General features: G+C 43.0%; 2 protein-coding genes and 1 pseudogene across 2 annotated transcripts; all 3 read left to right on the forward strand.

The window, feature by feature from the left end:
• Nucleotides 1-1,034: 1,034 nt before the first annotated feature.
• Nucleotides 1,035-3,051, forward strand: LOC124679417 (transcription factor WRKY45-2-like). The gene is made up of 3 exons (XM_047215174.1): nucleotides 1,035-1,357; nucleotides 1,683-1,787; nucleotides 2,215-3,051. Exons 1-3 carry the CDS (start codon nucleotides 1,035-1,037, stop codon nucleotides 2,828-2,830), a joined length of 1,044 nt encoding a protein of 347 aa, XP_047071130.1. The 3' UTR covers nucleotides 2,831-3,051.
• A 13,774-nt stretch (nucleotides 3,052-16,825) lies between these two features.
• LOC124677269 (ubiquinol-cytochrome c reductase complex 6.7 kDa protein-like) lies at nucleotides 16,826-19,539 on the forward strand. The gene is made up of 2 exons (XM_047213274.1): nucleotides 16,826-17,048; nucleotides 19,252-19,539. The coding sequence occupies exons 1-2, from the start codon at nucleotides 16,920-16,922 to the stop codon at nucleotides 19,303-19,305; spliced, it is 183 nt and encodes a 60-aa protein (XP_047069230.1). The 5' UTR covers nucleotides 16,826-16,919; the 3' UTR covers nucleotides 19,306-19,539.
• Nucleotides 19,540-21,459: 1,920 nt separating this feature from the next.
• On the forward strand, nucleotides 21,460-28,878 carry LOC124677345 (annotated as a pseudogene).
• The last annotated feature ends 43,211 nt before the right edge of the window (nucleotides 28,879-72,089 follow it).

Here is a 72,089-nt window from a genome sequence, read left to right on the forward strand (position 1 = left end):
CCGAGCAGCTAAATTAGTTGTCTTGGCAGATGCTCCCCACTTGGGACACAACTTGTTGGGGTGCACTGTTAAATTATTAGTTGTTTCCTCAATGTTTCCTGAGAAGATTGTGTCTCAGCAGTTGTTTCCTAAGAAGATTGTGTCTCAGCAGTTAGCTGTTTTGACAGATGCTCTACCTTGGACGAGTTGATGGCGAGCAGGGCACGGTGCACTGCACAAGGGAACAGTTAAAGGTATAGTAGTTTCCTGAATGATAATTTATTCGCTATAGGCTGAAGAATATGGCTAAATATTTTTGCAAGTGAAGAATATGGTTAAATTGTCACTCCCTCTATTCCATATTAATTAGCTCTGATGATTTGGATATACATCTAGACATATTTTATAAATATATATTTAAATCAGCGATAACTAATAACGGATGGAGTAGTTCGCTGAGTGCTTATCAACTCATTTCATTAGTTATAAGCATTGCGCCTACGGTTAAAGTCATGTGCCAGACGACTTCCGTGACTTGATAGAAAAGTGGCACGCGTTAATTTGCCCTTCTCCTAGCCTCTAGCTTGCACTGTTAAAAAAACATTACTGTACTACTCCACTATATATATGCATCAACTAATGGTAGTTATTAGTAGATTAATCGTAGTGGTAACATCATGACTGTGTAACCCATATTGCAATGGATTTGTGCAGGAGACCGAGCCACGACTGACGACCATGTATGAGACAGCAGGGGCGTCGATGAGCTCACCCCGTCGCGTCACGGCGATGACCGGCGATGACGACTCGACGTCGCCTTGCGCGCGCGCAGGGACACATATTTGGCCGGGGCCCGCCTGCGCGCGCCTAGCCCTCCATGTTCCGCGCCACTTCCTCGCTCTCTATCACCTCTTACTTTTCCCCCCAACTTCCCACCGCGCACAGCATAGCGCACCAATAAAAACTACTCTAGGGCGAGGACACCCTACCTAACTGCTCTACGCCCGGCCGGGAGTGCAGCTTTGCTAGCTCGCTTGCTTGGTCCTCATACCAGCATGACGTCTTGCGGCGGAGGCGGCGATGATGGTGGCGCTCGCCCAACGCCGGCGGTGGTCTACGACGACCTGGTCGAGGTGCGTGAGCACGCCGCGGCGTTGCAGAACATGTTGCAGGGTTCGTCCAGCGTGGCGGCCGCGGACGCGGGGGAGCTGGTGAAGGAGATGATGGGCAGGTTGTCGAGCGCTATGTCGGTGCTGGGCACCAGTGGAGTCGCGGCGTCGTCATCGGGAGCAGGCCGGGGACCCGGCGCGAGGAGGAGGAGGTCGGGCACGACGGCGGCGGCAGCCAGGCTGCAAGGCCGGAGAACCTCGAGGAGAAGGTGAAGAAATTCTGAAACCCTTACTTAATCAACCATATCGTACAACTAGCTAAGCTAGTACTAGCTCTTACTATAACATGCACTTCAATATGCATGCGAGTTAACAAATTATCTTGCAAATTGGGCTAGCCTAGTGGGGGAACTTTACGCGCCAATGATCAGCGGAAGAAAAGTAGCCCTTCTCCTCTTGTGATAAAAAAGAGGAAAAGTACATGCATGCATCTAAGATCACTAGGGTCTTTGGGCATGGAAAGATGCATGCATGGGCATATCAAATCACACGTAGTTGTTCCTACTAATTCTGTCTGCTGAATATGTATGGCAGGACGAAGAGCCCTTTCATCAAGATGGTCACGACTACAACGCTCAACGATGACAATTCATGGAGGAAGTATGGGCAGAAAAATATACATGCCTCTACTAACCCGAGGTACACATATTAGTTGCATATGTACATGTAGATACATATACTGATGAACTACTCATATTTGTGTCTGTTCTGTTGTGCTGCCACTTGATTCGCAAAAAAATAAAATTATGAAGTGAGATCTCGCCGCATGCAGTTCCGAGAAAGAAACAACACAATTTCAACATGCCGACTTGTGAAGTTGAATCGTTCATCCAAGCTAGCCAAGACACTTGCCAACTTGTTGATTATACCCTAGCAAGTTGAGCTTCTCAATTTCATTTTCTTTATGAAGTTGAGCTTTTTGATTGATCACTCCTTGATCAAATGCATATAGCACTAGTTGCATAAGTAGTGTATGCTCTAGATAGCTAGCTAGTAGACTCGTACGTACCTCACATAGGTAGGAAAAAGTTGCAGTGAGTACTAATTTGCACACATGTGTATCCAGGAGCTACTACAGGTGCACGCATAAGCCAGATCAAGGATGCATGGCCACGAGGCAGGTCCAGAAGTCGGAGTCCAACCCATCGGAGCTCGAAATCAGCTACTACGGTCAGCACACCTGCAGGGACCCCTCCACGTTTCCATCATTCATCGTCCAAGGCGCCGCTGCGCCGACGGATGGTGCGCAACTCATCAGCTTCGCACCCAATAATGGCGCCGCCGCAAGCACCAGCACGGGCGCCTTATCACATCGTCTCCTGAAAGAGACGATGGATCATCGGGTGCTCTTCTCCCACTTCTCCAGCTACAGCTCCTCGCAGACTCAGGAGGGGTGTGCCCCCAGCAGTTCGCCGTCACCGGCTTGCCAAGAAAAGTTCATGCAGTATGCCGGCGGGCAGCTCGCCGACGTTCTGGGGCGGACGACGTCCGCGTTGACCGTTGGATCAGCACCGACGGAGTACTGGCCGGTTGTGGGGGACGCCGGCGTCGACATGGATGCTGCCGCAGGCATGGTGGACAGCTTCCCTTCCTCGCCAAGCAGCCTGGGGTTCATGTCAGGCTCGCTCGGATCGTTCGGCAATAACCTTGGTGACGACGACCTGTTTGACTTCGATTCCTGACGATGGAAGATGCATCCATGCATGCATGCTTAACACGCTTGCAATTTGCATGCATGGTATAATAGTAGCTCATTTTACTGGGCATGTAAAGATTTGGACATGTATACGTATGTATAGCTAGCCAATAACGGTAGCTAGCTACATAATGTGTATTGTATTGACATGTAACCTCCGTTAGTTTGCATGTGTCAAAAATGGAAATATGTACACATGACCTTAAATTGTGGGTTTGTAAATTAATGCTTATATCTATATGTATATGATCGTGGAAATATGTTCAAAACAAAAGTATTTGGATATTGTTGATAAAACCTCGGCAAAATTTGTTTCAACTTTTAAGGAACCTTGAGAAACAAGGAGCTGGGAGTGCAATTCTATTAAGAGAATGCCCTTGCTTATAGGAAATAATGGACCATAGAGAAAAAAAAAGTTCGGCTAATCCTACTAGGAAACACATGAGTTTTTCAGGGAAATTGAGTATACACATGTTGGAAATTTTCAAACAGGTCTAACCTCCTGCTACAAATTATCCTACGCATCTTTGTAGAAAAACAATCCATAAGAATTTTGGAGGAATCATTCCTTTGAACCAAAGGGACTATAGGAAATTTTCCTATAAAGTGGAATATTACGGAACTCCTTTGAACCAAAGAGGCCCCTAAGGTTCCCACCCCAAGTTTTGGCCGGATAAAATTTTGAAGTCCAACGCATTGTGCTTCACGGCAGCATATTGAATGTGACGACGTCTGCTTGCTTTCTTGATGCTGAAATTGTGTCCCACCTCTCAAAGGACTACCCCTTTCACGATCGCCACTTAGCACCTAGTAAACCTGATGCAGGCACTGGTGGAAAAACAGGCTTCCGGGAAGCCCCATAAGTCGCGAAGGTAAAGGAACCGCGACTAATGGGGTCTTTAGTCGCGGTTCGTGTGGCGAACCGCGACCAAAGGCCTGGGCCCAGGGCGCACGGTGGCCAGCTGGTGCACGTGGGGGGCTTTAGTCGCGGTTGGCCAGCCCAACCGCGACTAAAGGTGCCGAAGGCCTTTAGTCGCGGTTGGCCGGGCCAGCCGGGACTAAAGCCCCTCCCCTATATATACCCATCCAGCAGCCAACACTTAGCCATTTTGGAGCCATTCTCTTCACAAGTGAGTGTTAGGTTTGCTTTTGGTTCCTCTTATGCACATAAGGTGTTTGATGAAATGCCCCAAGAGCATGAAACAAACATGATATGAAGTGTTGGAGTCACACTTGAGCTTTCTCATTTAATTTTTCCTCCTCGATCGCGGTTAGCAACTTGAACCTTTGATATGTGTCATTGATAAAATATGCATGTGTGTGTAGTTCATTAATTGTTTAATTTATATTGTTTGTAGCTAGTTAGTTTAACAAATGCATGATGGTTAATTATATATTTTATATTATAATAATGCGAGATGAATCGGCAATGGATGTACGGTAACCGACTCTCCGGCGAGTTCGGTACGGGTTTGAAAGATTTCCTCGTAGTGGCTAATGCGAACAAGCAGGGGGTTTTGTTATCTGTCCATGTGTTAAGTGTAAGAATCGGAAGGGTTACTCTTCCTCAAGAGATGTTCACATGCACCTGCTTCGGCACGGTTTCATGCCAAGCTATAATTGTTGGACCAAGCATGGAGAAAGAGGGGTTATAATGGAAGAAGATGAAGAAGGGGATGATTTCAATGATGAAAGCTATCTTTCTCATTTCGGTGATACTTTCATGGAGGATGCTGAAGGTGAAGGGGAAGGTGAAGAAGAGGCACGTGATGATCCCGTTGATGATCTTGGTCGGACCATTGCTGATGCACGGAGACGCTGCGAAACTGAAAAGGGAGGGAGAATTTGGATCGCATGTTAGAGGATCACGGGAAGGCGCTGTACCCCGGATGCGATGATGGTCCGAAAAAGCTGGGCTGCACACTTGGATTTGCTGAGATGGAAGGCACGAGCAGGTGTAGCTGACTCGGCATTTGAAAACTTGCTGAAAATGTTGAAGAATATGTTTCCAAAGAATAACGAGCTGCCCGCCACTACGTACGAAGCAAAGAAGGTTGTCTCGCCCTCTAGGTTTAGAGGTTACGAAGATACATGCATGCATCAACGATCGCATCCTCTACCGCGGTGAATACGAGAATTTGAATGAATGCCCGGTATGCACCTTGCATTGCGTTATAAGATCGAGGCGATGACCCCGGTGACGATGTTGAGGGCCGAAACCCGGGGAAGAGGGTTCCCGCCAAGGTGATGTGGTATGCTCCTATAATACCACGGTTGAAACGTCCGTTCGGGAACAAAGAGCATGCCAAGTTGTTGCGATGGCACAAAGAGGACCGTAAGTCGGACGGGGAGTTGAGACACCCCGCGGATGGAACGCAATGGAGAAAGATCGACAGAGAGTTCAAAGATTTTGCAGCTGACGCAAGGAACATAAGATTTGGTCTAAGTACGGATGGCATGAATCCTTTTGGCGAGCAGAGCTCCAGCCATAGCACCTGGCCCGTGACTCTATGCATCTACAACCTTCCTCCTTGGTTGTGCATGAAGCGGAAGTTCATTATGATGCCGAGTGCTCATCCAAGGTCCGAAGCAACCCGGCAACGACATCGATGTGTACCTAAGGCCATTAGTTGATGAGCTTTTACAGCTGTGGGGCAGACCCGGTGTCCGTGTGTGGGATGAGCACAAAGAAGAGGAATTTGACCTACGAGCGTTGCTTTTCGTAACCATCAACGATTGGCCTGCTCTTAGTAACCTTTCGGGACTGTCAAATAAGGGATACAATGCATGCACGCACTGCTTACATGAGGCTGAAAGTGTACATTTGCCAAATTGTAAGAAGAACGTGTACCTTGGGCATCGTCGATTTCTTCCGAAAGGTCATCCAGTAAGAAAGAAAGGCAAGCATTACAACGGCAAGGCAGATCACCGGCCGAAGCCTCGCGGAACACACTCGGTGCTGAGGTATTTGATATGGTCAAGGGTTTGAAAGTCATCTTTGGAAAGGGTCCGGCGGACAATCGGTTCCGAAGGGAGCCGACGGGCACGTAGCCATGTGGAAGAAGAAATCTATATTCGGGAGCTAGAATATTGGAAAGTCCTAGAAGTCCGCTCTGCAATCGACGTGATGCACGTTACGAAGAATATTTGCGTGAACATCCTAAGCTTCTTGGGCGTGTATGGGAAGTCAAATGATACAAAGGAAGCACGGCAGGACCAGAAAAGTTTGAAAGACCCTGATGACCTGCATCCGGAACGGTTTCAAGGTCGTGCCAGCTACGCTCTGACCAAAGAAGAGAAGGTCATCTTTTTTGAATGCCCGAGCAGTATGAAGGTCCCGTCGGGATTCTCGTCCAATATAAAGGGAATAATAAACATGGCGGAGAAAAAGTTCCAAAACCCGAAGTCTCACGACCGCCACGTGATTATGACGCAATTGCTTCCGATTGCTTTGAGGGGCTCCTGCCGGAAAATGTTCGAGTAGCCATTGTGAAGCTATGTGCATTCCTCAATGCAATCTCTCGGAAGGTAATCAATCCAGAAGTTCTACCACGGTTACGGAACGATGTGATCCAATGTCTTGTCGGTTTCGAGTTGGTGTTCCCGCCATCCTTCTTCAATATTATGACGCACCTCCTGGTTCACCTAGTCGATGAGATTTCCATTCTCGGTCCTGTATTTCTACACAATATGTTCCCCTTCGAGAGGTTCATGGGAGTATTAAAGAAATATGTTCGTAACCGTGCTAGGCCGAGAAGGAAGCATCGCCAAGGGCTATGGAAATGAGGAGGTAATTGAGTTTTGTGTTGACTTTGTTCCCGACCTTAAGCCGATTGGTCTTCCTCAATCGCGGCACGAGGGGAGACTAAGTGGAAAAGGCACGATCGGAAGGAAATCAATGATATGTATGGACGGCCATTCTCTCGATCGAAGCACACCACACAGCTTCCGACCAATTCCAGCTTGGTTGCTCCGTACTTTGAGAAACACAAGAATATTTTACGCTCGGACAACCCCGGGAAGCCTCGAATCCTGGATTAGGAAGGCCCACATGGAGACTTTCGGCGGTTGGTTGAGAAAACATTTAATGAGTGACAATAAGGTTGTAGATCAGCTGTACATGTTGGCCAAGACACCATCTTCGACTATAACGACTTTCCAAGGGTACGAGATAAATGGGAATACATTTTACACGATCGCCCAAGATAAAAAGAGCACCAACCAAAACAGTGGTGTCCGCTTTGATGCAAGCAACCGAGAATGGGCAAAAGGTCACATATTATGGTTACATAGAGGAGATATGGGAACTTGACTATGGACCCTCCTTTAGGGTCCCTTTGTTCCGGTGCAAATGGTTCAAGCTAACAGGAGGTGGGGTAAAGGTGGACCAGCAATACGGAATGACAATGGTGGATTTCAACAATCTTGGTTACCTTGACGAACCATTCGTCCTAGCGAAAGATGTCGCTCAGGTTTTCTATGTGAAGGACATGAGTAGCAAACCGAGGAAACGGAAAGATAAGAAAACGATCAGTACATCATGCGATGATCCAAAGCGCCACATTGTTCTTTCAGGGAAAAGAAACATCGTGGGAGTGGAGGACAAGACAGACATGTCAGAAGATTATAATATGTTTGCTGAAACATCGTGGGAGCGGCGAGGGTTATGTGTCCTCGGCACCGCCACCGCCCTCTCGGTCACCGCCACACCGGTCTCTCGGTCACGCGGTCACTGCGTCCCCCTTTCGCCACCGCCACCGGTCTCTCGGTCACGCGGTCACTGCGTCCCCCTTTCGCCACCACCACCGTTCTCTCGGTCACGCGGTCACCGCATGCGAGGCGAGGTCGATCGTCCGCATATACACATCTAATACACGCGTCCCCCTCTCGCCTCCCTCGTCGCCCTCTCTCTTTATATGTAGAAGAGATGTGATAATGCCGGCATATACACAATTAATTTGTTTTGACTACATGTTTTCGGGACCGACATATGGCGGACGATAGAGGTGACCCGATTCTGGACAACTATGATCCGGACGTCGAAGAACATATCTTCGGCATCATAAAAGGCGATGTTATATATGTGCCGACCGGAGAAGAAGAAGATGATATCTCTTCTTATCTCGAACCTTGAGGGTGAAGATGAAGGGCGCCGTCAAGCAAGATGATGCCGAAGAAACGTCGATAAACGACGATCTTCGCTTGGAAGTAGCAACCACCTCCGGCGCCGAGGTATATATATATACATATTGAGCGTCCGGTGATACAACTAACTGATTTGAATAAATTAATGTGTGTGTACTAACGCGCGCGACTCTCTTTCTTATTTTAGCCCTCGGCCGGATCGTCGAAAAATCGAGTACGTCGTCGTCAAAGCGTGGCGCAACCAAGACGATGAAAGCAGGAGAAACATGCACCATCGATGTTGTCGACGAAGAAACCGGCAGAGCCGCCGGAGCCCAGCAAGAACGCCACCAAGTTTGTCGGCCAATGCGGAGCCGTTGTTAGAGACAACGTCTCGATCACCCGCCAGGAGTGGAATGAGCCAAAGAAGGCACGTGTTGGTTTCACTTTTGTCGAACGAGAGAGAAAAAAGATTGCTTCAACAAGCTTATGGAACATTTCGTTCTACCTCCGGAATACCGCAAATACGATGAGGAGGGTAACAAGATTGCGGAAAACAAGAAGAGGCGCAAGCTAGTCAAACAGTTCGCTCTTTCTAGGATGGCCAACGCATTCGGAAATACAAGCAAAATCTAGCCCATGACTTTGTCAACCAGGGCAAGACTCGGATTTCAAAGGACAATATGAGAAACTGCAACATGATTGGCCAGAATTTGTGAAGCAAAAGAAATCGGAGCAGTTCCTTGAACTATCGAAAAAAAATAAGGAAAATGCGGCCAAGAAGGAGTACAATCATAAAATGGGGCCGGGAGGGTATCGCTTTTGGCAGCCTAAGTGGGAGAAGATGGAGAACGAGCTGAGGGCGCGAGGAATCCGTCCGTGTACGGAGGGATGGGACCCAAGGGCCAAAAGCTGGTGGTACGGGCATGGGGGATCGCCGAACCCGGAGACAGGGGAGTGTGTTTATCAGGGGCAAAATAATTACACCCACCCAAAAGCTTATTGAGGCAATGAGGGATGCTCAAGAGGGGAGGATCAGGTTCAACGGAGAGAACGACGCCCGACAAAAGCCCTCGGGAATCCTGAACACGGAGGACGTGTACGAGGCATGCCCGGGGACATTTCGTGGAAACTAGGGTTCTCCCGGAAAGATGACCCGTACGGTTACGTGAGCCGTAAGAGAAAGATGGATCGGGATGCGGATGTTGTGGCGAAGTTGGTAACGGAAATGGATGTGATGAAGAAAACCGTGAGTGTACTAGTCGCCGAAAGAGATGCAGCTCGGGCGCAGCATGAAGATCATCCAATGGATCTCGGAAGCCGCGACGGAGAAGAAGCAGCGTGGCTTCCACGGAGGCCTCACCGGCCGGTGCACCGACGATAGAAATTACTGCACCGGAGCCTCAGCTGGTGGTCGAAGTTACTGCACCGGAGCCTCCTCGCTACCCCGTGGACGATATAAAGGAGATGAAAGCATGTCATCTGTATTATCCTATCGGGAACATGTCCATGAAGGTAGCCATCGGCAGTGCTTTACCACTTGGAGCACTCCACCACAACAACCCCATTCAAGATGGCTATGCTCGTGTCACGGTGGAGGAGATAGTCCAAGGGTTTGAGGACCTGGACATTGACATTGCTACACCTGAAGGGGTGAAAAGACTTGGAGATGTCAAGCGCCGAGTTCATTCTATGGCGTAAGAAATTTATCAAGTTTCCGAGGCGAGGCGCCAACAAGTCCACCCCCGTACGGTGGTGGTGGTGGCGGTGGCGGTGACGGTGGCGGTGGCGGTGGCGGTGACGGTGGCGGTGGCGGTGACGGTGGCGGTGGTGCTTCACCTAATACACCTCATTCACGTCGGCGGACGCCGCCCCCGATCCTCGTCCGGCGGGTGATCGGACACCGGTACCGCCCCAATCCACCTCCGGCGAAGAAGCGAGAGCGGTCCTGGGTTATTAACCCGGACCCTTACGTACCTAAGAAAACAAAGGTACCGGAGGTATCACCGAAGCCTCTCCCCACGAGGCCTTGGGAAAGTAGTGCCGAGGAAGTCGAGGCGGGCGCGGCTGCTGATTTAGAGAAATGGAAGGCGAGCGTCAAGAAGAAAATAGAGGGCGAGCCCAAGCCGAGTATATTCGACAAGGAAAAGCGAGTGGGCTAAGTCATTTTTGAACACACCGTCCCAAGCCGCGAAGAATCTGCCTGACGACTATTTACGTGAACTTCGTAGGCAAGCAGTCGCGTTCAAGAGGAACAAAGAGTCTCAGGAGAAGAAAGCCTTGGAGGACAAGGCCGAGACAAAATTAGAAAGGGGGAAAGAAGTTGCCCAGCTCGGGGAACAAAGTAAACAATCGATCGCCCCGCTCATAGTGCAAGCCGCCGGTCGGGAGGCCCCGATATCATAGCAGCTGCGGCAGCACATGGATTGACCGTAGAAAGTGCCGAAAACAAGCGGCCGACTTAGGTATCACTCTTCGTGCAAGTGTTAGGCCTTGATGAGGCGCCAATGAAGGACGTAGTATTTACATATGTGAAGAATGGCCCTCTCATCGAGCCTGCGCAGGAAGAGGATCTACCTCGACAAATGAAAGGTCTGCTAAATTGGTACAAGGCTTACATAAAACATGAAAACGCCAAAGACTATATCTATGCGGAAGTTAAATATGAGCATCACTTCAAACGTTACTGGGTACAAATTCCTCTGAGTGAATTGTTCCAGCTGTTCAATCTGCGCGACCTCGACAAATCTATCATCAGTTGCTACGTTCTGTAAGTGATTTATTAATTTCTACCCCATCTCGTTCATTGCCTGCACTATATATATATATATTGTCCTAACTATCTTGTTGTGTACGCTATATATTATGCAGAATGAAGAAGCGGGAAATGCGAATAAGGAACATCCATGATGTTGGGTTCATTGACCCACACATCGTTAATTCATATGTGTTAGAACACCACCCTGCCGACGTGGAGGAAGACTCGTGGCGGTTTATTAGAAAACAGCAAGAGAAAAGTGATATTCTATTTCCTTACCATTTTGGGTGAGTGTTTCTGTCTTGAGCACATTCTCTTTTGTTTACTCCATGCATGGTATGTGGCTAATCGATGAGTTATGCATGATCTGTGCATGTATCGTGTCCGCAGGTTCCACTGGATTCTTATGGTAATTAAAGTTCGGACCTCCTCGGTTCTCGTCCACGACTCTCCGAATATGGATCCGGCGCTTTGGGGCGACATGAGAAAAATGATGCAAAAGTAATTATTTTCATTCATTTGCGCTCTATATCGATCGGCCTATTTCGTTCATCATTTCCTAATATCAAGTAACTAATTAATAACTCTCTTGTTTATTTAATTTTCTTTGCCTCGTAGGGTTTGGAGACGGTTCGTAGATACCAAGGTCGGTGAATTCAAAAAAGAGCTACATTTTAAAATGGCGAGTGCCGACGTCCGGGGATACTCAGCCACCGGGGACCAATCTATGTGGATACTATGTTTGTGAGAGGATCCGGAGATACCGCAATGAGCGGGACCGGACGTGTGAGAACAACATCTCGAGGAATAACCTCCGGAAGACGCTTAGTCTAGAAGCTCGCTTCCGACCACTTCAAGAGGAACTAGGCTGGATGGTTGGCGAGGAAGTCATCGATCCTAGAGGAGAACACTATTACGATGACGTAGATCTTTATAGGCACCGGAATTTGTAACTAACTTGTTCAAAATTGTATATGTTCATCCGATATTGAATATATATTGTATATGGTCATCCGATATTGAATATATATTGTATATTACTCTTGAATTCTTTTTGGTTCTAATTTCAAATTTGTTTGAAATTGTACATTCATATGCATGTATGTATACAGTACCGTAGAATATGTGAAACTCCTTCAAAATTAAAACCCAAAAGAAATAAAATAATACAAATTAAAAAGAAACCAGATTTAGGGGGAGGGGGGCTAAACCCTAAACCCCGCGGAGGCCTTTAGTCGCGGTTGGCCGAAGAACCGCGACTAAAGGTCCTCCGCCCTGGCGCTCGCCTCGAGGCCCACGTGGATGGGCCTTTAGTCGCGGTTCGTAAGGAACCGCGACTAAAGGGGGGGGCCTTTAGTCGCGCTACTTTGGTCGCGGTTGGGCCACCGCGACTAATGGCAGTTGCCAACCGCGACCAAAGCCTGTTTTTCCACCAGTGAGGGGATCAACGGTTGATGCTCATAATATGCCCGAGGATCGGTAGAATGCTTTTTAGCAACACATCTCTATGAAATGGCAACACTTTTAGCATCCACCTAATCTACCTCATGCGTTTGGAAGAAGAGAAACCACTACAATTTATCATGATGAGGATAAACCTTCCACGGTGGAGTATCAATGACCTTCAATAATGGCATTGGTCGGCACTCCACATGTTCTGTAGTTTTTTATGAGAAGTTTGCACGTGGATGCTCAGAATTTCTAGGTTTTGGCCATCAACCAAACTGTCCGTAACTATCACAATATCTCTTCTTAGTTGAAACTTGAAAGGTAGTGCTCCCGCCGATTTTCTAAAAGTACTAAAATTCCATCTTCCACAAGATTTAGAATGGCTTCTTGTGGCTTGTGGGGTTAGCATGTGTATGTTAAACAATTGTTCATGGTTTGCCGGTATATCAACCTGGTTTTTATAACTACCTTTATAGCCTTAATTAAGTTACCCGTATATGGTTGTTTATTAGACGATGGATGTCACTAGCCAGCAGCCCTTGAAACCAACCAAAAACCAGGTGTCTACGTCGATGCTTGGTTGGACCAATGGATATCCACGTTGGCCCACTGACAGCGAAAGTTGGAACATGTTTTCTTTGCAAACAGAGTTATTGTCACGCCAGCTTTCCAAGTCTTTCACTCCAAAGACTTTGACTCCAGCGCATATATAGCAGTGCAAAAACTACTGCCATTGGCTCAACCACTCGACACATGGCTCCAAACATTTTTACATAGAAATTTAATAAAAGTAAAAGAACTCCTGCACGCGTTAGTTCTGTCTATGGCGATAAGCTCAGCGAAACAAAAGCAAAGAACATGTCTATGTTCCTTGAAAAAACAAAGCGATGGATGAAAACTACTTTTCTGTCTATGGTGTCAAGTTCTCAAGTCAGTCAGTTAACATCCAATTCTTATCAGATAGGACTTTACATGTGTAAAAGCTGAGTGTTCTCATTTGGCGTATATACTACCAAGTAAGAGTTGAGCTAATAGAAGCTTCGCCGCTGATTAAAGTCTAAAGATGCGGTCCTTTGAAGAAGATTCAACTAGATACTGTGAAGTGTGAACCTTCTCTGTCTGCTAGCTAGTAGTGCATTGCTATCCTACTTTTGGTGTATGTGGATCTAGCTTTCTGCTTATGTTCATGGGTTGTTCCTGAAAATAAACTAGAGTATAATCAAAGTACCATCTAAGAATGTCTCAATAATCGTCACATGAACTTTACAATAAGATAGAAATCTAGTTAAAGCTGTCATTACACGACAAATATTTACTTCAAAGTCGCATGGAGAAATGTCTTAACCTGCTTTCAGTAAAGTGAACTGAACCAGTACCCGGCAGCCGGCAGAGGGTGTATCCAGTGGATGTAGATCGTCGGATATGCGTTCGAGACTTCGAGTTGAAGGGAATACGCTTTGGATATGTGAAGCCTGCGTGTTGTGAAGTAAATGAAATCTTAGTGACAGCTACTTTTTAGGTCCATAGATTTTACGTGCGGATCAAAACCACCTGCCACGCAAGTAGAATCTTAGTGATTGATCGTGTGTTGGTAAACAGAATCTTCCTTCTCAATTCATAGTCCATCGGAAGGGGAAAAGTGTATCTCCAAATATGTGGCGTGCATGCTTTCTTACTGTGCTCTAATAAATATAATCTTCAGAAGATAGCAATGGGCACTGCTCATGTGGAAAATTAGGGTAAGAAGCAATTGTTTAGATGCGTTTTTTTTTTGAAGCTGAAAACTTGCGCCTGAAGACACTGCCTAGTGGTGCGGTGTCATGTTTTGCATGGTTCTTGGTAAAAGGTTCAGCTCTCAAGCCTCTTAGACTAGCCACAATGGGAGTATCATAAGACTAGCCATAGTGCTAGTATCATAGCTAGTATCATGCACATTGGTCCCACAAAAATGCTGATGTGGCATCTAATTAAGGAGGAGAGAGGATATTAGAGTAACATAGGTAGATACTGTATCATAGCGCATGTCACGAGAAAAGTTAATGCCAAACAAATCTTGTGCATAAATTTGCATTGAGATTCTAAAAAGCAATAAATATAGCATGACTATGATACTACTTCGTGATACTAACCACTATAGAGATAGTATCATACACAGTATCATATGCATGATACTACTACATGTATGACCAGCCTAAGTAGTAGTATCATGCATGCCATGTAGGCAAAAATCGGATGTGGCACACCAATTAATGAGGTGAGAGATGAGAGTGGGATCATAATATGATACCGTATCATAGCACGTAAAACTAGAAAACTTAATGCCAAACACATCATGTACACACATTTGTATTGAGATTCTACAAACATTAAATATGATGATACTATGATACTATCTTATGATATTATGCATTGTGGGGTTAGTATCATAAACTAGTATCATGTGCATGATACTAGTGTATGATACTTTCCATTGTGACTAGTCTCACTAATCACGTGCCTATGATGAGTAATTTGTGTGGTCTGCATATTAATATAGTGATGTGTAATTTACTTGTAAATTGCCTATGATATTTAAAATGGAGATTGTGTGACAATTTCTTGATTTTTTTTGTAATAGTTACATAGTAAAGACATATATGTGTGATCGTCTTGCTTGGCATGTAGGCCTTTAAGTATTTGAGGAATATCGAAAGGGCCTGCAGAATTAATTTTACTTTTTAAACTTTGTACTCACAGATTTTGTTTAATAAAAGGCCGTGTGTATCATCATGATGCAGAAGCCGGGGTTTCACTCCCTATTTCGAAAAAAAATAAGAAAAAATACACAAGACACCATATGCACACCACTCCTCACTAGCAGTTTGCTCCGCAGGACACGTTGAGCAACACCAGAGCATCACCCCCATGGGCGTATGCCTTTGACTCCCGTCACTAGCAAAACGATGTATCTTGGGCGTTCGTTTGTTGTCATGAAATCGTTTTTTTAGATGGTTTGTTGTTATGAAATCTTTATCTGTTGGTGTGGCATATTTGCATATAGACCCATATATTCTACCAAAACCAACCTATAGTCCACCCAAGTGAGGTTTTATAGAAATGTTCTACTGTAGTTTCATAGTGTTTCAGAATGGACTTAACAACAAACATTTCGTTAAAGAGAAATATGTTGTAAATACTTTGAGACTTGGATTTTTTGCAACATGTAGCACATTTTTTCAAGTTTATTTAGTCAAAAGTGAAACATATTCAGAAACTTGGAATGAAACATCCTCACAGATGAACTGATTTCAACAAATAGTAAAGATTGTTTGTTAAATTTCCTCACGAATGGATGGGATACCGCCATCATTAGTTGATACCATAATCAGATAGTGACATTCCTCACCCCCTTTGTACAACCCCGCTTTGGCCAACATCAACATTCCACCAAAAGACAAATCCAAAACACATACATCGAGTGAAACATTGTGACATGACCCTATGACCAACATCCTTGTAAGGGCATCTCTTGGAAACCCTAGGGTGTTTCCTTGCAGTACTAGCTCAGCTCGTACGGCACAATTTTGACGGGACCCTCCTAGATGCAGAGACCTGTAGAGGAGCCAACCTCCTCGAAAAATGGGGAGAGAGAGAGAGGAAGAGAGATAGAGAACATGGGGAGTAGTTGTTGTTGTGGAGGGGAAAAAAATGACGGTGGGTCCACACAATAGTGGGCTCAACTCCTGTGTTGGAAAAAACCCAACAAATCATCTTTCCATTCCTAGCTGGATGCATCATTGCATCAAGGTGCTAGGCGATTCCTCCTTTTCACATTCCCTATCTATAAGCTCTATCATACAACATTTTTGAACTAGACAATGACCATGAGACATTCACAAGGCTACCTTGAACCGAAGATGAGAAATCATGCATCCAACATGGGAGCAACTATTTTTCTTCTCTTTCACACATTTTCTTGTTCATCGTGTGCATGCCGATGATCAATCATGCATCAAACTAGCTTGTCGATGGCCTAGATTGCATAACAAAGACAAAGAGTATACACTGCTGAAGACGCATGTTCACTTTTTATACATGGCTTTCCTTAAATGCCACAAGTAGGACACATGGAAAGCCAAGTTTTGATGCACGTCAATAGTCCCATGGTTAAAACTTGTCTACAAAATCACTCCCAGAAATTATTTGTACCCTTTTTCATTCTTCAAGGTTTTTAACCGGCTTCATTTTTAGTTAGCCTTTTGGTGTATATAGAAACATCTAACATTACATGCACATACATAACTTTCACATGCAAATACTACCTCCATCCAAAAGCTTAAGACTTATATTATAAAAACTTAGTAAAATCTGACATGTAAAATATAAATTTAATATTAGTACATAGATAACTAAATATATTTTCATATGTTATTTATAAAATATCATATTTTTGATAACTTTTTCTAAAAGTTAAATCAGCTTTAATTTGTTTGACTTTTCAATAATAATAATTTTTTAGGGCATTTTTTCAAAAATAATAAAAACCTTAAACTTTGAGACGGGGTAGTATATGCTACCAGGGATCGGCCCATCAGATGCACTGGCCCATGCACGGTAGTTCCTTCTTCCTCCTCTGTCTTCATAGGCCCATCAGAAGGCGCAAGAGGCAAACCGATTTTACCAAGTCTTCTCCTTCCTCTCCTATTTCGGTATCCTCACCTGCCTCCGGAAAGCGAAAGCAACGAGACCCGAATTAGCGGCGGCGATGGCTCTCCCGGCGTCGAGCACCACCCTCTCCCGCTTCCTCTCCGCCCGCCGCATCCAGCCCGCCGACGTCACTGCCCTCGCCACCTGGGGTGTCGCCGCCGGCACCGCCGCCTTCTACCTCGTCCAGGTTGGTGCTAAAACTGTTAATCGACGACGACTCGTTGGATTGCACGCACTGCCCAATACCCCCGCCCGATCGTTTGTCCCGTTTGCCCTCGTAGCCGTTGCTTGATCCGTGGTTACGTGTATGTTTGGACCGGTTAGGGTTTGTTTTCCGTAGATCCGATCTGCCATGTCTGCGTGCTTGTTGTTTGGTCTGGATCTGCGGCTTGCTGGATCGGTATTCTGGCTCCGCGATCTGACCTTCGATGGTGTGATCTGAGAGGGATTATCAGAAGTTTATTACGTTATTAGTCAAACTTGTTTGGATCTAAATAGTAGTCCATTGGTAGCCAATTGATTGTGATGGCCACATATTTTCTCTATAACAGCTATGTTTTAAGGTGCTTTAGGGATAGGAACGTGCTTCAGTAAATAGAGGACAGGACACATGTTGAAGTAGCTATGGTCACATCGACATCATGCTAACATGATGCTTGACCAAATGATAAATACGCAATGAACTTCTAATAGTTAGCAAAGCAGAAACTTCTAATAGTTATGGCACTTGAAGCATTGTAACTTAATCTGTTATTTGAATTTTGTGAATTTTGATGGATGTCATCTACTTTTCGTTATTCTACTCTGGAAACGGTATTTTTGTTTTGCCCCCACTTTGTTAGTTTTCCATTAGACACTTTGATTTCCTTTAGCTTTTGCCTTATCTGTTGTTTCACATAGCAAAGATGTACATTGTCCACATGCTCCTGTAAAGTCTCTTCGCCGCTGTTTATCATTTTTTTTTAAGAAACATTCATTATACATCCTTTGCTTAGAGAAGCACTTAGACTTCATCCTAGATGCCACCAAATAACCCTTCTGGAATGGGGGATTTCATATTATATCACTCCATGGATGGAAATGTTTCTATTTGTTTAAGATGGCATCAATCTTTCTAGTGTATGAAATTTGAAATTCATCGGTCAATTCTTGTTTAATTCTATTATGCATGATCTTCAAGTTCAGGCTATTACATTCAAGAACTTGGGTATCCTGCACAGCCTATTTAGAGCATCTCCAACAGGCGCGCTATATCGTGGCGCGCTAAACCTCTGATTGTGCGCGCTGTAAACAGCTAGCGCGCGCTGGGCCGTATTTTCCCCCGCCGGACGCGGCAAAATGCAGCGCGTGCGCGGGCGGAAAAAATCGTCCTCCGCCGGGCGCGGCAAAATACAGCGCGCGCGGGCGCGGAAAACAGTTTTGTATACTATTTTGCAATCACAAAGATCAAATAATCACACATAATTCATGAAACAAATAATGTACCATAATTTAAGTGGACACAAAACTATTTTCCGCGCCTTTCCCCTCCTCGGCGCGGGCCGCGCGCCGTTTGTTCGACGGCGCCTTTCCCCTCCTCGGCGCGGGCCGCGCGCCGGCGCCCTGCGCGGCCATCTGCGCGGCGGCAGCGCCTGCGTGCAGAGCCCCGCGCGGCGGGATGAAGAGCGCGCGCGCAGCAACCGTTGCGTTGCCGCCGCTAGGGTTTGGCGGGGGTGCGGCGGAAGTGGCGGCGGCGGAGGGTGGGACGGAGTAGGGAGGGGTGCCGGAGGGGTCCTCCATCGTCGGGATTTCACCGGCGGTGCGCGGTGACGACGGATTGGGCGCTCGGGCGGCGAGGCGGAAGAGGAAGTTTCAGCTCGGGGGATTTTTCGCGCTTGGACGAGCGATGCCGCGCGCTGTAGCCGGCGCGCCAGATATGCCGCTCCGGATTGTGCAAAACGCCGCGTGCCCTAAAAATTTTACAGCGCTGCGCCGTTTACCGCTCCTACTAGAGCGCGACATTCTGTCCCGCGTGCGCTATATCGGACGTTTTTATGCCGCGCGGCCTATATAGCGCGCCTGTTGGAGATGCTCTTATTGCTTTCTGTGGGATATATGTTCCCAGCTTTATTTTCTATCACTCGCCAGAATCCAACATTCAATCCTGCCATGCTGAACATCCAACATGCTAGTTCCACAGTTAGTGTGTCTTATCAGTTACCACTCTAAATATGCCCCTCTCACATTTTTAGCCACATGGGAGATCTTGGTAATCAATCAAGTATTGTTTATTTTCCAACATGCCGTTAATTTGTTTTCTTCTGAACTTTTTTTTCTGAAGGAGATCACCATATTATTTGGTTTAGTTTTCTGTCTTCACCATTCTGAAATCATTTTGATTTCTTTTGCAGCCATTTGACTTTATTAAGAAAACTTTCTTCGAGAAGCCAGAGCCAGAGGCATGAGTTTCATGGGCCCAGACGGCTGCAACTTTTGATGCATTTACATTTCCGGAATGATCTCTGAGCTGAAGAGAACTTGGATGACCCAGCCAATAATATATAAGACCCTGTTGTTTGCTTGTTTGATTGTTCATCCAGATGTAGATTTCCTCTTGCATTGCATGTAATCCTCAGCAGGGGAGGGGAATGATCATGTAAACTTATTTTTAATGAGAGAAGAAAACTGTGCCTCGTTGAGTTTTCCTGCCAGTTCATTGTCTAGTGCGCTAGCTGACCGAGATTCTCGCTCCTGATATTGGGGCTCTCACTGAAATCCCTCCACGGCCATCTGTGCTTGTGCTACTCTGCAAGTCAAGCTTTCTTGTTGCGGAGCTAAGTAAATCAATTTGCAAATTAAAACATATAATCCACTGAATTGCTATTCAACTAGAAGACAGCACCATCGTGCTCTCTTGAACACGAACATTTCAAATTTCTATGAGGTGGCTATCGGTATTTCAGTGAGCCAAATCTGCTGGGCGTAACCTCGTTAGGTATGTTTGCAAGAGATCAGTATCTCTTACCGTGTGTGATCATGTATCTCTCTCACTACTCTTGCTTGATTCACTCCTGTTTGTGTCAACTTCCGTCTGTGATGGTTTCTACATGAATAAGCTTTGCATGGACGAGGTGAATCTTTGTTTGGGTTTGATTCCAACTTTCGTTCTACATTAGTTCTCCATTTTCAAGTTTCTGTCCGAAATCCACAAGATCAATTTTTACGAAGTTCGTCTATCTTTTCAAAACACCCTCGGCAGTAGTTTCATCTTGCTATTCCACATACCTCCTGTGTCTTGAGTTTTCTGTTTCCAGGATCATAGCCAAAGTGGTTGAGAGTGGTGTTTGCTCCGTGCACAAAATCATTATGTTTCATTGCATATCCATGTGTATCAGATTTCCAAAACTTAATAAAACATAATGGAATCAGATATCACAGATATTAAATCCACAAATCAATTTTTACAGTTTCAAGTTTCTGTCTGAAATCCACAAGATCAATTTTTACGAAATTCGTCAATATTTTCAAAACACCGTTCGGCAGTAGTTTCATCTCGCTATTCCACATACCTCCGGTGTCTTGAGTTTTCTGTTTCCAGAATCATAGCTGAAGTGGTTGAGAGTGGTGTTTGCTCCGTGCACAAAATCATTATGTTTTGTTGCATATCCATGTGTTTCAGATTTCCAAAACTTAATAAAACACAATGGAATCAGATAGCACAAATCTTAAAGCAGGAAACATAGTGGTTCTAACGGCACAAACATGCACAGGACATACAAACATTTCTGCGAAATGGTTAGGTTGACTTCGTGCAACTCTGTTCATGTGTATTTATTAGGTATTTGTGGGTCCTCTTATCTTTGTATTAATACTTTGATTAGTGATGGTCTGTTTTTGGCAGTGATACCAACTTTCATCCACTGTAACTTTTCAATTTCATGTTTTTATTGGAAGTTCACCAAGATTGATTTTGCTAGTTTGTTGCTCACAATCGATCTTTTAGTTCCTTTCCAAACTAGATTCATCTCGCCGGTTTACACGACTTTCATATTATGTGCTCTCTGTTTTTATAATCATGATAAGTTATCTGTTTCGGGAATCATAACCGATATGCTTATGAGTTTTCTGCAAGTGTGACTCGGTGGAGACAAAGCAACTTCCATGCTTTGATGCGACCATAATATTATTACCAATGCGGACAGCAAAACACCGAGCTTTGCAACATAGTCAACGAAACAACATACAGTAGTATATCGCTGCCGGACCTGTCCAAGTCGAGTTGCAGTAGCAGGCAAGCAAATACTCCAAAACTCCTTCAGGCCGAAGCCTCGCGCTGCACATGCGCGAACTCTCTGGCCCCACAACCACAAGTCATCGTCACCAAAGTCAAGTCCGTACCTCGATCGTTGGCAATCGGAAGTTTAAATTTGTTAAAGCATTCGCGTCACTACCTCCTGCGAAAACAATAGCCGCCACCACCACCGGCACGCCACCGGGTGGACTGCCTCCGAGAAACCCCGGCAACCCACCGGTGACCGGAGCAAGCACGCCCTCCACCCGCTCGCCTTCAGGTCCCGTCCGCACAGAGTTTCCAACCAACAGGTGCGTACTGCCCCGCGATGTTCGGCGGCGGCGGGTGCTGCCCACCCATGGATCTTATGAGGTCGGAGACGATGCAGCTGGTGCAGCTCATCATCCCTGCAGAGTCAGCGCGCCTCGCCGTCTCCAACCTCGGCGACCTCGGCCTCGTCCAGTTCAAAGACGTAAGCACGCACCTTTGCTTCTTGGATTTTATTCTGTTTGCTGCTCGTATTCCTTGTGCGCGCGGTGGCTGTCTCGATCGAGTGCGGGTGGTTGAATAGTGTTTGGAATTTCGACGCTGTAACAATCGCCAGTGGTGATGCGTAGGTTGTGTGATACGCGATGTGTGGACGTATCGATGCTGAAGTAATCTGAGTACCATCTCCTGCTGTTTTCTTCTCATCCTCGCATCCTCCAATTATCCAAGTAACTTATGGATTGACGTACGGTTGGTTGACTCATCTTTTTTTTTTGAGGTGTTGAAGAAACGACCTTAGGATTAGTGTAAAAGGGCCTGTGCGAAACATCACTATGAATCTATGTACTTACATGGCTCTCAAGTAGATAATAGCCTAATTGAGGATTTGAGGTTCTCATGATAATAACTAAATTTAATTAAAAAAGCCGTATGCATCTTTTCGATGCAGAGGCTGGTGGTCTCATCCATAGTTGCCAGCGATCCGGGTCGTGCGGGTCGAGGAACGGGGTCGAGGATCGAGGATCGACATCCTAGCGAACAAGGATCGACATGGGGTATACATCTCCGGTACGCCGATTTGGTACGCGGGTCGGGATCCATTTAATTTTGGGACGGTCCAGTCAGCCAGTCAGCCCACCACCACGTCAGCCCAGGAAACTCATCCGTTCCGTATTTCTTCTCCAGGAAGACGAAGCACCAAACAAATCCCCAAATTCCTTCGGTCTATTCCGGTGACCAAGTCCAGCAGTGCCTCCCACGATCAGAGCCCGACCTCCCCTAGTGAATTCCAGGCGACCAGGCGGCGACGGCGGTGACGGAGGAACGAAGCAGGGCAGGCCGCAATGCGACGGCGCCGTGAGATTGAGACCGTCGCTCAGCCGCCGGCGTACATGGCAGGACGGAAACTGCGGCGGCATGCCTGGTATGTACTCGCCGCCTTGCAACTGCCGTGCTCAACATCAATCGAACGGGGTCGTGACCCGGCCACGAATCAGGTCGACCCGCTGTCGTTCCCGATCCTCGATCCGGGTCGATCGATCCGGGATCGTGGAACGCGGCACCGACCCCGAACCTGGCAACTATGGTCTCATCCTCCATTTCGAAAAAAAGATAAATAACTAAATGGGAATAGACACATTTGAAATTTAGTTAATGATCTGAAGTATTTTTCTACAAGACATGTAACTGTATGCGTAGCTCTATGTCACAGGATAATGTAATCTCAGATCAACTTAATTGGTAGAGAAGGTAAAGCCTTAAACCTGTTGACATATGTGACTTTGATCTGCCTTTCCCTTTTGGCCGAGTCCAGGAGAATCTAATATTTACCATTTGTTTCAGCTTAATGCGGATAAGAGCCCATTCCAACGGGCTTATGCTGCTCAGGTACTTTGAACTTTCTTAATGCGTTATTGTTGCTGTCCATGTTTTGTTATATATAGATGGCTTGTATCTGTCCAGCTTATGGCCAATCAAAATACCCAACTAATGCAATGATTTGGTTTTCAGCATCCTATGTATCCTGATTACATATAATCTAATGCGTAAAGGGCCTAGACCAGTATATGCCGCATAAGGTTCTGTCATCGATTCAATTTCATATGGAACTTTTGGTCCTTTCGGAAGTATCTGAAATTATGTTGTGCTCTAAGAGCAGGTTTGGATTGTGGCCAATGTGCGCCTTACCAACTTTTTGGCCATGACCAAAAAAAATTGATCTATGTTTGAATAGTTGCCAGCCTTTTGGCACTTCTGATGCTACTTTACCATCTCTAGTTCATTTTTTTAGCCAATGTTGGCCAAATCATGGACAAATAAAACCTCAACCAAAATTTTGACTACCAATCTTTGGTAGGGTATAAACTTGGGAAAAAACCTAGCATACCCTAAATTATAATAGTATTTACTTGTGCATACTGATCTGTGAATTTTACAATCTTATTGCCGCGTATACACTTTGTGCAGATCAAGAGGTGTGGTGAAATGGCTCGCAGGATGCGTTTTTTTAAGGAACAAATGTCCAAAGCTGCCATATTGACTTCTTCCACTCAATTTTCAGGAGCTCCTTTGGAATTTGATGACCTAGAGGTATTTAGTTAATGAACTTATACCTCATCAAGTGCAGATTGTAAATATATAATTTTATTTTAGTATTATCAACTAACAGATAAAACTCGGGGAATTCGAAACCGAGCTAATTGAAGTAAATACAAATAATGGAAAGTTGCAGAGGGCATACAATGAGCTGGTGGAGTACAATATTCTTCTAAAAAAGGTATGGCCCCATTAAAGTACCATGGCATAATTTTAATGTGATCCTCTTTTCTCTTTTCATGAATTGACGATAGCATCATATAACCGTGTATAAATTGGAAGGGGATAAACCCTGAAGTTGCCCTGAGGTATAAGCTATAGAAGAAACAAGAAAAAATTGCCTGCTGAATATTTGTGAAATAAAGGAAAGATAACTTCATAACTAATATATAGCACTCTCTAGTTTTCCGTTTTCCATTAATCATTTACTTTGGGTTCTGTTGTTCGTGACATGAAATTCCTGACATTCAAATCTTAGCGGGGATCAATAAAGTACAGCAAGTATAGTTGTCGTAGATACAGGTTTTACTAAATGAGAAGTGAAACCACAAAGCATATCTTATGGCAGTCTGAATGAAACTTTTTCAACTTGTAATGAAAATTTAGAAGATGGTACTTGCTACCGACTCATATTTTAGGTCAACAACATGAGAGGCGTCATGTAGCAAACAGTCTAAGGGGTGGCGCATAGCAGCAGGCCTTGTTGACCTAAAAGAGTAATGTTGAGGACTGTTATACATTAATCATTACTGATTTTATTTACTTTCAGACTGGTGAGTTTTTCTGTTCAGCTGAAAGAAGTGCGACACAGCAACAGAGCGAAATGTTGGCAGATCAGTCTGGTGATTCTTCTCTGGAGAGTCCTTTACTGGAGCAGGTGTGGACCATTATTCTAGGAAACAAATATCTTGAATGTCCTTCCTTGACTCCATGCTGTTTCTTCAAGTCCCTATTGTTTTCTCGTTTCAGGAAATGGTTACAGATCCATCGAAACAAGTGAAGCTAGGTTTCCTGAGTGGTCTTGTGCCAAAACAAAAGGCTATGGCTTTTGAACGTATACTTTTCCGTTCCACCAGGGGCAATATGTTACTTCGACAAGAATCCGTTGACGAACCTATAACTGATCCACAATCTGGAGAGAAGGTTACTACTTCCGTTCATAAATCAACTCCACACAACTTTTAGGAGTTAATTCTGAACATTCAACTAGATGATTCCCTTATTTTTATTTTCTTTTGTGTTGAAGATGAAGTTCGTGAGTCCTCATGTCAGATGATTAAAAATGTATCTAACCAGCATGACTGTAAATCTGAAACAAACTATCCTAGATCTTGTGGGTTTTATAATTGATTACTCCCTCCGATCCATAATAAGTGGAAGTTTCCACTTGGTATTGTTGCTGTGTTTCCCCCACTAGTTATGTGTTTCTGAAATATTATCCTCAATACTATAATATACTGACAGGTTGTGAAAAATTCTTTTATTATATTCTACTCTGGGGAGAGAGCAAAATCCAAGATTGTGAAAATTTGTGATGCTTTTGGTGCCAACCGTTATCCATTTCCTGAAGATCTTGCTAAACAACTGCATACTATTCAGGAGGTTGGTGTTTATTACCTTGTGCTGTTCTTTAATCCATCTTTATACTCATTTTGATTTGTGGATTGTTTCTGTTAAGACTGTTGACCTCCACAAGTGGTTGCTTTTGTACATATATATCTACGCGATGTGTGGTTGTGCATATACTGTACATTGGGCATTGTTATCATGCAATATACAACACACCATCCTTGATTTCCTTTTTTAAATTATTAAACCAACTATTATTTAGTGCTTATGAAAGCCAAAGTGACATGTTTCTGTAAACTGGAGGCAGTATTTTTGTCTTTCTATTTTGATCTTTCATGTTGGATAATAAAGGTGATGTTGTGGATTTTTTTTCTTTCCTGTCTCAAGTTTTGCATTTTTAGAAGTACTGAAGTATAATCCAATTCTCTTTCTACAAAATTTCATATGTTTTATTGTACTAAGTTTACATAATTACTATTATTTGTTCTAAAACATTTACAACTTTTTAGGTATCTGGAAAAGTGTCCGAGCTGAAAGTAACTGTCGAAATAGGTTTAGCTCATCGTGACAGCATACTAAAAAATATAGGCTCTGAGTTTGAACAATGGAACAATCAGGTAAGCTTGTAATATTTCCTATCATACAAATCATACGTCAGTGCTATCTGAACATTCCTTTCTGAATATCTTATTAATTCCTTTGCATTCAAGTTTAATTTTGACTGAAATACAAATGGTTCAGTTAAAGAAGGAAAATGCTATTTACCACACGTTAAACATGTTCAGTCTTGATGTGACAAAGAAATGCTTAGTTGCTGAGGGGTGGAGTCCAGTTTTTGCTACAAGTAAGGTATCCAGATGCACTGTCATACTTCCAGACAATGATGTTTTCTGCTTGATTTCTGGTTTCGGTTGCTCTTCTTTTGCTCATAAGGTTGGGTGTCTTTTTTTATCTATTGCAGGTCCAAGACGCACTTCATCGTGCTACTACTGGTAGCAACTCTCAAGTTGGTTCCATTTTCCAAATTCTTAACACACAAGAATCTCCTCCAACATATTTCCAGACAAATAAATTTACTTCCTCCTTCCAGGGCGTTGTGGATGCCTATGGGTAAGATCCAAAAGTAAAAGAATTTTTTTTTGTTGGAGTAGACTAGGTAGCAGCGTCACATTTTAGACTTCCCGTCAGTCAACATTTTTTTTGTTGGAGTGGACTAGGATGCAACCAAAGAGACAAATGTATGGAAGCATAACATAGACAAGATTCTTTTGGTTTGTTCAAAACCTTATCCCTCAAGCGTGTACGCGAAAACTTTTATCTAGAAAACTCTTTCGTCAGCAATGACTAGATGTTAGTTACCAGGTTATGATAATTCGTGGATCAGATGCCTGATATTGGTGGTGTCAAGTTCTATTTTTCCTTAAGTTTTTGTGTGCTATGTGCAATATTTTTCCTTAACTACAATCATGGTTATGACATTTATATTCGAACTAGTAGTAATAAAGATTTAGGTTCCCTGATGTTTATGGTAATTTAAGTATATAGTTACCATCAACCAGGAATAAACGAGTCCCTCATACCGCAAAAAAATAACTATTTGGATTTGTGGTATCCATATTTTATTTTTTTGGCATCCATAAATTTGCTTAGTCGCTAATGAAACATATTTTGCAGTATTGCGAAGTATCAAGAGGCAAATCCTGGTTTATTTACTATTGTAACATTTCCCTTCTTATTTGCCGTCATGTTTGGAGACTGGGGTCATGGAATTTGTCTCCTACTTAGCGCATTGTACCTCATAATCCGAGAGAAGAAGCTAGCTTCACAGGTTTTCTCACGAGCCTTCTCTTATTTCATTTGCTAGATATATTTTTTGTAACACAATTAGTACTAACTATCTTTTTTTTTCTTTGCTCTCAGAAACTAAACGATATGGTGGAGATAATGTTTGATGGACGCTATGTAATTTTGATGATGTCCCTTTTTTCAATTTACACTGGATTAGTATATAATGAGTTCTTCTCGGTTCCATTTGAGCTCTTTGGTAAATCGGCCTATGCATGCCGTGATCCTTCCTGTGGGTAAGGAACCTAAACTGCTAAATTCCTGCTCCTACTTTGATGTTTTATGAAAACCTTATTTGAGTTTCCTTCTTCCCTCGTTTTATTTATAGAGATGCTACAACTGAAGGATTACTTAAGGTGAGGCAAGTGTACCCATTTGGTGTGGATCCCGTGTGGCATGGTAGCCGCAGTGAATTGCCGTTTCTGAACTCCCTAAAGATGAAGATGTCAATTCTTCTTGGACTTACACAAATGAACCTTGGAATTGTGTTGAGTTTCTTTAATGCAAAGTTTTTCAAAAATTCTATTAATGTTTGGTAAGTTGAGCTCTTCTGAGTAGTAGTCACGTGACCTGGTCTTTACTACTATTCTGACAATTTCCTTAAAACAGTAGACCACACTCATTCAGTTGTTGTGTAATTTTTCAACAGGTATCAGTTTGTTCCTCGGCTGATCTTCCTGAACAGCTTATTTGGTTATCTGTCAATCCTCATCATTATTAAGTGGTGCACAGGCTCAAAGGCTGACCTATACCATGTGATGATATATATGTTCCTCAGTCCAACCGATGATATTGGGGAGAACCAGCTATTCCCTGGACAGAAAATTGTGCAGGTTTGGTGATCTCCATTGCTGCTATGTGTTGATTCTGTTAATTATGCATAACATTTCTCGCTTACAGCTTGGTCTACTTCTTCTTGCTCTGGTGTCTGTGCCTTGGATGCTAATTCCGAAACCATTTCTTTTGAAGAAGCAACATGAGCAGGTTGGAGACTTTATGAAATCCTTAACTGACTTCCCACTGGAATTTATATGCCCATTTTTTGATGTTATCTTCTTGCTCCACCAGAGGCACCAAGGCCAACACTACACCATGATCCAGGCCACAGAGGACTCAGTGACGCAATTGGGAGGGCATCATGAAAACCCACACCACCATGATGAGTTTGAATTTAGCGAAGTTTTTATCCACCAGCTGATCCACACTATCGAGTTTGTCCTTGGTGCAGTCTCAAATACCGCCTCATATCTTCGTCTTTGGGCTCTCAGGTACCACTGTACTTGATATGATACATCACCCCTAGTTATGTTAACTTTCTCCTCAGTGGGGTAGGCATTGAAATTAACTGATGTTTTTGTTTGTGCAGTCTTGCGCACTCGGAGCTGTCCAGTGTCTTCTATGATAAAGTTCTTCTTCTAGCATGGGGGTAAGATACACTCTATCTATTGTTATTTTTCTACGATACAGCGGCCGTTCTAATATTTACTGCGCTCTATTTGCAGATACAACAACATTATCATCCTTGTCCTTGGAGTATCCGTCTTTCTCTTTGCCACTATTGGTGTCTTGCTCTCGATGGAGACCCTAAGTGCATTTCTGCACGCCTTGAGGCTCCACTGGGTCGAGTTCCAGGACAAGTTTTACGAGGGTGATGGGTACAAGTTTGAACCATTCGCATTCTCGTCGATCATCGAGGAGGAAGACTGAGTCCCTTCGTTGTATGTTATATGTATATGATGTATATATGACCTTAAAGGGGCGTTCCAATATGTGGAAACACCTGTTCCTTGAGCCGGAGCAAGGCATGTCGAATCATTATTTTGCAATCACTATTAGCCATATCTGGTTATACAGGAGCAGTAAATTCTTATGTGTTGTAACCTTCACGGTAGCTGCTGATTCAGAAAGTCAGCATTGCATCGCCATATAGTTTTCCTGGTGCGATGGCTGATTCTTTTGTAACTCATGTCTAATATTGTTGGTGTATTTATAAGTGGATTGTCTAGGATTTTTCATCAGACTTTATTTGCGTTGTCTACTGCATCTTTTTCGAAAGGGGGGACGAAGCTCCAGCCTCTCCATCAAAGCGATGCATACTGTTGAATAGTTATTGGGCTTTATGTTGCTGGCCCATGTGGTCCATCTATTCATGCAGGAGCATGTATATATATCTGCCCCTTACTTGGCGTGACTGGATCTATTGCAGGCTGCAGTGGATGTGGTGGTTCTGCATCAAGAGAGCAAAAGGGGAGTTATGTGACAAGACTGTCAGAGGACTTGGCCAAGGTGCTACAGAGGCTGGTGGAGCTTCTCACCGCCAAAACTGTGGAAGCTGATGGTGTGACCAAGGCAGTTGGCTCTTCACATGCTGAGGGAGTGCAGAAGCTGGAATCGACCCCAAATGAGGTCAAACGGTAGGGTGTCATAAATTACTTGATCTGGTCAAGGAGAGGATTTTTGTTGCTGAAGATGAAAGCTTTGGAGGGATATGTGTTGGGGAAAGTTGATGAACCCGTAGAAAAGAAGAGTGTTGAGTGGAAGAAATGGAGCACTACTGATTCAGTATACTTGCGTGGTTGCTCAACTCTTTATCTCCATCAGTTGTTGCATCAATTGAGGCACTCCCTATTGCAAAGGAGGTATGGGAAGTTTTGTCTAAAATATATTCAAGTAAGGGAAATGTGATGTTGGTTTCTGAACTTGAGGATAGAGTGTATGATCTGACTCAAGGCAAAAAACCAGTCGTGACCTATGCCACGGAGCTGAAATAGTTGTGGGCTGACTTGGATCATCTTGGTCCCTTGGTGCTTGCTCATTCTAAGTGTGTTATGGCAGCGAAGAAATTGGTTAAAGGTAGGCGGGTACTGAAGTTTTTGAAGGGATTGAATAAAAAGTTTGAGAATAGAAGGGCAAGCTTGATGCACGAAACTCAGTTGCCTTCACTTGAACCTGCTATAACTGCTATTGTGAAGTGGAGACAAGACTGAAGTCCAATGAAAAGGAAGAATTTACACATAGGCCAACCTACCATGTGCATGAGGGGCAGGAGACCAGGAACTACTACAGTTGTGCAGTAAATGGTCACCTAAGCCATCAATGTGCAGATCCACCTCGTCATGGCAGAGGAGGTTTTAGAGGTGGTGGCTGGTACACGAGGGGATACTACAAAGGAGGTAGGAAGAAATGGAGGAAGTTACTATCAAAACTCGGGTGGTTCACAAGGAGGGGCAAGAGCCAACATGACAGTTATGGAGGGAGGTCATAGTCAGCAGGAACTCGGATTCAAGGAACTGTAATTGAAGGAGAAGGGAAGAAAGGTGAACATCAAGGAGAAACAAGCTTTGGGCAGTTTTCCCACTTCGTCTACACCAAAGGTAACATTGACAATGTCTCTCTAGCCGCACATAAGCTAGATTCTGATTGGGTATTAGATTTTGGAGCCTTCAAACATGTTACTGGTAATATTAGAGAGTTTGAGCTGTACAACCAGTATCCATCTACACATCATGAAACCACAAACTGCACATGGTACCACCCAACCTACAAAAGGTGTTGGAGTTGTCCAATGTTCATCTAGAATTAAGTTATGATCTGCCCTACATGTGGCTGCACTCCCGGTGAACTTAATCTCACTGAATAATTTGGTTGATCAGCTTGATTGCCCCATTACACTTGATAAGTATATGTGTTTGATTCAGGAGAGGAGGACTTGAAGGAAGCTTAGGGATGGAATCAGGCGTAGAGGATTGTGGTACCTGGACCGAGAGCAGTCTGAGATGGGATACTCAGTGGTGCTCGTAGCGGTCCAAGGTGATAAGGAGTGCAAGGCCATAATTCATCATTGTCGAATAGGGCACATTTCTTTTGATAAAGTGAACAAATTAGTTCCTGATGTAATGAGTGGACTAGACATGATTAAAATGAAATGTGATGCATGTGAGGATGCTAAACATACTAGAACATCTTATGTGAGAAAGGGGTTGAGAAGTATAGCTCCTTTTACTATTGTGCACTCTGATGTATGGACATGCCCCATTATGTTTATTGGTGGAATGAAATATTGTGTTGATGGGATTCGTAGCATAGAAAACAAAAAATTTCCTACCGCAAGAACGAAAACACAAGCCAAGATCTAATCTAGTAGACGGTAGCAACGAGAAGATCATGAGACTAACCCTCGAAGATTTCCAAAGCCTACGAGATTAGATCTCGTTGTTGCTGTAGTCGATCACTTGCCGCTTGCAAAAGCGCGTAGAAGATCTTGACCGCTTGCAAAAACGCGTAGAAGATCTTGACGGTGCCACAATCGGGCAGCACCTCCGTACTCGGTCACACGTACGGTGTTGATGAAGACGACGTCCTCCTCCCCGTTCCATCGGGCAGCGGAAGTAGTAGATCCTCCTCAGAATCCCGGCAGCACGACGGCGTGGTGGTGGTGGTGTTGGAGAACTCCGGCAGGGCTTCGCCTAAGCTTATGCGGGAGTTGTATGTGGAGGAGAGGTAGCTAGGGTTTGGGGAGAGGGGGCTTGGGCGCCGGCCAACTAGGGGCTGCGGCCAAGGGTGGCCAGGTGTGGCCGGCCCCTCCCCTAAGCTCCTCATTATATAGGTGGAAATCCCCAAGAGTTGTAGTCCAAGTCATCGAATAAGACCCCAACAACAAAACCTCCCAAAAGTGGGAAACCTACTCAAGGAGGGAGTCCTACTCAAGGTGGGGCTCCCACCTTTCCTTGAGGTGGGTTGGCCGGCCACCAAGTTGGAGCCCACCTGGGACTCCTCCTCCTTAGGGTTTGGCCGGCCATGCAAGGTGGAGTCCCTCCGGGACTCCACTTTCCATGGTGATTTCTTCCGGACTTTTCTAGAACCTTCTAGAACCTTCCATAAATGCACCGGATCATTTTCAAACTTAGAAAGTGACTTCCTATATATGAATCTTATTCGCCGAACCATTCCGGAACTCCTCGTGATGTCCTGGATCCCATCCGAGACTCCGAACAAAACTTCGAACTCCATTCCATATTCCATATCTACTTAAACGACATCAAACCTTAAGTGTGTCACCCTACGGTTCGTGAACTATGCAGACATGGTTGAGATTTCTCTCCGACCAATAACCAATAGCGGGATCTGGAGATCCATAATGGCTCCCACATATTAAACGATGACTTAGTGATCGAATGAACCATTTACATACGATACCGATTCCCTTTGTCACGTGATATTTTACTTGTCCGAGGTTTGATCATCGGTATCACGATACCTTGTTCAACCTCGTCTCTGACAAGTACTCTTTACTCGTAACGTGGTATGTGGTCTCTTATGAACCATTCATATGCTTGCAAGCTAATTAGACGACATTCCACCGAGAGGGCCCGGAGTATATCTATCCGTCATCGGGATGGACAAATCCCACTGTTGATCCATATGCCTCAACTCATACTTTCTGAATACCTAATCCCACCTTTATAACCACCCATTTACACAGTGGCGTTTGATGTAATCAAAGTACCCTTCCGGCATAAGTGATTTATATGATCCCTTGTCGAAAGGACTAGGTAACTATGTATCGAAAGCTTATAGCAAATGAACTTAATGACGTGATCTTTATGCTACGCTTAATTGGGTGTGTGTCCATTATATCATTCACTCAATGACATAACCTTGTTATTAATAACATCCAATGTTCATGATCACGAAACCATAGAACTCTTCTAAATCTAGCATTGTGCTACCTTTTTAAAAACACTTAGCCTAATTTAGATTGAAATTTATTTTATATGTGACCAAACTAATATCGGTGCAACACTTTACAGCGATTTTGTTTATCATTACCCCATATAAAACTATATATATATATCCTTGGTTCTTCTAAAGCACACAGTGATATTCTTACTGTTTGTCCAATGATCATCACATGTATCATTCTGGTATATGCTCCTAACTTTTTAGAACACAGGACATCTGATTGTGTACATATTATTCGTGATCTATAATCACTCATGTGTTTTTACTCATTGAGTGTCAGATACACTCAAGTCTTGTTAAACCTTCACATGACAAGAACATTTTCTTAATATTTCTATATTGAACTACTTCAATATCCATTCTATGTACTTTGACTTAAACTTATTATGTGTTTCAATCTATCTTCATAGATCTTGACACTAAATATGTTTCAGTCCATATTCTTTCATTGAAGTTAATTCTCAATGAAACCTTTTAATCAAATATATAATTACATCATTTATAACCAACTATATGTCATCTACATAAAGTATTATAAATATGTCTCAGCGCTCCCACTTAATTTCTTGCAAATGCAAGCATCTTCATCGTTTCTAATGAAATCAAAAAAACTTTTTGACTATTTCATCCAGTGAAGATTCCAACTCCGCGATACTCACTTCATCCAATTGAAGTTCGTATACCTATCTAGTATTCCACGGACTACCAAAACTATTGGTTTGTATCTTGTATACACCTTTAATACACACTTCTGTTAAGTAATGTATTTTGCCATCCTACTAGCATATCTCATAAAAGAAATATGTAGCGATTACTAGAATAATCCACATAGACTATAAGCATTGCTACGGAAGATCTAATCTTATCGTATTCAACTCTTTGAACTTCGTCGTAAACAACTTTTCGACAAGTCAAGCTTTTTCAAGGATATTTCATCCAAGTCCATCAATTTTGATAGATCCATTTACTTTCAAAAAGTATTTATCTATCTTGGATTTCATGGCGTATAGCCATTTTAACGGAGTCAGGGCCCATCATAACTTCTTTGTTTGTAGTTGGTTTATCATTGTTCAAAATCAATCCTTTGTCCACAAATCATTTATTTGATCACAAAGTAAACCATACCTACAAGGTTCAATATGTACTTCGATCTCCATGGCTAAAACACTTTGTAGTCATGGGAGCCAAGATCGTTGTGGCCGCTTTCGGAACCATTTCCGATGCTGCGCTACTCTGATCATTATGCTCAGGTTCATAAACCTTATCAAGTTATATTGTCCTCCCACTCAAATACTTCGCTAGAAACAATTTCTTGGAAATAAGTAAGAAACATCGACAAACACTTTTGTCTTTGTTTCCATGGTGGAATGATTTCCCAATTAATTCTTTGGGATAACCAACAAAGACATTCATCCGATTTTGGTTGTAAACTTATTTACTTATGCTATGCATACCAAAATTTAAGAAAGGACTACTAAGGTTCATACCCATGCCATAACTCGTATGGTGTCATTTCAACGGATCATGATGATGCTCTATTAAGTGCAAAAGCGGTAGTCTCTAAAGCATAATCCACAAAAATATAATGGCGTCATTTTATTTCATCATTAATCCAACAAGGTTTGGATACGTCTCTCGGATACTCCATCATCACTATGATACTCCAAGGAACGTGAGTTTTTAGAACAATTTCATAACTCTCTTAGATGTTCGCTAAAACTCGTAATTCAAATATTTCCACTATGATCCAATCATAGATATTTGACTTTTCTATTACGATGATTTCCACTTCATGCTGAAATTTATTTGAATCCATTCAAATATTTCAAACTTCTTCCTTATCGAATATATCCACATATATATACTCAATTCATTGTTGGAAGTTTTCATGAAGTAGAAGAATCTCCCGCACACAACTATGCCCAATGAACCATTTACATCATCATGTATGTTTCCACTAAGTTCAGTTGCCCGTTCAACTCTTGGCCTATGAACGGTATTTAGTCATTCTCTTTCAGAAAAGATTTGCAAGCGCCAGACGATTCAAAAATCGAATGACTCCAAAAATCCATTTGCATGGAGTTCCTTCATGCGTTCCTTTCTAACATGACCTAAATCGCGGTTCCACAAATAAGTGGAATTCAAATCATTTGCCTTATGGCATTTTAGCGTCAGTGTTATGTATGTGTGTTTCACCATTAAGATTTATAATAACTTATCCATCGTACATGGAGTAATGTCATAATTTGAACAACTCATTGTTTTTCATTTGACTAGAGCAAAATAACAATTATTAAGTTCTTTATTATAAATTCTAAGGGCTAGATAGAATACCAACGACGAACATAATAACACTTTATTTTTGTTCCAGAAGTGTATTCCTATCATATTCCTTGTCAGTCATTTAGGCCATCGTATTCTTTTATTGCGTTGTACTGTATGACATCTCATACCAACCAATCTGGTACAAATACCCAAGAATTTCATTGTGTGACCAAACAAGGAATACAACCATAACATGTATATCATTTATATACACCTGAGCTAGACTTTCTACTCTTTTCTTTTCTTTCTGCCAAAATATCTTTTGTAGTTTCTCTTTTAGCTTTTCTCATTATTCAGAAAAACACTTCAACATCATTAACTTCTAGGTTTGTTGGTCAAATACCAATAACCTTGAGGTTCTTATTTTGAAGTTGATCATCATATGAAAAGTGTTCCAGATTTCACTATTAGTAACTTTGTAATATGATGAACAATTTCACTCATAATTTTATCCATTATATCATGACGACTTTCCGAGACCATGTCTGTACATGCTAGGCTCGTAAAGTTTAACCTCAGTATTCGCGTGTGCAAATCTGGCTTGCACCCTTTGTATGCACACGTAGAATCTATAACACCCGATCATCACGTGATGCTTCGAAACGACGAGTCTTAGCAACGGTGCATACTAAGGACGATCACTTCATGGATATGCGAATATCGTTAGTGCCCCAATAGTTGGAGGATTGGGACGCCGGGCGTCTTCAACCTTCGTACATTCCCATAAAACTTATGAGTTTATGTAGTCTCACCAAATTATATTCTATCATCTTGCAATAAGGTCTTAGATATCACATATATCTCATACCTTGCTTATTTCTGAAAACTAAATTTTCAGCTCCTTACTTTTCAAACAGATTTGAACTTCAAGTTTCATGGAGACAAGATGATTCTAGGTACTAATTGAAACCATTGTTCTTTGAATAAGCAATGTGAGGTTTACTAAAAGTTTGCAATAGGACTTAATTATTTCTTGATTCTTTAACAATACGGTACCAGTCCGTAAAATTAATTGTCAGACTAAACAGTTTTTCTATCTCAATTACAAGACTAGCGCATGGTAGAAAACGGATGCCAATTCTACAAATTTAATTCAAAATACTATACAGACTATGTTCATGATAATTAGTTCAAGTTTTAATCTAATTACTAATGAAATCCCACTTAACACAACATCCCTCATAGTTGTTTAAGTGGCACACGATCCACATCCACTACACCAAAACCGATCATCACGTGAGATGATGTAGCTTCAATGGTGAACATCAACATGTTGATCATATCATCCATATGACTCGTGTTCAACCTTTCGGTTTCCGTTGTCCCGAGGCCATGTCTATACATGCTATGCTCGTCAAGCAAACCCAAGTATTCAGCGTGTGCAAACATGGCTTACACCCGTTATATGTGAACGTAGAGTCTATCACATCCGATCATCACGAGATGCTTTGAAACGACGAACTGTAGCAACGGTGCATACGAGGGGAGAACACTTTATTATCTTGATATTAATGTGAGGGACCATCTTATAATGCTGCCGTCGTGATCTAAGCAAAATAAGATGCAAAAAGGATTAACATCACATGCAATTCATATGTGATATGATATGGCCCTTTAGTCTTTGCGCCTTTGATCTTCATCTCCAAAGCACGGACATGATCTCCATCATCAACGGGCATGATCTCCATCATCGTCGGCGTAGCGTCAAGGTCCATGGCGCCATCTTCATGGTTGTTCACCGTGTGTAGCAACTATTACAACTACTTTGAAATAATACTACAACATGAAATATAAAGACAACCATAAGGCTCCTGCCGGTTGCCACAATACAATAATGATCATCTCATACATATTCATCATCACATCATGGCCATATCACATCACCAAACCCCGCAAAAACAAGTTAGACGCCTCTAATTTGGTTTGCATATTTTACGTGGTTTAGGGTTTTCGAGTAAGATCCAATCTACCTATGAACATGAACCACAACGGTGATACTAGTGCTGTCAATAGAAAGAGTAAATTGAATCTTCACTATGGTGGGAGAGACAGACACCCGCGAAGCCACTTATGCAATACAAGTTGCATGTCGAGCGTGGAGCAAGTCTCATGAACGCGGTCATGTAAAGTTAGCCCGGGCCGCTTCCTCCCACCATGCCGCAAGATGCAAAGTACACGAACTAAAGACAACAAAGCATCAACGCGCACAAAACAATTGAGTTCTACTCGTGCAACCAATCTATGCATAGACACGGCTCTGATACCACTGATGGGATTCGTAGCATAGAAAACAAAAAAATTCCTACCGCAAGAACGAAAACACAAGCCAAGATCTAATCTAGTAGACGGTAGCAACGAGAAGATCATGAGACTAACCCTCGAAGATTTCCAAAGCCTACGAGATTAGATCTCATTGTTGCTGTAGTCGATCACTTGCCGCTTGCAAAAGCGCGTAGAAGATCTTGACCGCTTGCAAAAGCGCGTAGAAGATCTTGACGGTGCCACAATCGGGCAGCACCTCCGTACTCGGTCACACGTACGGTGTTGATGAAGACGACGTCCTCCTCCCCGTTCTAGCGGGCAGCGGAAGTAGTAGATCCTCCTCAGAATCCCGGCAGCACAATGGCGTGGTGGCGGTGGTGGTGGAGAACTCCGGCAGGGCTTCGCCTAAGCTTATGCGGGAGTTGTATGTGGAGGAGAGGTAGCTAGGGTTTGGGGAGAGGGGGCTTGGGCGCCGGACAACTAGGGGCTGTGGCCAAGGGTGGCCAGGTGTGGCCGGCCCCTCCCCTAAGCTCCTCATTATATAGGTGGAAATCCCCAAGAGTTGTAGTCCAAGTCTTCGAATAAGACCCCAACAACAAAACCTCCCAAAAGTGGGAAACCTACTCAAGGGGGGAGTCCTACTCAAGGTGGGGCTCCCACCTTTCCTTGAGGTGGGTTGGTCGGCCACCAAGGTGGAGCCCACCTGGGACTCCTCCCCCTTAGGGTTTGGCCGGCCATGCAAGGTGGAGTCCCTCCGGGACTCCACTTCCATGGTGATTTCTTCCGGACTTTTCTAGAACCTTCTAGAACCTTCCATAAATGCACCGGATAATTTCCAAACTTGGAAAGTGACTTCCTATATATGAATCTTATTCGCCGAACCATTCCGGAACTCCTCGTGATGTCCTGGATCCCATCTGAGACTCCGAACAAAACTTCGAACTCCATTCCATATTCCATATCTACTTAAACGACATCAAACCTTAAGTGTGTCACCCTACGGTTCGTGAACTATGCATACATGGTTGAGATTTCTCTCCGACCAATAACCAATAGCGGGATCTGGAGATCCATAATGGCTCTCACATATTCAACGATGACTTAGTGATCGGATGAACCATTTACATACGATACCGATTCCCTTTGTCACGCGATATTTTACTTGTCCGAGGTTTGATCATCGGTATCACGATACCTTGTTCAACCTCGTCTCTGACAAGTACTCTTTACTCGTAACGTGGTATGTGGTCTCTTATGAACCATTCATATGCTTGCAAGCTAATTAGACGACATTCCACCGAGAGGGCCCAGAGTATATCTATCTGTCATCGGGATGGACAAATCCCACTGTTGATCCATATGCCTCAACTCATACTTTCCGAATACCTAATCCCACCTTTATAACCACCCATTTACGCAGTGGCGTTTGATGTAATCAAAGTACCCTTCCGGCATAAGTGATTTATATGATCTCATGGTCGAAAGGACTACGTAACTATGTATCGAAAGCTTATAGCAAATGAACTTAATGACGTGATCTTTATGCTACGCTTAATTGGGTGTGTGTCCATTATATCATTCACTCAATGACATAACCTTGTTATTAATAACATCCAATGTTCATGATCACGAAACCATGATCATCTATTAATCAACAAGCTAGTTATACAAGAGGCTTACTAGGGACTCCTTGTTGTTTACACAACACACATGTATCAATGTTTCAGTTAATACAATTATAGCATGGTATGTAAACATTATCATAAACACAAAGATATATTATAATAACCATTTTATTATTGCCTCTTGGGCATATCTCCAACATGTGTAACCTTCATTGACTGTTATACATGCATGACTTGGGTCTACCTTTTACGCCACAAAGATGAGGTGTTTTAGTGCTTTCAGGATTTTTGTACATACGTGAACACTTAGTTTAAGGTGGAGGTACAAGTGCTTAGGAATGATAATGGGACAGAATATGTTAACAGGAGATTTGGAGGATTCTTATAAGATAACTCGCTCTCTCATGTACATTGTGAATATACCTAAATTTTTGTGGAGTGAGGTTGTTCTAACTACTATCTTGATGATTAATCGCATGATTTCACGGATTATGGGCATGAAATCTCCATGTGAGCTATTATTTGGTGAAAATAAGTTCCCTGTTACTCCCAAGGTTTTTGGCTGCACCTGCATTGTCAGAGATCACAGACCTACAGTGAGTAAGCTTGATCCCAAGGTGGTGAAATATGTCTTCATTGCCTATCCTCATGGGAAACAAGGATACAAATGCTGGAATCCAACTGAGCGCAGAACCTTTATGACTATGGATGTTACTTTTTGTGAATCTGAACCCTTTTATGGCGAGAAAATAGATTTGAGCATGTTGTTTGAAGGCCTTGATCATCTATCCCCTATGACTGATGCTCGAGAGGGGGAGAGCATAGTCAGACTAGCAACAATTGCACCTCACGTAACAAATGGCCAACCTCCTTCTTTGACTATTGGATCGCTTCCCTTCCTATTTCAGCCCCTGAAATTGATGATGCCCTCAATTGCACAACCCCGAGGCCAAGAACAACCACTTCAGATGTACTTCAGGAGGCAGGGTCGTGAGAATGTTGAATGGGGGAGAATGTTGAACATGGGGAGGACAATAATCAGGTAAAACAACAGCCACAAATGCAAGCGGAAGATAAATCTTCACAAGGTAGTCCATCTAGTGCACCGATGGGTGAGAACTCAAGTGTCACGGAGGGTTCGATAGACTTACCAATTGCACTAAAGAAAGGGATTAGAGCAGCTACAAGTAGACATGTGAACATGTATGGCTTTAATGTTCATGACATTAGCAACTATGTGCCGTACGAAGCATTGTCACCTTCCTGCTGTGCATTTGTTACGTCCCTATAGTTGGTGAATATTCCTACTGATTGGACAGTAGCAGAACAAGACGCTAAATGGTGTGCAACCATGAGAGAAGAGTTAGAAGCATTGACGAAAAATCAAACTTGGGAGTTGACTAACTTACCTGGAGGAAAGGAAGCAGTTGGATGCAAATGGGTGTTCATAGTAAAACAAAGTCTAGAAGGAAAGACAGAAATGTAGAAGGCAAGATTTGTTGCAAGGGGATATAGTCAAACATATGGGATTGAATATGATGAAAGTTTCTCTCATGTGGCGAAAATGAATATCGTGAGGATCTTGATATCATGCGCGGAAAATTTTGGATGGACATTGCATCAGCTAGATGTGAAGAATGATTTCTTGCATGGTGATCTTAAGGAAGAGGTGTATGTGGAGGTGCCACTAGGAATGGCTGCAACTAAAAGTGGAGGAAAAGTGTGCAAACTAAAAAAGTCTCTTTATGGCATGAAAAATCTCCAAGGGCCTGGTTTGATCGGTTTAGAAGGGTTGTGCGTGACATAGGATATGGACAGTGTAATCGTGATCACATTGTGTGTTGCAAACATTCAAGTCAAAAGATTACTATTCTAGCGGTTTATGTGGATGACATTATAATTACTGGTGAGGATGAAGATAAAATATTCAGATTGAAGAGGTGTCCAAGTAAATTAGCTTTTGAGGTGAAGGATCTTGGCCAACTCAAATATTTTCTGGGCAGAGAAGTAGCACGATATGCAAGGGGCATAGTGTTAACACAACGCAATTATGTTCTAGATCTTCTGAACAAAACATGGATGATGCAATGTCGAGCAGCGGCAACACCCATAGATCTGAATCATAGGATAACAACTGAATCTAGGGAATTCTTGCAAAAGGAAAATTATTAGAAGTTTGTAGGAAAGCTACTATATCTATGTCATACAAGGCCCGACATTGCTTATGCCGTAAGCATTGTAAGTAGATATATGCATGAGCCTAGGACTAGTCACTTGGATGCAGTACATCAAATTTTGAGGTACCTAAAGGGGACTCCAGGAAAAGGGCATGTGATTCAATTGTAATGGACACCTAACGGTGAATGGCCACAATGATGATGATTGGGCAAGTTGCATTGATCTTAGGATGTCAACTTCAGGATATTATGTGTTTGTTGGAGATAATCTGGTGTCATGGAGAAGTAAAAAGTAGCCAGTTGTATCAAAGTCAACTGCTGAAGTAGAATACCGAGCAATGTCTCAAGGATTGAGTGACATGTTGTGGGTAAGAAATATCTTAAGTGAATTGAAGGTGCCAAGAGATGAACATTTGAATGTTTGGTGCGATAACAAGTCAACTATATGCATAGCAAATAATCCAGCACAACATGACATAACCAAACATGTGGAGATTGAAATATTCTTTACCAAGGAAAAGTTTGATGCTGGAATTATCAAGATTGATTATGGGAACACAGGACAACAACTTGCAGATTTCTTAACAAAAGGGCTATGAGCAAAGCAATGCAAGTTTTGGCTTGTAACAAGATGGGGATGATAGATATCTACCACCCATCTTGAGGGGGAGTGTTGAACCATTTTTGGGTTTTACGTTGCTGGCCCATGTGGCTCATCTATTCACCTAGGAGCTGATGTATGTATATCTGCCCCTTACTCCTGAAAACCCTAAGAGAGACCGTGAATGACCGAGGATGTCACCTAGAGGGGGGTGAATAGGCGGTTACAAAAACTTCTACTTGAGGACTTGAACAAGTGCGGAATAAAACTATTTTTTACTTGTCAAGCACAAAGCATACAAACTAGGGTTTTCCTATGTGCATCAACAACCTATACTAAGCAAGATAAGCAACAAGGTGATAGCAATATATATAGAACATCAAACACGAATGCTATCACAATGTAAAGTGCATAAGTAAAGGATCTCAGGTTGAGAAGTAACTGAGGCACGCAGAGACGACGATGTATCCCGAAGTTCACACCCTTGCGGATGCTACTCTCCGTTGGAGCGGCGTGGAGGCACAAGGCACTCCATATGCCATAAAGGCCACCGTATTCTCCTCAAGCATTTCCCACCAAAAGGTAAATCCTCGATCCACTAAGGGACCCTTGAGGGTGATCACCGAACCCGTACAAGCTTGGGGCAATCGCCCAAGTAACAAGCTTGAGACAAACTCCACAACAACCGGAGGCTCTCAAGTACAAGGCCACAAAGGCTACAACACGCCACAAACAGCTACAAGGCCACAACTGCTACAACGCGCCACAAAGGCAACAACGCCACAAAGGCTACCACTCCTCAAAGGCTACTATGCCACAAAGGCAACAACGGTACAAAGGATACTATGCCACAAAGGCAACGACGCCAAAAAGGCAACAAGACCACTAAGGTCTACAAGCCGTCTAGGGTTCCAAGAACCCAAGAGGTAATACTCACGAACTCTCATGAGACCAAATCTCGGTAGGGAACCCAAACTGATGCACCTAATGCAATGTCAAGAACACCACTAAGATACCCAAGTCCTTCACTCCCAAATTCCAACAAAGCTACAAAAGCTATTGGGGGAATAAGGGAGGAAGAACAAAAGTAGGAGGAACACCAAATTTCTCCAAGATCTAGATCTAGCAAGTTCCCTCTACAAAGAGAGGGATTCAATTGGTGGAGTAGTATATCTAGATCTCCTCTCTCTTTTCCCTCAAAAAGATGCAATAAATATTGGAGGAAACAAGAGGAGGAAGAAGCTCTTCAAGGTCAACAATGGAGGAGAGAGAATAGAGGAAGAAGGGAATGGGGCCGGTACTACCGGACAAGGTACCGGCTCGGTACCGGTGTGGTCATAGAGCCTGCAAACTCCCGTCCGGTAATTGGGCTGGTAGCCCAAGAGGTAGTACTGCTCCCCCTTTTTATTTTTCTTTTCTTTTAAACCGGATAACACTACTAGGAAAACGCTTATAGGTAGGAATGTATTCTGTGGTGCATTTAAAAATTCTTGATCCACAAAAATATTTCTCCACAGAATTGTCGAACTTCTGTGGTGCATAATACAATATGCTCCACAGAATTGAGGCTTTCTGTGGTGCATATTGAGTGATGCGCCACATAAATCTTGTGGGGCCCACGTGGGGTCCGACACATCACATGGGTGAACGGAAGTTTATGGCGCATATGATGAGATGCGCCATAGAAAGTTGGAGTTCTGTGGTGCATGTTGACATATGCGCCATAGAATTATGTGTGGGGGCTCACACCTGACAGTGGCAGGCCAAAATTCGGTGGCGCATATTGACATATGCCCCACAGAATGTGTGAAATAGATCTAGGACTTCGGCATATCCCTCCTTCCTACCACCACCCTTTTCATTCTTGTCTCCTCCAACCAGCTCGTCTTGCTGCTCCCTCCCACTCCATTTTGCTCATACTTTCCTCCATTGTTGATAGCTAAACCTATTTTGGTTGATATATTTGTGAGGGGAAGCCACTCCAACTTGTAGAGGGTACTAAAACCACCATTGCTTTCCTCCTCCACACCCCTCTTGCTCCACTATTTTCTCTCCAACACCCCACCCACTTTATCCACTATGGTTTGTAGATTTGGTTGATAGGTTTGTGAGGGTGAGTAGTTGGATGCATAGTGCATGTATGTTTTTCGAAATGTTGATTCATTTCCATTTCGGTAAATTTTTGCACTAGCCATATGTCCTATTTTTAGGATAGGTCATGCTGAATTTTTCCGGTGATCATGCATGCATGTTTGTTTGTGCGTGGTGTGTGGTTCTAACATACTCTCTTTTTCTCTATGTATGACGCGTAGACAACTATGGTCATCCAGATGAGGGGCGGCCAAGTGGTTAGATACAAGGTGGACGCGAAGGCCGACATTGTTTGGAACAACATCACCCTGATAAGATGTCTGTGTCGAACATGCGGACTCCAGAAGTGGATCGACCCTGATTCCGGACAATTGGAGGATCACCTGCTCATGCACAGTTTCCTACGCAGCTTCAATGAGGAGTCGGCGGTAAATGATATGAATAAGAGACCGACGGCGGGTGACAAGACGAAGAGTCTCCCGGACATGGTGATCATCATGATGAAGGAGATGCCGACAAACATGACGATCATGAAGAAGGAGATGTTGGTAGACACGATGCCGGAGCAGATGATGGTGGAGAAGACGAGAGCACGCAGACATCGCTAACTTTGGCCTTGTGGGACCCTCATGTTCAATAATTTATCCTCAAGGACATGGGCAACACCAAAGATGAAGGCAGAGAGAAAGACAAGATGGCGCAAATAGAGGTAGATAGGATGACTCCATTTTATCTTGGGTGCCGCCCCTAGGATACACACCTGAGTGTAATGCTCAAGGCTCTGGAGATGAAGGCAGAACACAAATGGACCGACACTAGCTTCAATGATAACATGCAATTCTGGCACGCTCGTCTTCCCAAGGACAACACATTGCCAACAAGTATCGAGGAGGCCAAGAAAATATTTTGCCCACTCGACCTACCGCACGTTAAGTACCACGCATGTATCAATGATTGCACACTTTATCGGGACGAGTACAAGGATAGAACCACATGTCCAGTGTGCGGCCAATGATGGTACAAGAGTGGGAACAAGAAAGTTCCTCGAAAAGTGGTGTGGTACTTTCTTATCACTCCCTGTTTGCAGCGGTATTTCGTAGACTCTAAGGAAGCAAAGCTCATGCAATGGCACGCGGAAAGGGAAAAGCCCGCAGATGATCCGTATAAGGGCAAGATCCTGATACACCCTACAGATGCTAGCCAGTGGAATGCGTTGGACATTGATTTCCAATATGAGTTCGAGCGCGATGCAAGGAACGTCAGGCTGGGCACGAGCACCGATAGACTCAATCCCTTTGGAAACCAGAGTAGCACGCATAACACCTGGTCCGTGTTTATATGGTCGTACAACCTACCCCATGGTTGTGCACGAAGCAGCGGGACGTACACGTGTGTATTCTTATTCATGGGCCGTAACAACGGGGCATCTACATGCATTTGTATCTTGGGATGGTGAAAGAGGAGTTAGCCACGCTGTGGGAGACGTTGGCCCGTACGCCTACACAAGAGATTATTTCCCTCTAAGAGCTGCATTGCTCATGATAGTGTAATACTATCATGGTTACGCATATGTATCGTGCCAGGTGAACCACATATTCAAGGCATGTGTCAAGTGCATGGATAAGACCCCGCATCTACAGCTGTCAAAAGTTTCCGGGTCTTCGAAAAGCATGTTCCAAGGGACTCGAATGTGGCTTCGCTTGGATCACCCGTGGAGAAAACGCGGAGACCTGTTCAATGGCAAAGACGATCTCGGAAGACCCCATGGCCGAGGAGCGGCAAAGAAATCTACGAGATTTTAGAAAATTGGGAAGAGTGCCCTGCGTCGGGAAAGAAGCGACTGAGGGAAAAGCCACTGCTGGGCGTATGGAAAGCGAGGTCCATTTTCTAGGACCTGCCATATTGGAAGGTCGTCCACACTCCCCATAGCCTCGATGTCATGCACATCACAAAGAATATTACCAAGAGCCTACTTTGGCACTCTGATGAACATGCCGGAGAGGACCAAGGATGGCCCGAAAGCAAGAATCGACCTGAACTTGCTTGGCCTAAAGAAAGAACTTTAGTACCCGATAGTGATGATGCTCATGATGTTGAACAGACGAAAGGGACTCCGAGGATGGGCCGAAAGGTTGGTGCAGATCAACGATAATGATCTTAGGGAAGACTTCCATGCTAGCAAAGTCAAGTTATCACATATCATCATTGAAGATGTCAACACAAGGGGGGCTCTTACACTAGAACAGAGCGTTCTCTAAGAGGGAGATCGAAGAATGCTTCAAAATGCAGGGTGACATTAGGACGTGGACGACGAAAGAATGCTATGAGCCGTTCCCGAAGCCTTGCGAGGACATGGCTCCTTGACCAAGTGTGTGTATCGATGGACACATCGTGTGTGTGCGTCATAAACTTTACTATCTTCATGTGTTTGTGTATATCGATGGACGTCATGTGTGTTGCAAACTTAACTTACCTAGCTCTAAACGGTTGTTGTTGTTGTTGTTGTTGTGTTGGACATAACTACATGTGGTTGTTGTTCTTTGATTGTCATCGATGCTATCTTTTAGGTTAATGAATGCTTTGCTCTAATATTTTTTTAACATTTATGCATGTGGACACTCTATAATATTCTTTCCATTATATGATATAATAATATGCCTTGTCAATAGAGATGCCGACGTACGTTGTGTACAAGGGTCGGGTTCCAGGTGTCTACGAGTAGTGGCAGGACTGTCACCAACAAGTGCACAAGTTCAGCGGGAACAACTACAAGGGATACAAGACTAGAGAGGAGGCGATAGCACAGTGGAGGAGACACATGGGGAAGAAGAACCGGTTGAAGATCTTGGTCCCGCTCTTGCTCACCGGGTAAAGAATTTCGAAAATCCTGAAAATGATTCTGTGTTGCATATTGCAGCATGCGACACACAATCTGGTGCATAATTCCGTGGCGCATACTGCAATATGTGCCACAAAATCTAGTGGCTTTCTGTGGCGCATAAGGCAATATGTGCCATAGAAGTTTGGGAATTCTACGATGCGTACCAATATGTGCCACATGATATTTTTTGTGGCGTGACTTCTGTGGCGCATGGGATATGTGCCACAGAAACCAAAAAAGGTGCGCCACAGATGATGCTTTTCCTAGTAGGGATGCAACTTGCAAAATCCATAACTTAAGATTGGGAACTCCGATTGAGGCGAAACCAATCACTTGTTGAAAATATGGAAAAAAGTGGGGATGATTTTGTATGATTTTTAGTGATGCAACCTCTCAATGCGAGAAACCGATAAAATCATCCAACTCGAAAACACAACAAGTGATACATTCGGAATCCGTTTTCGATGAGATAAAGCTTGTCATGAGAATGAACACAAGATCTAAAACATCACATGGATAAGAACCAAGAACAACCAACAAACACGATGCAAAGCATGCAAAGGTTTGAGCTCTCTCCGAATGATACGACCAAGTGACGCATTCGAGAGCCCTCTTGATAGAGCGGCCAACTATCCTACACCCGGTCTCCCAACTACATCCAAACGCCGGGAAGAGAGAAAGTCTATCAAGAACAAACCTTGACCTTGCGCATTCCACTCGGTTCAGCAAGCTCCATCTTCATCCAACTTCTTCAACGCACACACCACCGTCTTCATCCATATTCTACATTGCACTTCGTTTTCTCCTTCAAGACATACTTGTCACTTGATCTTCTTCATCTTCTTCTTGCAACCTTGAGACCAACATATGGCTCAAGCATTGCCTATGGACAAAACATATAAGAGAAACTTAATGCAACCATTAGTCCTTAGGGATTGTCATCAATTACCAAAACCACACATGGGGGCTTTCAGACAGAAGTTGTGCACCCACCTCCAAGGTCAACCGCCACCTCTCTTCTCAACACATAGGATCTTTATTTATATTTTTGATGACTGGGTTCCTGTGATCAACAACATGATTGTTGCAATACTTGTAGCAGCAAATATTATTTATATAAGTTCTTCCCTTAGAAGCTTTGTGAATGGATCGTAGCAAACAAGAGGGAGGGGGGTGAATGGGCGCTACGTCAAGTTTTAGTCTTTTTCAATTTTTAGTGCAACGGAAGATAAATATGGTAGCTTTAGCGATGGCGGTGTTCCTACAATGATCCTAGACAAGTACAACAAGCAAAGGAACAATCACAAGATAGTAAGAGTAAGGAGCGGGACAACCGGAGGGCGCGGAGACGAGGCGAGGTTTGTTTCCCGCAGTTCCTCCCACAAAAGGGAGTACGTCTGCGTTGAGGAGGTGCTAGCCTCACACAAGAGACTAGAAGGCCACACCACGAAGGAAGGCCTCACCTTCTTCCTCGAGAGAGCTCCACAAAGGTGCTCCCCCTTCTCCACTAAGGCACCGGTCGAGGCGGTGATTCCTTCACAAGGTTGGGGCGAGCTCCACACCACAAGGAGGCTCCCAACAACCCATGGAGCTAGTACAACACCAAGCTAGCCTCCATGGATGCACTTCTTCCAAGATTCTGTTGGAGATATGCCCAAGAGGCAATAATAAAAGTGGTTATTATATATCTTTATGTTTATGATAAAAGTTTATATACCATGCTATAATTGTATCAACCGAAACATTGATACATGTGTGTTATGTAAACAACAATGAGTCCCTAGTAAGCCTCTTAACTAGCTTGTTGATTAATAGATGATTAGTTTCATAATCATGAACATTGGATGTTATTAATAACAAGGTTATATCATTATATGAATGATGTAATGGACACACCCAATTAAGCGTAGCATAAGATCACGTCATTAAGTTATTTGCTATAAGCTTTCGATACATAGTTACCTAGTCCTTTTGACCATGAGATCATGTAAATCACTTATACCGGAAAGGTACTTTGATTACATCAAACGCCACTCGCGTAAATGGGTGGTTATAAAGGTGGGATTAAGTATCCGGAAAGTATGAGTTGAGGCATATGGATTAACGGTGGGATTTGTCCATCCCGATGACGGATAGATATACTACTGGGCCCTCTCGGTGGAATGTCGTCTAAATAGCTTGCAAGCATATGAATGGTTCATAAGAGACCACATACCACGGTACGAGTAAAGAGTACTTGTCAGGAGACGAGGTTGAACAAGGTATAGAGATACCGATGATCAAACCTCGGACAAGTAAAATATCGCGTGACGAAGGGAATCGGTATCGTATGTGAATGGTTCATTCGATCACTAAAGTCATCGTTGAATATGTGGGAGCCATTATGGATCTCCAGATCCCGCTATTGGTTATTGGTCGGAGAGAGGTCTCAACCATGTCTACATAGTTCACGAACCGTAGGGTGACACACTTAAGGTTTGATGTCGTTTAAGTAGATATGGAATAAGGAATGGAGTTCGAAGTTTTGTTCGGAGTCTCGGATGGGATCCAGGACATCACGAGGAGCTCCGGAATGGTCCGGAGAATAAGATTCATATATAGGAAGTCATATTCCAAGTTTGGAAATGATCCGGTGCATTTATGGCGGGTTCTAGAAGGTTCTAGAAAAGTCCGGAAGAAATCACCATGGAAAGTGGAGTCCGGAGGGACTCCACCTTGCATGGCCAGCCAACCCTAAAGGGGAGGAGTCCAAGGTGGACTCCCCAAGGGTGGCCGGCCAACCCCCAAGGAAGGGGTGGGAGTCCCACCTTGAGTGGGATTCCCCCCTTGGGTAGGTTTTGTCCCTATGGAAGGTTTTGGTTTCGGGTCTTATTCGAAGACTTGGATACCAACACTTGGGGATTTCCACCTATATAATGAGGAGGAGAGGGAGGGGGCTGCCCACTCTTGGCCGCACCACCTAGGGCTGCCCATGGCCGGCGCCCTAGCCACCCCCTCTCCCAAACCCTAGCCTCTCCTCCTCCACCACTTCTCCCGCATACGCTTAGGCGAAGCCCTGCCGGAGTTCTCCACGACCACCGCCACCACGCCGTCGTGCTGTCGGGATTCCGAGGAGGATCTACTACTTCCGCTGCCCGCTGGAACGGGGAGAAGGACATCGTCATCAACACCGAACGTGTGACCGAGTACGGAGGTGCTGCCCGATTGTGGCACCGTCAAGATCTTCTACGCGCTTTTGAAAGCGGCAAGTGATCGTCTACCGCAGCAACGAGAGCCTCCTCTTGTAGGCTTTGGAAATCTTCAAGGGTTAGTCACGTTCATCCCCTTGTTGCTCCCATCTTCTAGATTGCATCTTGGCTTGGATTGCGTTCTCGCGGTAGGAAATTTTTTGTTTTCTATGCAACGAATCCCTTCAGATTCCACAATAGGAACTCTACCACCAAGATCCACTAAGGAATACCACGAATTGGTGAAATTTCTCTCGGTAGAACGATAGATTGGGGTCTCCTCCACCACTCCTCAAAGTATGAGCAAGATTGATTGGGTAGGGAGAGAGATCCACTAAGTTTGAGCTCAGCAACAATGGAGGAGAGAGAGAGAGAGAAGAGCTAAATTTGGGCTGGAGAAGAAGGGGCCTTTTTATAGGTCCCTCCAAATCCAACCGTTATGTGCTATTTTTGCCTAAGCGATACTACCGCATTTGGGAAGCGGTACTACCGCTCTGAGTTCGAATCCCCACAGAACTTGTCCACGTGGACACATTGCGGTACTACCGCTCGCGGTACCGCTTGAGGTACTGCAATAGGGTCCAGACCTTACTGGATCCAAAGCGGTACCGAAGCGGTACCAGAGCGGTACTGCCGTAACATGTTACGGTACTTGAGCGGTACCGTGGGCGGTACTACCGCTTGTAAGCGGTACTACCGCTCAAGGTACCGTAAAGGTACCGTAACTTGTTCTGTGGGACAATCTCGTGTGCAATCCTCAGAGAGGTAGCTCAGAGCGGTACCAGTAGGGTAGCGGTACTACCGGCGGTAGTACCGCTATGGCTAAAACAGCTTTTTCCTCTTTTCCTCTCCTACCATGTTACCTCACGACACACACACAAAACCAGAAAACCTAAGATCTACGCTTCAGTCTTTCGATCATAGTGTGTTCAGCGAGGGCACCGTACACCTACAAATCCATCAAAGATAATCTTTGTGCACGGTTAGAATTGTTCGAGTGTTGTTATCAAACACACAAAACAAGGGTTATAGATCTTGCTCTTACAATCTCCCCCCTTTTGGTGTTTGATGACAACACACGAATTTGCAATAATTCATAGGATATTATGATAAGGTATATGGTTTGTAAGAGTAGACGAAGCTCCCCTAGATGTGTGCATATTTAGAATATGCATTTGTATACAAATGCACACATCCTAGAGAGAAACTCCCCCTAGATTCTACAAACCAAGCATAAGTGCTAAGAAGAACATATGGCAAGATCATATAGCACAAGCACACTATGGAGGCAAGTATAAGTGCATATAGGAGAGTTTGGGTGAAACTTTTCATACCTTTGCCTTGAGAGAAAACCCAAACTCATAATAATAAAAGCCTCCATAGGATTGATGTAGCCAATCAAGGATAAATAGTGAAGACCATTAAGCTACGAACGATTAAGTCTTAATACAAACCGGGGGATCGGGAGATCCACAAATAGAGTAGCGAGCACACATACGAATAAAGTTCCAAATAACTAGGGGAAGATTTGATGCCAAGGCCGAAAGAACCAAAACGAAGCACCAAGCCCTTGGCATCCCCATGCAAATTCCCTTTCCTAATAGATCAACTTCTCCCCCTTTGGCATCGAGACACCAAAAAGGGAAAAGGAGCATACTAACGTCCCAAGGGGATTGATACGTCCCAAACGTATCTATAATTTCTTATGTTCCATGCTACTTTTATGATGATACTCACATGTTTTATACAAACTTTATGTCATTATTATGAATTTTCCGGCACTAACCTATTGACGAGATGCCGAAAAGCCAGTTGTTGTTTTCTGCTGTTTTTGGTTTCAGAAATCCTACAAAGGAAATATTCTCGGAATTGGACGAAATCAACGCCCAGGGGCCTATTTTTCCACGAAGCTTCCAGAAGACCGGAGGACTTACGAAGTGGGGCCACGAGGCGATGCCACACTAGGGCGGCGCAATCTGGCCCTTGGCCGCGCCGGCCTGTTGTGTGGGGCCCTCGTGTGGCCCCCTGACCTGCCCTTCCGCCTATTTAAAGCCTCCGTCACGAAACCCCCAGTATCGAGAGCCACGATACGGAAAACCTTCCAGAGACGCCGCCGCCGCCAATCCCATCTCGGGGGATTCAGGAGATCGCCTCCGGCACCTGCCGGAGAGGGGAATCATCTCCCGGAGGTCTCTTCATCGCCATGATCGCCTCCGGATCGATGTGTGAGTAGTCCACCCCTGGACCATGGGTCCATAGCAGTAGCTAGATGGTCGTCTTCTCCTAATTGTGCTATCATGCTCGATCTTGTGAGCTGCCTATCATGATCAAGATCGTCTATTTGTAATCCTACATGTTGTGTTTGTTGGGATCCGATGAATATTGAATACTATGTCAAGTTGATTATCAATCTATCATATATGTTATTTATGTTCTTGCATGCTCTCCGTTGCTAGTAGAGGCTCTGGCCAAGTTGATACTTGTAACTCCAAGAGGGAGTATTTATGCTCGATAGTGGGTTCATGCCTCCATTAAATCTGGGACAGTGACGGAAAGTTCTAAGGTTGTGGATGTGTTGTTGCCACTAGGGATAAAACATCGATGCTTTGTCTAAGGATATTTGTGTTGATTACATTACGCACCATACTTAATGCAATTGTCTGTTGTTTACAACTTAATACCGGAGGGGTTCGGATGATAACTCTGAAGGTGGACTTTTTAGGCATAGATGCATGCTTTGGATAGCGGTCTATGTACTTTGTCGTAATGCCCCGATTAAATCTCATAGTACTCATCATGATATATGTATGTGCATTGTTATGCCTTCTTTATTTGTCAATTGCCCAATCGTAATTCGTTCACCCAACATCTCGCTATCTTATGGGAGAGACACCACTAGTGAACTGTGGACCCCGGTCCTATTCTTTACATCTGAAATACAATCTAGTGCAATTGTTCTTTATTGTTCTTTGCAAACAACCATCATCAACCACACTATACATCTAATCCTTTGTTTACAGCAAGCCGGTGAGATTGACAACCTCGCTGTTACGTTGGGGAAAAGTTCTGTGATTGTGTTGTGCAGGTTCCACGTTGGCGCCGGAATTCCTGGTGTTGCGCCGCACTACATTCCGCCACCATCAACCTTCAACGTGATTCTTGACTCCTACCTGGTTCGATTAAACCTTGGTTTCTTGCGAGGAAACTTGCTACTGTGCGCATCACACCTTCCTCTTGGGATTCCCAACGGACGTGTCAACTACACGCATCAAGCAAATTTCTGGCGCCGTTGCCGGGGACGTGAAGGAAAATTACACCACAGAGATTTCTAACTCCCACGTCAACTGCGCGCCAGCAAACAAATTTCTGGCGCCGTTGCCGGGGAGATCAAGACACGCTGCAAGGGGAGTCTCCACTTCCAATCTCTTTACTTTGTTTTTGTCTTGCTTTATTTTATTTACTACTTTGTTTCCTGCACTTAAACAAAACACAAAAAAATTAGTTGCTAGCTTTACTTTATTTACTGTCTTGTTCTCCATATTAAAAACACAAAAAAAATTAGCTACTTGCATTTACTTTATCTAGTTTGCTTTATTTACTACTGTTAAAATGAATACTCCTGAAAACACTAAGTTGTGTAACTTCACAAACACAAATAATAATGATTTCCTATGCACACCTATTGCTCCACCTGCTACTACAGCAGAATTCTTTGAAATTAAACCCGCTTTCTTGAATCTTGTTATGAGAGAGCAATTTTCCGGTATTAGTTACGATGATGCTGTCTGCCCATCTTAATAATTTTGTTGAACTATGTGAAATGCAAAAGTATAAGGATGTAGATGGTGATATTATAAAATTGAAATTGTTTCCTTTCTCATTAAGAGGAAGAGCTAAAGATTGGTTGCTATCTTTGCCTAAGAATAGTATTGATTCATGGACTAAATGTAAGGATGCTTTTATTGGTAGATATTATCCTCCCGTTAAAATTATATCTTTGAGAAGTAGCATAATGAATTTTAAGCAATTAGATAATGAACATGTTGCTCAAGCATGGGAGAGAATGAAATCTTTGGTAAAGAATTGCCCAACCCATGGACTGACTACTTGGATGATCATCCAAACCTTTTATGCAGGATTGAATTTTTCTTCGCGGAACCTATTGGATTCAGTTGCTGGAGGTACCTTTATGTCCATCACTTTGGGGGCGGCAACAAAGCTTCTTGATGATATGATGATAAATTACTCCGAATGGCACACTTGAAAGGGCTCCACAAGGTAAGAAGGTAAATTCGTTGAAGAAACCTCCTCCTTGAGTGATAAGATTGATGTGATTATGTCTATGCTTGTGAATGGTAGATCTAATGTTGATCCTAATAATGTTCCTTTAGCTTCATTGGTTGCCCAAGAAGAACATGTTGATGTGAACTTCATTAAAAATAATAATTTCAACAACAATGCTTATAGGAATAATTCGGTAACAACTATAGGCCATATCCTGTCTGCTAATGGTAATAGTTATGGTAATTCTTATGGGAATTCTTACAACAATAATAGGAGTGTACCCCCTGGTCTTGAAGCCATGCTTAAAGAATTTATTAGTACACAAACTGCTTTTAACAAATCTGTTGAGGAAAAGCTTGATAAAATCGCTATTCTTGCCTCTAGAGTTGATAGACTTGCCTCTGATGTTGATCTTTTAAAATTGAAAGTGAGGCCTAATAAGGATATTGACAATAAAATTGTTACTACAGCAAATGCCATCCAAGTTAGAATTAATGAGAATATAAGATTAATGGCTGAATTGCGTGCTAGGTGGGATAGAGAAGAAAATGAAAAACTAGCTAAAGAGAACAATGTAGCTAAAGTTTGGACTATTACCACCACTAGTAATGATAATGATTCACATTTTGCTACACCTCCTACTATCAATGGTAAAATAATTGGTGTTGGCAATGTTTCTACTCCTAGTGCAAAGCGTGCAAAATTGCACGAAGCTGCTAAAATTGCTTGAAACCGATAAAGCTGCTGAAATTTTTCAAAATGTTGGGGACAATGATTCCATTGCTGTAGGTCATAATGATTTAGACTTTGATGATTGTCACATCTCTGAAGTTATAAAGTTCTTACAAAAACTTGCTAAAAGTCCCAATGCTAGTGCTATAAATTTGGCCTTTACAAAACATATTACAAATGCTCTCATAAAAGCTAGAGAAGAGAAACTAAAACTTGAAACCTCTATTCCTAGAAAGTTAGAAGATGGTTGGGAGCCTATCATTAAGATGAGGGTCAATGATTTTGATTGTAATGCTTTATGTGATCTTGGTGCAAGTATTTCGTTATGCCTAAGAAAATTTATGATATGCTTGACTTGCCACCATTGAAGAATTGTTATTTGGATGTTAATCTTGCTGATAATGCTATAAAGAAACCTTTGGGGAGGATTGATAATGTTCGCATTATGGTTAACAATAACCTTGTCCCCGTTTATTTTGTTGTCTTGGATATTGAATGCAATGCATCTTGTCCCATTATATTGGGAAGACCTTTCCTTCGAACTGTTGGTGCTACTATTGATATGAAGGAAGGTAATATTAAATATCAATTTCCTCTCAAGAAAGGTATGGAACACTTCCCTAGAAAGAGAATGAAGTTACCTTATGATTCTATTATTAGAACAAATTATGATGTCGATGCTTCTTCTCTTGATAATACTTGATGCACACTTTCTGCGCCTAGCTGAAAGGCGTTAAAAAAAAGCGCTTATGGAAGACAACCAAGGTTGGAAAAAGCGTAATTAAGCGTACGCCTCGGCGCGCTCAAGCGCTGGGCGACAGCACATCGTGTAGCCTTGGGCCTGAGCGGTACTCTAAGCGGGGCCATGGCTTACGCGGAGAAACGCGTGCGCCTAGGCGCGATGAATCGGAAAACAGCGGCGAGGAGGCGGTGCAAGGCAGAGCGAGGCGGCCGGAGATCGAGCTTGAGCGGTTGAAAGCACCACGGGAAGGAGGCGAGAAGATTGCGGGAGGATGGCGAGAGGATTGCGGCTAGGTCGCTGGCTATATAAGAAAGGAAAAGAGAGATCCCATTAGGTTGTCAAGCAAGACGGCGGCGGCTGGATCTGGTTCATCTTCGAATCATCTGGTCGCCTGAAGACGGAGCTTCATCTCCTTCTCTTGCCACGCCGCCGGATCAATTTTGTTTTCCTCACCGTACATATCTCCGCGCGACCAAGACCTCCTCCGCCCAGTCGCCTCCCCAATCCCCAATTCCACATCATGTCTTCACAGTGCCATTGCCCATGTTGTAGGTGAGATATTCTTCGTACTGCTCTTTCTTGTTTCTTAGCCCGCTGCTATTCTTGTGTCTTGCCCGCATGTTTGATTCCAGTGATTGCAAATTGCTCATTCAAACTCTATCCCAGTGTACGGTATTGATTTTATTCTAGTTGGATGATGCTCCATCCACGATCTGTACTATGTATAATGTCTGCTGCGGCTATGGTTAGCTACATCCATTTTCCTTCTCTGCCAAAAAGAACAATACTTAAGATGTTAACCCGGTAATACATTGCACATATGTGCTTATCATCCAGGATCGATGCTTATCTACCATCTCTGTTGGTTATAGCAGATAATCCCTTATCAAGCATTAACTTCCCCTACCAAGTGCATCACTGATTTTATTCAGTTAAGTCGCACAGAGCACTATTTAGTAACTTCTAATCAATCACATGTCTCTGTGTATATCGGTGAAGCGATAATAAGACATTTCTTTAATTTTCTTTTCAAGTGACATTACCCAAACTGTCCAATATTTATTTACACAGCCATGCACTTGGGAATGATTTATTTATGTACCAAGTCTGTATTTGGGGAAGTTTTAAATTTGATTTCTTAGGGAGTTATCTCCGTTGGCACGTGATAGCAAATGTCAGCAGATTAGGTAGAGGTAGAACATGTATATAGGGGAGAATCATTGTTGCTGGATGTGTCTGTGAAGTGTTTTGTATCTTCTTATCTAATACTGTTCCAATTTTCCTTCGCGTACTTAGGTTGAAATGTTACAAGCCAACCTTTCCTTCAGGAGATGACATTTTTTTCCTATTTAACCTGGATTGTGTGCGATAGTGCTTGCTATAGTATTCCTTAGCATGTAGATCTAAGAAAACAACAAAAGAGTCACATTGCATATACCCTGTAACTAAATTTTATTTCAAGTTAAAAGAGCAAATTTGGCTTAGAATTATTGTTTTCGAAGGAGTCTATGAGTTACTGGATATTGTTCATCTAATGATACTCACTTGCCACGGCCGCGACAATATAATGTTTAAAGTTTGATTCTGCTACAAATCAGGGTTTAACAAACCAGTGAATGCCAGCCAATGTTGCCGAGAGACGGTCTAACTGGCCATGGATGTTAATTTAATATTTTATAGTTCAAAACTTCATATGAAACTTATTCGAGATTATTTTTCTAATAATATAATATGATCCCATTGATCCAATTTCTTCGATTGTGCTGTAGATTTATGGCTACATGTGGTTGTGGGCTGGGTTTTTTATAGCTTGAGATAACTCCTTTTGTTGATTAGCGATGTCAACTATTGAACTATTAATGTTTATTCAATTACTTGTAGGATGTCTGAGATAATGCAGCATTGCAAAAAGAGAATGGCATTAAGAGGATGCCAAATGATGTAGGGTGGGAGTATGGGAGTGTAGTTGATGCTTCGAACAAGAATAAGGTGAAGTGTATGCTCTGTAACATTGTGATCAATGGAGGTGTTTATCGCCTGAAGAAACATGTGGCTCATGTTGGTAATGATGTGGCAAAATGCAAGGAAAGTTCGCAGGAAGCAAAAGACAAGTGCAAGAAATCTCTTGAGGAGACATCTAAGAAGAGGAGGGAAAAGACTGCCACCGAGCTTGACTATTGATGAGGTCCCAGTGCACAAGTGTCCATTCTTGCATAGTTAAGATGAATCTTTATCCCTTTGTGTGTCATTTGGGCTTGTGTGGAATTTTTTTTTTCAAATATGATTAAAGGAATTAAGAACTTCAGTTCTGAAGTGTGACATCTGAAATTATTATGCTATGCCATATTGGGGCTTCCTGTGATATTTTTTTATTTCTTTGTGATTACTACTTTCTTTTAAATGCGCCATCTTTATACATATTGCTTTGTGCATACTATATCTCTATTTTAACATGAAATTCTCCTCCCGACCTGCTAAATATCACTAGTTTTAACAGTAAATTGGCATTCATAGTTGCTACATATGGCTACATTAACATGAAATTGTCCACCTCCCTTGCTATGATGCAAAACGCCTAGGCAGGCTAGGCGCTAGGCAGAGGGTCACCGCCCGCCTACCGCCTAGCGCTTTTTCCAACCTTGGAGACAACCCATGTTTTTACTACATTACTTTGTTTTATATTTTAGTCTTGGAAATTGTTACTACTGTAGCAACCTCTCCTTATCTTTATTTTATTGCATTGTTGTGCCAAGTAAAGTCTTTGATAGTAAAGCCAATACTAGATTTGGATTACTGCGCAGGAACAGATTTCTTGCTGTCACGAATTTGAGTAGTAGTCCCTGTAGAAAAATCAAAAACATCTGCCAATTTACGTGCGTGATCCTCAGATATGTACGCAACTTTCATTCAATTTGGGCATTTTCATCTGAGTAAGTCCGGTGCCACTTTAAAATTCGTCTTTACGGATCGTTCTGTTTTGACAGATTCTCGCATTTTATTTCGCATTGCCTGTTTTGCTATGTTTGATGGATTTCTTTGTTCCATTAACTTTCAGTAGCTTTGTGCAATGTCCAGAAGTGTTAAGAATGATTATGTCACCTCTGAATATATGAATTATGCACTGACCCTCTAATGAGTTTGTTTCGAGTTTGGTGTGGAGGAAGTTTTCAAGGGTCAAGAGAGGAGGATGATACAATATGATCAAGAAGAGTGAAGAGTCAAAGCTTGGGGATGCCCCCGTGGTTCATCCCTGCATATTTTAAGAAGACTCAAGCATCTAAGCTTGGGGATGCCCAAGGCATCCTTTCTTCATCGACAACTTATCAGGTTCCTCTAGTGAAACTATATTTTTATTCCGTCACATCTTATGTGCTTTACTTGGAGCGTCTGTTTGTTTTTATTTTTGTTTTGTTTGAATAAAATCAGATCCTATCATTGTTTTATTGGGAGAGAGACACACTCCGCTGTTTCGTATGAACACATATGTTCTTAGCTTCATCTTTAATGTTCATTGCGAAAGTTGGACTATTTCATTCATTGTTATATGGTTGGAAACGGAAAATGCTGCATGTGGTAAATGGTTTAATGTCTTGAATAATGTGATACTTGGCAATTGTTGTGCTCATATAGATCTTGTTTAAGCTCTTGCATCATGTACCTTGTACTCATTAATGAATAACTACATAGAGCTTGTTAAAATTTGGTTTGCATGATTGATCTCTAGAGTCTAGATATTTTCTAGTTAAGGTGTTTGAACAACAAGGAGACAATGTAAAGTCTTATAATAGTTACAATATGTTCATATGTGAGCTTTGATGCACCATTTATATTTGAGTTTGCTTCAAACAACCTTGCTAGCCTAGCCTTGTATTGAGAGGAATTCTTCTCGTGCATCCAAATCCTTGAGCCAATAACTATGCCATTTGTGTCCACCATACCTACCTACCACATGGTATTTCTCCGCCATTCCAAAGTAAATTACTTGAGTGCTACCTTTAAAACTTCTATTCTTTGCCTTTGCAATATATAGCTCATGGGACAAATAGCCTTAAAAACTATCGTGGTGAAGAATATGTACTTATGTGTCTTATTTCTTAATAAGTTGCTTGTTGAGCGGTAACCATGTTTACGGGGACGCCATCAACTCTTTTACCTTTGTTGAATATCATGTGATTTGCTATACATGTTCGTCTTGTCTGAAGTAAGGGCGGTTCTCACAATCAAATGGTTTGAGTATGCATACTGTTAGAGAAGAACATTGGGCCGCTAACTAAAGCCATGATTCATGGTGGAAGTTTCAGTGTGGACAATTAATCCTCAATCTCTTATGAGAATATTAACTATTATTGAATGCTTATGCATTAAAGAGGAGTCCATTATCTGTTGTCTATGTTGTCCCGGTATGGATGTCTAAGTTCAGAATAATCAAAAGTGAGAAATCCAATGCGAGCTTTCTCCTTAGAACTTTGTACAGGCGGCATAGAGGTACCCCTTTGTGACACTTGGTTGAAACATATGCTATGCAATGATAATCCGTGTTAATCCAAGCTAATTAGGACAAGGTGCGGGCACTATTGGTATACTATGCATGAGGCTTGCAACTTATAGGATATCTTATACATAACACATATGCTTTATTACTACCGTTGACAAAATTGTTTCTTGTTTTCAAAATGAAAAGCTCTAGCACAAAAATAGTAATCCATGCTTCCCTCTACGAAGGGCCTATCTTTTACTTCTTTGTTGAGTCAGTTTACCTACTTCTTTCTATCCCAGAAGCAAACACTTGTATCAACTGTGTGCATTGATTCTTACATGTTTACCTATTGCACTTGTTATATTGCTTTGTGTTGACAATTATCCATGAGATAAATATGTTGAAGTTGAAAGCAACCGCTGAAACTTATATCTTCCTTTGTGTTGCTTCAATGCCTTTACTTTGAATTTATTGCTTTATGAGTAACTCTTATGCAAGTCTTATTGATGCTTGTCTTGAAAGTATTATTCATGCATGAAAAGTCTTTGCTATATGATTCATTTGTTTACTCATTATCTTCATCATTGCTTCGAATCGATGCATTCATCTCATATGCTTTACAATAGTATGATCAAGATTATGATAGCATGTCACTTCAGAAATTATCTTTGTTATCGTTTACCTACTCGAGGGCGAGTAGGAACTAAGCTTGGGGATGCTTGATACGTCCCAAACGTACCTATAATTTCTTATGTTCCATGCTACTTTTATGATGATACTCACATGTTTTATACACACTTTATGTCATTATTATGCATTTTCCGGCACTAACCTATTGACGAGATGCCGAAGAGCCGATTCTTTGTTCTCGCTGTTTTTGGTTTCGAAATCCTACAAAGGAAATATTCTCAGAATTGGACGAAATCAACGCCCAGGGGCCTATTTTTCCACGAAGCTTCCAGAAGACCGGAGGACTTACGAAGTGGGGCCACGAGGCGATGCCACACTAGGGCGGCGCGGTCTGGCCCTTGGCCGCGCCGGCTCGTTGTGTGGGGCCCTTGTGTGGCCCCCGACCTGCCCTTCCGCCTACTTAAAGCCTCCGTCGCGAAACCCCCGCATCCGAGAGTCACGATACGGAAAACCTTCCGAGACGCCGCCGCCGCCAATCCCATCTCGGGGGATTCAGGAGATCGCCTCCGGCACCCTGCCGGAGAGGGGAATCATCTCCCGGAGGTCTCTTCATCGCCATGATCGCCTCCGGATCGATGTGTGAGTAGTCCACCCCTGGACCATGGGTCCATAGTAGTAGCTAGATGGTCGTCTTCTCCTAATTGTGCTATCATGCTCGATCTTGTGAGCTGCCTATCATGATTGATACGTCTCCGACGTATCGATAATTTCTTGTGTTCCATGCCACATTATTGATGATTTCTACATGTTATATGCACACTTTATGTCATATTTGTGCATTTTCTGGAACTAACCTATTAACAAGATGCCGAAGTGCCAGTTCCTGTTTTCTGCTGTTTTTGGTTTCGAAATCCTAGTAACGAAATATTCTCGGAATCGGACGAAATCAACGCCAAAGATCTTAGAATCCCCGGAAGCATCCAGAACACACCGGAGAGGTCGGAGGGGGCCACAGGCCCACCAAACCATAGGCTGGCGCGGCCGGAGGGGGGCCGCGCCGCCCTATGGTGTGGCCCCCTGTCAGCCCTCCTCGCGCCGCCTCTTCGCCTATATAAAGCCCCCGGATCGAAAACCCCGAGGCGAAGAACCACTATACGGGAAAACCTTCCGCAGCCGCCGCCATCGCGAAGCCAAGATCCGGGGGACAGGAGTCTCCGTTCGGCACCCTGCCGGAGCGGGGAAGTGCCCCCGGAAGGCTTCTCCATCGACACCGCTGCCATCTCCACCGCCATCTTCATCACCGCCGCTGCTCCCATGAGGAGGAGTAGTTCTCCATCGAGGCTCGGGGCTGTACCGGTAGCTATGTGGTTCATCTCTCTCCTATGTGCTTCAATACAATAATCTCATGAGCTGCCTTACATGATTGAGATTCATATGATGATGCTTGTAATCTAGATGTCATTATGCTAGTCAAGTGAGTTTTACTTATGTGATCTCCGGAGACTCCTTGTCCCACGTGTGTAAAGGTGACAGTGTGTGCACCGTGTGGGTCTCTTAGGCTATATTTCACGAATACTTATTCACCTGTTGAATGGCATAGTGAGGTGCTTATTTATATCTCTTTATGATTGCAATGTGTTTGTATCACAATTTATCTATGTGCTACTCTAGTGATGTGTTATTAAAGTAGTTTTATTCCTCCCGCACGTGTGCAAAGGTGACGAGTGTGTGCACCGTGTTAGTACTTGGTTTATGCTATGATCATGATCTCTTGTAGATTGCGAAGTTAACTATTGCTATGATAATATTGATGTGATCTATTCCTCCTACATATGCATGAAGGTGACGAGTGTGCATGCTATGCTAGTACTTGGTTTAGTCTTTTGATCTATCTTACACTAAAGGTTACTAAAATATGAGCATTATTGTGGAGCTTGTTAACTCCGGCATTGAGGGTTCGTGTAATCCTACGCAATGTGTTCATCATCCAACAAAAGTGTAGAGTATGCATTTATCTATTCTGTTATGTGATCAATGTTGAGAGTGTCCACTAGTGAAAGTGTAATCCCTAGGCCTTGTTCCTAAATACCGCTGAGTTACTACCGCTTGTTTACTCGTTTCTATGCGTTACTACTGCTCGCAATACTACCACCATCAACTACACGCCAGCAAGCTATTTTTCGGCACCGTTGCTACTGCTCATATATATTCATACCACCCGTATTTCACTATCTCTTCGCCGAACTAGTGCACCTATTTGGTGTGTTGGGGACACAAGAGACTTCTTGCTTTGTGGTTGCGGGGTTGCATGAGAGGGATATCTTTGACCTCTTCCTCCCTGAGTTCGATAAACCTTGGGTATCCACTTAAGGGAAACTTGCTGCTGTTCTACAAACCTCTGCTCTTGGAGGCCCAACACTGTCTGCAGGAAAGGAGGGGGAACGTAGACATCAAGCTATTTTCTGGCGCCGTTGCCGGGGAGGAAAGGTAAAAGGTACTCACACTCCGGACCTCGGCTACCAAGCTAGTTTCCGCCATTGTAAGTACTCGAAGCTATTTCCTTTAGATCCTGCAATTGCAACTTTTTGTTTCTTGTTTACACTAGTTAGGCATAATGGAAAACAACAAAAAAATTGGTGAGCTTTTTAATCTTTTTCCTGATTTAGAATTGTTTGATGCGAAAATTAAAAAACCTATGGAACCTTATTTGCATGTTAGTAGTGATGTTATTAGTATGAATGCAATTACTCGCTAATGCTATGGAGAAGTCTAAGCTTGGGGAAGCTAGTTTTTGTGGTCTTTTTAGCTTCCCATCTTTAGGGGAGAAAATTTGTTCCGATAATGCTTTATCTCCCATATGCGATAACTCTAATAATGCTTCTGATATTTTAAATCCACCTGCTGAAAGTATTCCGTATAAAATACCCATGAAAATTATTGAACGTGTTATGGATAACCACTATAAAGGGGATGGAACTGTCCATCCTAGAGATCATTTACTGTTTTTGCACGAATTATGCGGGTTATTCAAGTGTGCAGGTATCTCTATGGATGAAGTGAGGAAGAAGCTATTCTCTGTTTCATCTGTCCGGTAAAGCGGCGCATTGGTATAAATTGTTGGAGAATAGGCATTCTCTTGGTTGGGAGGAAATTGCATCTCTCTTTTATTCTAAATTTTATCCTCCGCATGAAGTGCATATTGATAGGAATTATATTTATAACTTTTATCCTCGTGATGGAGAGAGTATTTCTCAAGCGTGGGGGAGATTGAAATCTCTAATGCTCAAATGTCCCATTCATGAGCTCCCCCGTAATGTTATTGTTAACAATTTTTATGCGAGACTTTCGGGACAACACAAGGACTATCTCGGATGCCCGTTCGGAGGGATCTTTCACAAGCAAGGAGGTTGAAGCTAGGTGGGATCTTCTTGATCGGATTGAGGACAACGCCGAAGGATGGGAGAACGACAAAGGTAAAGAGTCAGGTATAAATTATGATTATGAATGCATTGAAGCTTTTATGGATACCGATAAATTTCGAAATATGAGTGCTACTTATGGTCTTGACTCTCAAGTTGCTGCAAATCTTTATAAAGCCTTTGCTTCTCATTTTGAATTGCCTAAAAAGAATTTTGATAAGTATCATGAACCTTTTAAAGAGGCTTGCATGAAGAATGAAATTGTTGTTAATTATTACAATAAGCATGCTCAAACTCCTAAGAATGCTATTTCCTATAAGCATGTTAATTTTTGTGGAATACATAGACCTTGTGGAATTAATCAAATCAAAGATGAATATTGTATCCATCATGCTAATGAAAAAACTAGAAAGTGGTTTAGGGCTCTAGATGATCTTGGTAAAAAAGTTTGTGCCCTCTATCCTTTTATTTGTGAAGTTTGCCATGAAGTGGGTCATTTTAATTTTCAATGCTCCTCCAATGATAATTTGAACCCAATGAGTGCTGCAAATTTGTATTGTGATGATGAAATTACTCCTAATCAGCATGATGAACTTACTTTATTTTTGGGGTGTGAAGAACCTGTCGAGAAAAATCTCTTTGTTACATATGAGTGATCTTGATATTGATGATGTCCTGCATGGGTGTTTTTCTTATTGCATTGATAATAGCCATACAAATACTTACATACAAAATATTTTAGAAGATGACACCTTGCCAAAATATGATAGGACCGCTGTGTGTTTTCAACTAATTAACGAAAAGGAGGGATCCTCCCAAGTTTCTTCTATTGTTTCGAAAGTAAATCAGGTTATGCGGACAAGCCACCCTTCAAGCCTCTTCTTCCTGAAGAAGGGAACGAGGAGAAGGAAGAGAAAAGAAGAAGAAGGGAATGAAGAAGAAGAAGAAGAAGAAGAAGAAGAAGGGGAATAAAAAGAAAGAGGTGACATCATATCCCCGCGTATATGAGATAACAATAGGTAACCGTAAGTATGTTGCTCCTAATGATTATTGTGATAATGAATCTGAATATGATGATCTTCCTATGCCCTTTACATACATAAGCAATCATGATTTGAATGAGCACACTACTTTTGATATTGCAAATCTCTGGGAAACTAATTCTGAAAATGATGAGGATAGTAATTGCCATAGTGTCAGTACTATCCATGCTTCCTCCCATAATGATATAGAAAGCTCTAAGCTTGGGGAAGAGGTGTTTGCAAATTCTTTAGCTACTGGTCATTATGTTCTTGATACATCTCCTTCTAATAACAATAATGGTGTGGACACAGATAAACCGATTATGAAGGATAACTATTCTATTTCTTATGATGACACTATGCCTCCGATCTCTAATGATTATTATAAAGAATGCTATGATATAGGTTCTAACTATCCTTATGAAACTTGTCATAGTCATGATTGGATTACCAAAAACAATCCCCTTAATAGGCAACTTGTTTACCATGTTCAAATTCTTGATAATAATCTTGCTCCAATTACTATTAATGAGAATAACTCTTCTTATGCCAAATTTAATGATACTTCTATGCATATGAACCATGATAAGAATGTTTTAAGTGATGGGTATATTGTGGATTTCATCAATGATGCTACTGAAAGTTATTATGAGAGAGGGAAATATGGTTATATGCATCTTAATAATATTAAGTTTCCCCTCTTTATGTTGAGAATCTTGAAGTTACTCGTGTTTTATCCTCTTATGCTTGTCACTTTGTTCTTCATGAATTCATTTGTGTACAAGATTCCTATTCATAGGAAGCATGTTAGACTTAAATTTGTTTTGAATTTGCCTCTTGAAGCTCTCTTTTGCTTCAAATACTATTTCCCGCGAATGGATTATTAAAACTGCTGAGCCCATCTTAATGGCTATAAAGAAAGAACTTCTTGGGAGATAACCCATGTGTTATTTTGCTACAGTAATTTGTTTTTATTTTGTGTCTTGGAAGTTGTTTACTACTGTAGCAACCTCTCCTTATCTTAGTTTTGTGTTTGGTTGTGCCAAGTGAAGCCTCTAATCGAAGGTTGATACTAGATTTGGATTTCTGCGCAGAAACAGATTTCTATCTGTCACGAATCTGGGATTTTCTCTCTGTAGAAAAATCAAAAAAATATGCCAATTTACGTGCGTGTTCCTCAGATATGTACGCAACTTTCATTAGTTTTGAGTTTTCTGATTTGAGCAACGGAAGTATTTATTAGAAATTCGTCTTTACGGACTGTTCTGTTTTGACAGATTTTGCCTTTTATTTCGCATTGCCTCTTTTGCTATGTGGGATGGATTTCTTTGTTCCATTAAACTCCAGTAGCTTTGAGCAATGTCCAGAAGTGTTAAGAATGATTGTGTCACCTCTGAACATGTGAGTTTTTGATTATGTACTAACCCCTCTAATGAAGTTTATGAGAAGTTTGGTGTGAAGGAAGTTTTCAAGGGTCAAGAGAGGAGGATGATATACTATGATCAAGAAGAGTGAAAGCTCTAAGCTTGGGGATGCCCCGGTGGTTCACCCCTGCATATATCAAGAAGACTCAAGCGTCTAAGCTTGGGGATGCCCAAGGCATCCCCTTCTTCATCGACAAATTATCAGGTTCCTTCTCTTGAAACTATATTTTTATTCGGTCACATCTTATGTGCTTTACTTGGAGCGTCTGTGTGCTTTTGTTTTTGTTTTTGTTTGAATAAATTGGATTACATCATGCTTGTGTGAGAGAGAGACACGCTCCGCTGGTTCATATGAACACATGTGTTCTTAACTCATAGTATTCATGGCGAAGTTTCTCCTTCGTTAAATTGTTATATGGTTGGAATTGGAAAATGATACATGTAGTAATTGCTATAAATGTCTTGGGTAATGTGATACTTGGCAATTGTTGTGCTCATGTTTAAGCTCTTGCATCATATGCTTTGCACCCATTAATGAAGAAATACATAGAGCATGCTAAAATTTGGTTTGCATATTTGGTTTCTCTAAGGTCTAGATAATTTCTAGTATTGAGTTTGAACAACAAGGAAGACGGTGTAGAGTCTTATAATGTTTTCAATATGTCTTTTATGTGAGTTTTGCTGCACCGGTTCATCCTTGTGTTTGTTTCAAATAAGCCTTGCTAGCCTAAACCTTGTATCGAGAGGGAATACTTCTCATGCATCCAAAATACTTGAGCCAACCACTATGCCATTTGTGTCCACCATACCTACCTATACTACATGGTATTTTCCCGCCATTCCAAAGTAAATTGCTTGAGTGCTACCTTTAAAATTCCATCATTCACCTTTGCAATATATAGCTCATGGGACAAATAGCTTAAAAACTATTGTGGTATTGAATATGTAATTATGCACTTTATCTCTTATTAAGTTGCTTGTTGTGCGATAACCATGTTTACCGGGGAACGCCATCAACTCATTGTTGAATTTCATGTGAGTTGCTATGCATGTTCGTCTTGTCCGAAGTAAGGGCGATCTACACTGAGTTGAATGGTTTGAGCATGCATATTGTGAGAGAAGAACATTGGGCCGCTAACTAAAGCCATGATTCATGGTGGAAGTTTCAGTTTTGGACAAATATCCTCAAGTCTCTAATGAGAAAAGAATTAATTGTTGTCAAATGCTTAAAGCATTAAAAGAGGAGTCCATTATCTCGTTGTCTATGTTGTCCCGGTATGGATGTCTAAGTTGAGAATAATCAAAAGCGAGAAATCCAAATGCGAGCTTTCTCCTTAGACCTTTGTACGAGGCGGCATAGAGGTACCCCTTTGTGAAACTTGGTTAAAGCATATGTATTGCGGTGATAATCCGGGTAGTCCAAGCTAATTAGGACAAGGTGCGGGCACTATTGGTACACTATGCATGAGGCTTGCAACTTATAAGATATAATTTACATGATGCATATGCTTTATTACTACCGTTGACAAAATTGTTTCATGTTTTCAAAATCAAAGCTCTAGCACAAATATAGCAATCGATGCTTTTCCTCTATGGAGGACCATTCTTTTACTTTCATTGTTGAGTCGGTTCACCTATTTCTCTCCATCTCAAGAAGCAAACACTTGTGTGAACTGTGCATTGATTCTTACATATTTGCATATTGCATTTGTTATATTGCTTTGCATTGACAATTATCCATGAGATATACATGTTATAAGTTGAAAGCAACCGCTGAAACTTCATCTTCCTTTGTGTTGCTTCAATACCTTTACTTTGAATTATTGCTTTATGAGTTAACTCTTATGCAAGACTTATTGATGCTTGTCTTGAAGTGCTATTCATGAAAAGTCTTTGCTATATGATTCACTTGTTTACTCATGTCATATATATTGTTTTGATCGCTGCATTCACTACATATGCTTTACAAATAGTATGATCAAGATTATGATGGCATGTCACTCCGGAAATTATCCGTGTTATCGTTTTACCCGCTCGGGACGAGCGAACTAAGCTTGGGGATGCTGATACGTCTCCGACGTATCGATAATTTCTTGTGTTCCATGCCACATTATTGATGATTTCTACATGTTATATGAACACTTTATGTCATATTTGTGCATTTTCTGGAACTAACCTATTAACAAGATGCCGAAGTGCCAGTTCCTGTTTTCTGCTGTTTTTGGTTTCAGAAATCCTAGTAACGAAATATTCTCGGAATCGGACGAAATCAACGCCAAAGATCTTAGAATCCCCGGAAGCATCCAGAACACACCAGAGAGGTCAGAGGGGGGCCACAGGCCCACCAAACCATAGGCTGGCGCGGCCAGAGGGGGGGCCGCGCCGCCCTATGGTGTGATCCCCCTGTCAGCCCTCCTGCGCCGCCTCTTCGCCTATATAAAGCCCCTGGATCGAAAACCCTGAGGCGAAGAACCACGATACGGGAAAACCTTCCAGAGCCGCCGCCATCGCGAAGCCAAGATCTGGGGGACAGGAGTCTCTGTTCCGGCACCCTGCCGGAGCGGGGAAGTGCCCCCGGAAGGCTTCTCCATCGACACCGCTGCCATCTCCACCGCCATCTTCATCACCGCTGCCGCTCCCATGAGGAGGGAGTAGTTCTCCATCGAGGCTCGGGGCTGTACCGGTAGCTATGTGGTTCATCTCTCTCCTATGTGCTTCAATACAATAATCTCATGAGCTGCCTTACATGATTGAGATTCATATGATGATGCTTGTAATCTAGATGTCATTATGCTAGTCAAGTGAGTTTTACTTATGTGATCTCCGGGAGACTCCTTGTCCCACGTGTGTAAAGGTGACGAGTGTGTGCACCGTGTGGGTCTCTTAGGCTATATTTCACAGAATACTTATTCACCGTTGAATGGCATAGTGAGGTGCTTATTTATATCTCTTTATGATTGCAATGTGTTTGTATCACAATTTATCTATGTGCTACTCTAGTGATGTGTTATTAAAGTAGTTTTATTCCTCCCGCACGTGTGCAAAGGTGACGATGTGTGCACCGTGTTAGTACTTGGTTTATGCTATGATCATGATCTCTTGTAGATTGCGAAGTTAACTATTGCTATGATAATATTGATGTGATCTATTCCTCCTACATATGCATGAAGGTGACAAGTGTGCATGCTATGCTAGTACTTGGTTTAGTCTTTTGATCTATCTTACACTAAAGGTTACTAAAATATGAGCATTATTGTGGAGCTTGTTAACTCCGGCATTGAGGGTTCGTGTAATCCTACGCAATGTGTTCATCATCCAACAAAAGTGTAGAGTATGCATTTATCTATTCTGTTATGTGATCAATGTTGAGAGTGTCCACTAGTGAAAGTGTAATCCCTAGGCCTTGTTCCTAAATACCGCTGAGTTACTACTGCTTGTTTACTTGTTTCTATCGCGTTACTACTGCTGCAATACTACCACCATCAACTACACGCCAGCAAGCTATTTTCACGGCACCGTTGCTACTGCTCATATATATTCATACCACCTGTATTTCACTATCTCTTCGCCGAACTAGTGCACCTATTTGGTGTGTTGGGGACACAAGAGACTTCTTGCTTTGTGGTTGCAGGGTTGCATGAGAGGGATATCTTTGACCTCTTCCTCCCTGAGTTCGATAAACCTTGGGTATCCACTTAAGGGAAACTTGCTGCTGTTCTACAAACCTCTGCTCTTGGAGGCCCAACACTGTCTACAGGAAAGGAGGGGGAACGTAGACATCAATGATCAAGATCTTCTATTTGCTATTATGCCTTCTTTATTTGTCAATTTCCCAACTGTAATTCGTTCACCCAACATCTGCTATCTTATGGGAGAGACACCACTAGTGAACTGTGGACCCCGGTCCTATTCTTTACATCTGAAATACAATCTAGTGCAATTGTTCTTTACTGTTCTTTACAAACAACCATCATCAACCACACTATACATCTAATCCTTTGTTTACAGCAAGCCGGTGAGATTGACAACCTCGCTGTTACGTTGGGGAAAAGTTCTGTGATTGTGTTGTGCAGGTTCCACGTTGGCGCCGGAATTCCTGGTGTTGCGCCGCACTACATTCCGCCACCATCAACCTTCAACGTGCTTCTTGACTCCTACTGGTTCGATTAAACCTTGGTTTCTTACTGAGGGAAACTTGCTACTGTGCGCATCACACCTTCCTCTTGGGGTTCCCAACGGACGTGTCAACTACACGCATCAGGGATCACTCGTCATCATCATCCTCGTCGTCTTCATCTTCATCCTCATCACACATGTCCTCAACATCTTCCTCCTCTTCATCTTCGTCTTCATCATCATCGTCTCCATCTTGAGCAAGACCCTTGCCATGAGGTGGTGGAGATGGACGAACAATGTGCTCGGGGATGGAGTCCTCGGAACTTGACCAAGTAAGCTTGGACTTCCACTCACCGGGAGGAGTGATGTTGTCCTCGGAGCCCTCAGAGACAGGAAGCTGCATATGCCTCATCATCGCCTTTTGGCGTTGGCGGATCTTCTTGTTGTCATGGTGAGCTTGATACATCCTATCTTCATGGTCCCTCTTGAAGCAAAAGGACTTCTTGAGGCGAGCGGTGAGCTTGGCAAAGAGGCCCTTTGTCTTGACGGAGTTGGGCACATAGTCGGAATCATCACTATCGGCTTCGTCTTCATCCTTGTCCTTGGGAGCATTCTTGCCATACCTTGGAGGGTCATGCTTCTTGACAAGGGGGCTCTTCTCCTTATGGATAGTGATGTTGGGACGGAATTGCTCAAGAAGATCTCCACGGCCCGCTTGTTCCCACTTTAGGCAAATGAGTCTCATAATGTAGGGGGCATATTGAGGGAGCTTGCGAAGAAATGCACAATCACGCATCTCATGCCAAATGTAATCCATGATGTCCAATTGCTTTCCGCGGCCCCTCATCTCATGAGTACGCACAAGAAGGTTCACAAGAAACCCATGCACTTCATCATGGTTGGTGTGCTTGGGGTTGATGGTGCTGCGATAGATCCGATTCATGATGTCGTAGACGAGGAGGAGGTGGTAAGCACTTCCACACAACATCCTTCCGGGAATGTAGAGGTCGGCCATCTTCTCTTTGGCCATTGGCTTGGGCTGAAGGTGAATCTTGAAGATGTTGGTGTCATAGTCATTAAGCTCATATCCAATACCTCTAGCAAACTCCTCCCACGTAGCCTCCATCACATGCTCCCTAGTCATCCATTTCAACGAGCGAAAACCTCCTTCATCCTCAAGGAAA

Source organism: Lolium rigidum, chromosome 7, assembly GCF_022539505.1.
Source record: "Lolium rigidum isolate FL_2022 chromosome 7, APGP_CSIRO_Lrig_0.1, whole genome shotgun sequence".
In the NCBI taxonomy this organism is placed as follows: Eukaryota; Viridiplantae; Streptophyta; class Magnoliopsida; order Poales; family Poaceae; genus Lolium; species Lolium rigidum.

What these genes read in the sequence shown, in the direction of transcription:
- LOC124679417 (XM_047215174.1), top strand. Translation starts at nt 1,035, where the DNA reads ATGACGTCTTGCGGCGGAGGCGGCGATGATGGTGGCGCTCGCCCAACG. An exon ending in CGGAGAACCTCGAGGAGAAG is followed by an intron (nt 1,358 to 1,682) that starts GTGAAGAAATTC and finishes TATGTATGGCAG; the next exon opens with GACGAAGAGCCCTTTCATCA. An exon ending in CATGCCTCTACTAACCCGAG is followed by an intron (nt 1,788 to 2,214) that starts GTACACATATTA and finishes ATGTGTATCCAG; the next exon opens with GAGCTACTACAGGTGCACGC.
- LOC124677269 (XM_047213274.1), top strand. Translation starts at nt 16,920, where the DNA reads ATGGCTCTCCCGGCGTCGAGCACCACCCTCTCCCGCTTCCTCTCCGCC. An exon ending in CCGCCTTCTACCTCGTCCAG is followed by an intron (nt 17,049 to 19,251) that starts GTTGGTGCTAAA and finishes TTTCTTTTGCAG; the next exon opens with CCATTTGACTTTATTAAGAA.